This window comes from Mesoplodon densirostris, chromosome 12 (genome assembly GCF_025265405.1).
Source record: "Mesoplodon densirostris isolate mMesDen1 chromosome 12, mMesDen1 primary haplotype, whole genome shotgun sequence".
Classification (NCBI taxonomy): domain Eukaryota; kingdom Metazoa; phylum Chordata; class Mammalia; order Artiodactyla; family Ziphiidae; genus Mesoplodon; species Mesoplodon densirostris.
Window position 1 is genome coordinate 49644096 of NC_082672.1, and position 67888 is coordinate 49711983.

General features: G+C 42.7%; 3 protein-coding genes, 1 non-coding gene and 1 pseudogene across 4 annotated transcripts; 3 read left to right on the top strand and 2 right to left on the bottom strand.

Annotated features, from left to right (window-relative positions):
* Positions 1-1495: 1495 nt before the first annotated feature.
* On the top strand, positions 1496-2317 carry LOC132500084 (high mobility group protein B3-like). Its single transcript, XM_060114952.1, has one exon. The coding sequence runs from the start codon at positions 1580-1582 to the stop codon at positions 2171-2173; it is 594 nt and encodes a 197-aa protein (XP_059970935.1). The 5' UTR covers positions 1496-1579; the 3' UTR covers positions 2174-2317.
* A 14583-nt stretch (positions 2318-16900) lies between these two features.
* Positions 16901-17007, bottom strand: LOC132500445 (U6 spliceosomal RNA). The gene has a single exon (XR_009534037.1). It is a non-coding gene; the product is annotated as a U6 spliceosomal RNA (small nuclear RNA).
* An 8264-nt stretch (positions 17008-25271) lies between these two features.
* LOC132500257 (V-type proton ATPase subunit e 1-like) lies at positions 25272-25531 on the bottom strand (annotated as a pseudogene).
* A 6180-nt stretch (positions 25532-31711) lies between these two features.
* On the top strand, positions 31712-59729 carry SLC22A16 (solute carrier family 22 member 16). The gene is made up of 8 exons (XM_060115248.1): positions 31712-31779; positions 33903-34382; positions 37487-37604; positions 43414-43945; positions 48430-48557; positions 50676-50785; positions 51796-51895; positions 59532-59729. The coding sequence occupies exons 1-8, from the start codon at positions 31712-31714 to the stop codon at positions 59727-59729; spliced, it is 1734 nt and encodes a 577-aa protein (XP_059971231.1).
* Positions 45732-46744, top strand: LOC132500082 (heterogeneous nuclear ribonucleoprotein A1-like). Its single transcript, XM_060114950.1, has one exon. The coding sequence runs from the start codon at positions 45767-45769 to the stop codon at positions 46727-46729; it is 963 nt and encodes a 320-aa protein (XP_059970933.1). The 5' UTR covers positions 45732-45766; the 3' UTR covers positions 46730-46744.
* Positions 59730-67888: the final 8159 nt, after the last annotated feature.

Here is a 67888-nt window from a genome sequence, read left to right on the forward strand (position 1 = left end):
AAATGAAAAACATCCAAAATTCTATTAGCCCAAGAAAACCACTTCCAAATGTCTTTTTGACAACTATAGAAAAACAGATTACAAAAATGAGATCATATTGCTCTGAAACATGCATCACCATCTATTGCAAACATTTTTCCATGTTAATAAATACACAATTATGCCATCATTTTAATTTTAAAATGATATATTATTGATTATAAAAGTAACAATTTCTTAGTGTAAAAGCTTCAGACAATCAGGAACATATAAAAAAGAAAGTCTTATCCTGAGGAAAAAGAATGAAGCTGGAGGCATGACCCTTCTAGACTTCAGACTACACTACAAAGCTACAACAATCAAAACAGCATGGTATTGGCACAAAAACAGACATATAGATCAATGGAACAGAATAGAGAGCACAGAAATAAACCCACACATCTATGGTCAATTAATCTAGAACAAAGGATGCAAGAATATACAATGGAGAAAAGGCAGTCTCTTCAACAAGTGGGAAAGCTGGACAACTTCATGTAAATCAATGAAATTAGAACACTTCTTCACACCATATACAAAAATAAACTCAAAATGGCTTAAAGACTTAAATATAAGACATAATACCATAAAAATCCTGGAAGAGAACATAGGCAAAACATTCTGTGACATAAATTGTAGCAAGATTTTCTTAGATCAGTCTCCCAAGGCAAAAGAAATAAAAGGAAAAAAAAAAAAACAAATGGGACCTAATCAAACTTAAAAGCTTTTGCATAGCAAAGGAAACCATGAACAAAATGAAAAGACAACCTACAAACTGGGAGAAAATATTTGCAAGCGATGTGACTGACATGGGATTAATATCCAAAATATACAAACAGCTCATACAAATCAATATTGAAAAAACAAACAACCCAATCAAAAAATGGGCAGAAGAGCTAAAAAGACACTTCTCCAAAGGAGACATACAGATGGCCAATAGGCACATGAAAAGATGTTCAACATCAGTAATTATTAGAGAAATGCAAATCAAAACTACAATGAGTTATCACCTCACACCTGTCAGAATAGCCATCATCAAAAAGTCTACAAATAATAAATGCTGGACAGGGTGTGGAGAAAAGGGAGCCCTCTTATACTGGGAATGTACATTGGTACAGTCACTATAGAAAACAATATGGAGGTTCCTTAAAAAAATAAAATTAGAGCTACCATATGATCCAGCAATACACTCCTGGGTATGTATCCAGGAAGAACAAAAACGCTAATTCAAAAAGATACATGTGGGCTTCCCTGGTAGCGCAGTGGTTGAGAGTCCGCCTGCCGATGCAGGGGATGCGGGTTCGTGCCATGGTCCTGGAAGGTCCCACGTGCCGCAGAGCGGCTTGGCCTGTGGGCCATGGCCGCGCTGAGCCTGCGCGTCCGGAGCCTGTGCTCCACAACGGGAGAGGCCACAGCGGTGAGAGGCCCGCGTACCGCAAAAAAAAACAAAACCCAAAAAACAAAAACAAGGCAGCTCTCGTGGAGGCAGCTAGCGCGAGGCTGTGGAGAGCTGAGCCGCGTGTCCTGCCCTGTGCTGCCCAGACTAGCGAACAATACAGTCAAGATGGGTAAAGGTGATCCCAAGAAACCAAAGGGCAAGATGTCTGCTTATGCCTTCTTTGTGCAGACGTGCAGAGAGGAACATAAGAAGAAAAACCCCGAGGTCCCTGTCAATTTTGCAGAATTTTCCAAGAAATGCTCTGAGAGGTGGAAGACAATGTCTGGGAAAGAGAAGTCTAAATTTCACGAAATGGCAAAGGCAGATAAAGTGCGCTATGATCAGGAAATGAAGGATTACGGACCAGCTAAGGGAGGCAAGAAGAAGAAGGACCCGAATGCTCCCAAGAGGCCACCGTCTGGATTTTTCCTGTTCTGTCCTGAATTCCGCCCCAAGATAAAATCTACAAACCCTGGCATCTCTATGGGGGATGTGGCAAAGAAGCTGGGCGAGATGTGGAATAATCTGAGTGACAGCGAGAAGCAGCCATACATCAACAAGGCAGCAAAGCTGAAGGAGAAATACGAGAAGGATGTCGCAGAGTATAAGTCTAAAGGGAAGTTTGATGGCGTCAAGGGTCCTGCTAAAGTTGCCCGGAAAAAGGTGGAAGAGGAAGAAGACGAGGACGAAGAAGAGGAGGAGGAGGAGGAGGATGAATAAAGGAAACCTGTTGATGTGTCTCCTTGTGAATACCTTAGAGTAGGGAGGCACCGTGATTGACACACGTCTCACACGGGACGTGTCTGCTGCCCTTGTTAGGTTTAATTACCCAGTTGGATCATGATCATATCGTAGTCTCTCAAAGTGCTCTAGCAATTGTCAGTGGTTTACATGAAGTGGCCATGGGTGTCTGGAGCACCTGGAAACTGTATTAAAGTTGTACATATTTCCAAACATTTTTAAAATGAAAAGGCTCTCGTGTTCTCCTCACTCTGTGCACTTTGCTGTTGGTGTGACAAAGCATTTAAAGATGTTTCTGGCATTTTCTTTTTTTTTTTAATTTGTGAGGTGGTGTGTTAACTCTATGGTCATTGGCTAGGAATCCCGAGTTCTCAGCTATGTGTATCTATAGTTTGTAAAAAGAACAAAGCAACCGAGACACACTCTTGACGCTCTTTGCTTGGTGTGGAGGCTGTAGGGAGCAATGCCTTCCGGAGGGGACATAGCTCAGGGCGTGCACTGTGGGGCTGGACCTGTGGACACTGCAGTGGGCATCCATTTAGCTTCAGGTTGTCTTGTTTCTGTATATAGAGACATAGCATCCCGCTGCCATTCTTAGCTGTGGAAAAGCGGCGGGGGGGGGGGGGGTCAGCTGGCATGAGAAGTGTTTTGGATCCTTTTTAGTTGAAGTGTGGTAGTTTTAAACTGTTTGTTTTTTAAACAAACTATAGAACTCTTCATTGTCAGCAAAGCCAAGAGCCACTGTATTGATAAAAGTTCAAGAACCTTCTGTACTAAACACGATCTGCAATGTTCTGTGATTTTTTTGTATGTTTAAAAGTTGAAATGTTTTTGAAGTTAAATAAACAGTATTATGTTTGTAAAACAAAAACAAAAACAAAAACAAAAAGATACATGCTCCCTGATGTTCACAGCAGCACTATTTAGAATAGCCAAGACATGGAAGCAACCCAAGTGCTTATCAAGAGACAACAGGCCTAATAAGATGTGGTATTTATATACAATGGAATATTACTCAGCCATAAAAAGAATGGAATATTGCCATTTGCAGCAACATGGATGGACCTAGAGATTATCATACTAAGTGAAGTCAGACAGAGAAAGACAAATATTATATGATATCACTTATATGTAGAATCTAACAAGTGATAGAAATGAATCTATATACAAAACAGAAACAGACTCACAGACATAGAAAACAAACTTATGGTTGCCAAAGGGTGAGGGAGGGACAAATTAGGGGCATGGCGTTGACAGATAAAAACTACTACATGTAAAATAGATAAGCAACAAGAATTTACTGTATAGCACAGGGAATTATATTCAGTATCTTGTAATAACCCATAATGAAACATAATCTGAAAAAAAAATAACTGAATCACTATGCTACACATCTGAAACCAATACAATATTGTAAATCAACTATACATCAATAAAAAAAGAAAGTCTTATTTTCCCATACCAAAACATCATTTTTAATAGCTGCAGCGTATTTTACTATGTAGAAAACACCATAATTTAACCAGTCCCCTGTGAACATTTAGCCTTTAAGTTGCTTCATCTTTTGCCTCTATTATAAGTAACACTGTATTGAAAATTTTTGCATATAGACATTTTCACATTTCTATGGTTATTTCCTTATTTTAATGATATTTTAATATCCTTATGTTTATGAGGGTAATGTGTGTTTATAAAACTTAGAAATAATAAAAAAAATTTTTTTTTTTTTTTGCCGTACGCGGGCCTCTCACTGTTGTGGCCCCTCCCATTGCGGAGCACAGGCTCCGGACGCACAGGCTCAGCGGCCATGGCTCACGGGCCCAGCGGCTCCACGGCACGTGGGATCCTCCCGGATCACGGGCACGTGCCTCGGGGCACGAACCCGCATCCCATGCATTGGCAGGCAGACTCTCAACCACTGTGCCACCAGGGAAGCCCTAAAAACGTTTTTTTCTGAGGCAGCTGTGACCAATAGATGGTTGATTAACTGCAAAAGTTGGTAAAGCAAGGAATCGGAAAAAAAAAGAGGAATTTTATGAAAGATTCAGATGACTCTAATGCTACTTAAACTGTTCCAGAATAAAGAAAGAGAAATAAAGTATCCCAATTATTTAAATGAAGCTAACACTGCTAAAAATATACAGTTATTGTATAAGAAAACTATAGAGCCGTCTCACTTATGAATATCAATACAGCAATCCAACATAAATATTAGCAAACAGATTTCAGTAGCACATTAAAAGAATAATAACATTAACAATTAGGAATTCCAGGAATGCAAGGACCATTCAATATTTGGGAATCTATTATTATGATAGGAGAAAATTAATATTATCTTTCCAACAGGTACTAAGAAGGCATTTGATAAAATTCAATATCCATTCTTGGTAAAGATGCAGTAAACTAGCAATAGGTGGATACTTTCTTAAAATGGTTAAATATATCTATCTCAGTCTAAGAGCCAACATTGAGCTTAATGGAGAAACAATACACATTTCCATTAAAATCGGAAACAAGGCAAGGATGTCTAGTAACACTGCACTTATTTAACATTATTCTGCAGGTCTAACTAATTCAATTAGATAAGAGGGAAACTAGAGGTATATATATATTTTTTAATATAACAATCACTATCTGCAGATGAGGTAATGCTATACCTAGAAAGGCTGAGTCACATGAAAAATGATGTCAAATAATATGGGAAGTAATTTGGCTTGGTAAAAAACAAAAACAAAAAACCCAACAGAATGAAACAGTCTTTTGGGACTTTCCTGGTGATACAGTAGTTAAGAATCCGCCTGCCAATGCAGGGGACAAGGATTCGATCCCTAGTCCGGGAAGATCCCACATGCCACGGAGCAACTAAGCCCATGTGCCACAACTACTGAGACTGCTAGCCACAACTACTGAAGCCTGAGTGCCTAGGGCCCATGCTCCACGACAAAGAGAAGCTACCACAATGAGAAATGAGAAGCCCTGCACTGCAAAGAAGAGTAGTCCCCGCTCGCCACAACTAGAGAAAGCCCATGCACAGCAACAAAGACCCAAACAGCCGAAAATAAATAAGTAAATAAATTTATTTTTAAAAAACAGTCTTTTAAATAAAAAACAATAATCAATTACAGGATGTAACAGAAGACCTTACTTGCATTGTAACTGAAAAAATAAGCTGAAAAGAAATACAGAAGTTCTAATTAAAGAAAAACTTAAAACACCACTGAGGGATACAAAAGAGAATGTGGACAAATGGAAAGGCATATTCTGCTTTTGAGTAAAAAGACTCAACATCAGAGTCATGTAAACTCTCCTTACTTGGGCTTCCCTGGTGGTGCAGTGGTTAAGAATCCACCTGCCAATGCAGGGGACACGGGTTTGAGCCCTGGTCCGGGAAGATCCCACATGCTGCAGAGCAACTAAGCCCGTGCGCCACAACTACTAAGCCTGAGCTTCAGAGCCCGCGAACCACAACTACTGAGCCCGTGTGCCACAACTACTGAAGCCCGCACTCCCAGAGCCCATGCTCCACAACAAGAGAAGCCACCGCAATGAGAAGCCCATGCACCACAACAAAGAGTAGCCCCCACTCGCCACAACTAGAGAAAGCCCGCGTGTATGAACGAAGACCCAACGCAGCCAAAAATAAATAAATTTATTTTTAAAAAGACAAAAAAACAAAAGCAAAAGGTCTAAAAAACAAACAAAAACCTTTCCTTATTTTAAGGCAATCTCAGTAAAAATACTGTAAGGAACTTTTTTGAGACCAATTAAGATACCTCTCAAGTTAATATGAAAAATAAATGGGCAAGAAGAGCCAGGATAATTATAAAAAATAAGAGGGGAAAACCAACCCAGTTATTAAAACATTTAAAGTCAAAACAATTTACACAGTGCAGTGTTGGCATATGATAAGCAGCTCAGTGGAACAGAGTATAAAGTCCTGGACTCGACCCCAAAACTTATATATAACATAGTATATGACATTTACTATTGTTCTGGTATATGATAAAGGTACATTTCAAATAAGAGGAGGAAAAATAAATTTATCAGTCAATGGCACTGGGACAAATTGGGTAACTCTCTAGAAATAAACTAAGTTGGACCCATACTTCATACCTTACACCAAATAAATTTCAGGTGGGTCAAAGACAACTATAAAAGAGTATGGAGATATTTTCATCTTGGAGTAGGAGAATTTTCTGAGTATGATATGAAAGCTGGAAGGCTTGAAAAAAAGTTTGATAAATTGGAAAATGAAAAAGTTCAGTATGAAAAATATTACCATAAGGAAAGTCAAAATACAAATAAACTGGGGGGAATTTGCAATTCTTATCATGCATAAGTTTCATTTTCCTGTTATAATAAAGAGCTCCTACAAAACAATAAGAAAAATACCTACAACTAAAACAGGATGTGAACAGGAGAGGGGGAAGATGGCGGAAGAGTAAGATGCGGAGATCACCTTCCTCCCCACAGATACATCAGAAATACATTTACACGTGGAACAACTCCTACAGAAAACCCACTGAATGCTGGCAGAAGACTTCAGACCTCCCAAAAGGCAAGAAACTCCCCACGTATCTGGGTAGGGCAAAAGAAAAAAGAATAAACAAAGAAAAAAGAATAGGGACGGGACCTGCACCAATGGGAGGGAGCTGTGAAGGAGGAAAGGTTTCCACACACTAGGAAGCCCCTTCGCGGGCGGAGACTGCGGGTGGTGGAGTGGGGGAGCTTCAGAGCCGCGGAGGAGAGTGCAGCAATAGGGGTGCACGGGGCAAAGCAGGGAGATTCCCGCACAGAGGATCGGTGCCGACCGGCACTCACCAGCCCGAGAGGCTTGTCTGCCCGCCCCCAGGGCTGAGAGCTGAGGCTCGGGCTTCGCAGGGAGAGGACTGGCGGGGTGAACACAGCCTGAAGGGGTTAGTGCACCACGGCTAGCTGGGAGGGATTCTGGGAAAAAGTCTGGACCTGCCGAAGAGGCAAGAGACTTTTTCTTCCCTCTTTGTTTCCTGGTGCGCGAGGAGAGGGGATTAAGAGCGCTGCTTAAAGGAGCTCCAGAGACGGGTGCGAGCCGCGGCTATCAGCGCAGACCCCAGAGACAGGCATGAGACGCTAAGGCTGCTGCCGCCACCAAGAGGCCTGTGTGCGAGCACAGGTCACTATCCACACCTCCCCTCCCGGGAGCCTGTGCAGCCCGCCACTGCCAGGGTCCCGTGATCCAGGGACAACTTCCCTGGGAGAACGCACGGCGCGCCTCAGGCTGGTGCATCGTCACGCTGGCCTCTGCCGCTACAGGCTCGCCCTGCACTCCGTGCCCCTCCCTCCCCGCAGCCTGAGAGAGCCAGAGCCCCCGAATCAGCTGCTCCTTTAACCCCGTCCTGTCTCAACGAGAAACAGACGCCCTCTGGCGACCTATATGCAGAGGCGGGGCCAAATCCAAAGCTGAACCCTGGGAGCTGTGCAAACAAAGAAGAGAAAGGGAAATCTCTCCCAGCAGACTCAGGAGCAGTGGATTAAATCTCCACAGTCAACTTGATGTACCCTGCATCGGTGGAATACCTGAATAGAAAACGAATCATCCCAAATTGAGGAGGTGGATTTTGAGAGCAAGATATATTATTTTTTCCCCTTTTCCTCTTTTTATGAGTGTGTATGTGTATGCTTCTGTGTGAGATTTTTGTCTGTATAGCTTTGCTTTCACCATTTGTCCTAGCGTTCTGTCCGTCCGTTTTTTGTTTGTTTTTACTTAAAGTTTTTTTTTCTTAATAATTATTTTTATTTTTTTATTTAAATAACTTTATTTTATCTTATTTTATTTTATTTTATTTTATCCTCTTTCCTTCTTTCTTTCTTTCTACTTTTTCTCCCTTTTATTCTGAGCCGTGTGGATGAAAGGCTCTTGGGGCTGCAGCCAGGAGTCAGTGCTGTGCCTCTGAGGTAGGAGAGTCAACTTCAGGACACTGGTCCACAAGAGACCTCCCAGCTCCATGTAATATCAAACAGCGAAAATCTTCCAGAGATTTCCATCTCAACACCAAGACCCAGCTTCACTCAATGACCAGCAAGTGACACTGTTGGACACCTATGCCAAACAACTAGCAAGACAGGAACACAGCCCCACCCATTAGCAGAGAGGCTGCCTAAAATCATAATAAGGCCACAGACACCCCAAAACACACCACCAGACGTGGACCTGCCCACTAGAAAGACAAGATTCAGCCTCATCCACCAGAACACAGGCACTAGTCCCCTCCACCAGGAAGCCTACACAACCCACTGAACCAACTTTAGCTACTAGGGACAGACACCAAAAACAACAGGAACTACGAACCTGCAGCCTGCAAAAAGGAGACCGAAACACAGGAAGATAAGCAAAATGAGAAGACAGAAAAACAAACAGCAGATGAAGGAGCAAGATAAAAACCCACCAGACCAAACAAATGAAGAGGAAATAGGCAGTCTACCTGAAAAAGAATTCAGAATAATGATAGTAAAGATGATCCAAAATCTTGGAAATAGAATAGAGAAAATGCAAGAAACATTTAACAAGGACCCAGAAGAACTAAAGAGGAAACAAGCAATGATGAACAACAAAATAAATGAAATTAAAAATACTCTAGAAGGGACCAATAGCAGAATAACTGAGGCAGAAGAACGGATAAGTGACCTGGAAGATAAAATAGTGGAAGTAACTACTGCAGAGCAGAAGAAAGAAAAAAGAATGAAAAGAACTGAGGACAGTCTCAGAGACCTCTGGGACAACATTAAACACACCAACATTTGAATTATAGGGGTCCCAGAAGAAGAAGAGAAAAAGAAAGAGACTGAGAAAATATTTGCAGAGATTATACTTGAAAACTTCCCTAATATGGGAAAGGAAATAGTTAATCAAGTCCAGGAAGCACAGAGAGTCCCATACAGGATAAATCCAAGGAGAAACACACCAAGACACATATTAATCAAACTGTCAAAAATTAAATACAAAGAAAAAATATTAAAAGCAGCAAGGGAAAAACAACAAATAACACACAAGGGAATCCCCATCAGGTTAACAGCTGATCTTTCAGCAGAAACTCTGCAAGCCAGAAGGGAGTGGCAGGACATATTTAAAGTGATGAAGGAGAAAAACCTACAACCAAGATTACTCTACCCAGCAAGGATCTCATTCATATTTGATGGAGAAATTAAAACCTTTACAGACAAGCAAAAGCTGAGAGAGTTCAGCACCACCAAACCAGCTTTACAACAAATACTAAAGGAACTTCTCTAGGCAAGAAACACAAGAGAAGGAAAAGACCTACAGTAACAAACCTAAAACAATTAACAAAATGGGAATAGGAACATACATATCGATAATTACCTTAAATGTAAATGGATTAAATGCTCCCACCAAAAGACACAGACTGGCTGAATAGATACAAAAACAAGACCCATATATATGCTGTCTACAAGAGACCCACTTAAGACCTAGGGACACATACAGACAGAAAGTGAGGGGATGGAAAAAGATATTCCATGCAAATGGAAATCAAAAGAAAGCTGGAGTAGCAATTCTCATATCAGAAAAAATAGACTTTAAAATAAAGAATGCTACAAGAGACAAGGAAGGACACTACATAATGATCAAGGGATCGATCCAAGAAGAAGATATAACAATTGTAAATATTTATGCACCCAACACAGGAGCACCTCAATACATAAGGCAAATACTAACAGCCATAAAAGGGGAAATCGACAGTAACACATTCATAGTAGGAGACTTTAACACACCACTTTCACCTATGGACACATCATCCAAAATGAAAATAAATAAGGAAACACAAACTTTAAATGATACATTAAACAAGAGGGACTTAATTGATATTTATAGGACATTCCATCCAAAAACAACAGAATACACATTTTTCTCAAGTGCTCATGGAACATTCTCCAGGATAGATCATATCTTGGGTCACAAATCAAGCCTTGGTAAATTTAAGAAAATTGAAATCGTATCAAGTATCTTTTCTGACCACAATGCTATGAGACTAGATATCAATTACAGGAAAAGAGCTGTAAAAACTACAAACACATGGAGGCTAATCAATACACTACTTAATAACGAAGTGATCACTGAAGAAATCAAAGAGGAAATTAAAAAATACCTAGATACAAATGACAATGGAGACACGATGACCCAAAACCTATGGGATGCAGCAAAAGCAGTTCTAAGAGGGACGTTTATAGCAGTACAATCCCACCTTAAGAAACAGGAAACATCTCGAGTAAACAACCTGATCTTGCACCTAAAGCAATTAGAGAAAGAAGACAAAACCCCCCCAAAGTTAGCAGAAGGAAAGAAATCATAAAAATCAGATAAGAAATCAATGAAAAAGAAATGAAGGAAACGATAGCAAAGATCAATAAAACCAAAAGCTGGTTCTTTGAGAAGATAAACAAAATTGATAAACCTTTAGCCAGACTCATCAAGAAAAAAAGGGAGAAGACTCAAATCAATAGAATTAGAAATGAAAAAGGAGAAGTAACAACTGACACTGCAGAAATACAAAAGATCATGAGAGATTACTACAAGCAACTCTATGCCAATAAAATGGACAACCTGGAAGAAATGGACAAATTCTTAGAAATGCACAACCTGCCAAGACTGAATCAGGAAGAAATAGAAAATATGAACAGACCAATCACAAGCACTGAAATTGAAACTGTGATAAAAAATCTTCCAACAAACAAAAGCCCAGGACCAGATGGCTTCACAGGTGAATTCTATCAAGCATTTAGAGAAGAGCTAACACCCATCCTTCTCAAACTCTTCCAAAATATAGCAGAGGGAGGAACACTCCCAAACTCATTCTACGAGGCCACCATCACCTTGATACCAAAACCAGACAAGGATGTCACAAAGAAAGAAAACTACAGGCCAATATCACTGATGAACATAGATGCAAAAATCCTCAACAAAATACTAGCAAACAGAATCCAACAGCACACTAAAAGGATCATACACCAGATCAAGTGGGGTTTATTCCAAGAATGCAAGGATTCTTCAATATATGCAAATCAATCAATGTGATACACCATATTAACAAGTTGAAGGAGAAAAACCATATGATCATCTCAATAGATGCAGAGAAAGCTTTCGACAAAATTCAACACCCATTTATGATAAAAACCCTGCAGAAAGTAGGCATAGAGGGAACTTTCCTCCACATAATAAAGGCCATATATGACAAACCCACAGCCAACATTGTCCTCAATGTTGAAAAACTGAAACCATTTCCACTAAGATCAGGAACAAGACAAGGTAACTCACTCTCACCACTCTTATTCAACATAGTTTTGGAAGTTTTAGCCACAGCAATCAGAGAAGAAAAGGAAATAAAAGGAATCCAAATCGGAAAAGAAGAAGAAAAGCTGTCACTGTTTGCAGATGACATGATACTATACATAGGGAATCCTAAAGTTGCTACCAGAAAACTACTAGAGCTAATCAATGAATTTAGTAAAGTAGCAGGATACAAAATTAATGCACAGAAATCTCTGGCATTCCTATATACTAATGATGAAAAATCTGAAAGTGTAATCAAGAAAACACTCCCATTTACCATTGCAACAAAAAGAATAAAATATCTAGGAATAAACCTACCTAAGGAGACAAAAGACCTGTATGCAGAAAATTATAAGACACGGATGAAAGAAATTAAAGATGATACAAATAGATGGAGAGATGTACCATGTTCTTGGATTGGAAGAATCAACATTGTGAAAATGACTCTACTACCCAAAGCAATCTACAGATTCAATGCAATCCCTGTCAAACTACCACTGGCATTTTTCACAGAACTAGAACAAAACATTTCACAATTTGTATGGAAACACAAAAGACCCTGAATAGCCAAAGCAATCTTGAGAACGAAAACTGGAGCTGGAGGAATCAGGCTCCCTGACTTCAGACTATACTACAAAGCTACAGTAATCAAGACAGTATGGTACTGGCACAAAAACAGAAATATAGATCAATGGAACAGGATAGAAAGCCCAGAGATAAGCCCACGCACATATGATCACCTTTCTTTGATAAAGGAGGCAAGAATATACAGCAGAGAAAAGACAGCCTCTTCAGTAAGTGGTGGTGGGAAAACTGGACAGGTACATGTAAAAGCATGAGATTAGAACACTCCCTAACACCATACACAAAAATAAGCTCAAAATGGATTAAAGATCTAAATGTAAGGCCAGGAACTATCAAACTCTTAGAGGAAAACATAGGCAGAACCCTCTATGACATAAATCACAGCAAGATCCTTTTTGTCCCACCTCCTAGAGAAATGGAAATAAAAACAAAAATAAACAAATGGGACCTAATGAAACTTAAAAGCTTTTGCACAGCAAAGGAAACTATAAGCAAGACCAAAAGACAACCCTCAGAATGGGAGAAAATATTTGCAAATGGAGGAACTGACAAAGGATTAATCTCCAAAATTTATAAGCAGCTCATGCAGCTCAATAACAAAAAACCAAACAACCCAATCCAAAAATGGGCAGAAGACCTAAATAGACATTTCTCCAAAGAAGATATACAGATTGCCAACAAACACATGAAAGAATTCGCTCAACATCATTAATCATTAGAGAAATGCAAATCAAAACTACAATGAGATATCATCTCACACCGGTCAGAATGGCCATCATCAAAAAATCTAGAAACAATAAATGCTGGAGAGGGTGTGGAGAAAAGGGAATACTCTTGTACTGCTGGTGGGAATGTAAATTGATACAGCCACTATGGAAAACAGTATGGAGATTCCTTAAAAAACTACAAATAGAACTACCATACGACCCAGCAATCCCACTACTGGGCATATACCCTGAGAAAACCATAATTCAAAAAGAGTCATGTACCAAAATGTTCATTGCAGCTCTATTTACAATAGCCAGGAGATGGAAGCAACCTAAGTGTCCATCATCGGATGAATGGATAAAGAAGATGTGGCACATATATACAATGGAATATTACTCAGCCATAAAAAGAAACGAAATTGAGCTATTTGTAGTGAGGTGGATGGACCTAGAGTCTGTTATACAGAGTGAAGTAAGTCAGAAAGAGAAAAACAAATACCATATGCTAACACATATATATGTAATCTAAGGGGAAAAAAATGTCATGAAGAACCTAGGGGTAAGATGGGAATAAAGACACAGACCTACTAGAGAATGGACTTGAGGATATGGGGAGGGGGAAGGGTAAGCTGTGACAAAGTGAGAGAGTGTCATGGACATACATACACTACCAAACGTAAAATAGATAGCTAGTGGGAAGCAGCAGCATAGCACAGGGAGATCAGCTCAGTGGTTTGTGACCACCTAGAGGGGTGGGATAGGGAGGGTGGGAGGGAGGGAGACGCAAGAGGGAAGAGATACGGGGACATATGTATATGTATAACTGATTCACTTTGTTATAAAGCAGAAACTAACACACCATTGTAAAGCAATTATACTCCAATAAAGATGTTTAAAAAAATAAATAAATAAATAAATAAATAAATAAAGGATGTGAACTGTTGAAGGAAAACACAGAAGGCTCTTAAATATATGGAAAGATACTCAATCTCACACATAATAAGAAAATGCAAAAAAAGAAGAAAAACTATAAAGAACATTTTATATGTCAATTTGGCAAATCTCATAAGTTTGTTAACATACTATGCAAGTGCAAGTGAGGGAAAAATAAACATTATTACACATACTGAATGGAGTGTAAATTGGCACAATGACCCTGAAGGGCAATTTGGCAATATCTATCAAGATTATAGATATGAATATACTTCCACCCAGCAATCATTTCTAGAAAATTAGCCAACAAATAGCTCTCATATGTGCAAATGGTATATGTGCAAAGTTATTCACTGTAGTATACTTTGTAATTACAAAAGACTGGAAACAATCTAAATGTTCAGCAACAAAAGTTTGGTTAAATGAACTACTGTATATTCATACAATGGAAAAAAATGTCATGCAACTATTGAAAAAAGAGATGCAGTGACTTGGATTATTCTTCACGATAGAGTACGGCAAGGTGCAGAACCATTTGTGTGAAAAAAGTAAGGAAACTAATAGAAATATATTTATTTTGCTTGTTTATGCATAAAATATTTGAGTGGATCCCCAGTATCTAGGTCAGTCTGCAACTAGACTAGATGCCATAGACTAGACAGCTTAAAGAACAGAAATGAATTTTCTTACTGTTCTGGAGGCTGGAAGTCTGGGATCAGGGTGTTAGCGTGCTCAGGTCCTGGCGCGGACTCTCTTCCTGGCTGAAGATGGCTCTCTTCTCCCTGTGTGCGCACATGGTGGAGAGGGAGTAAGCTCTCTGGTATCTCTTCTTATAAGGGCACTAATCTAATCCCATTATGGGGGCTCTACTCTTATGACCTCATCAAAACCTAACTACCTCCCAAGGGCTCCATCTCAAGATACCATCCCATTGGGGTGGGGGGACTTAAGGCTTCAACATGAATTTGGGAGGGGGGGATACAATTCAGTCCATAGCACTAAGTAACTGATAATAGCAGCTGTCTCTTGGCCCAAGGAGGGAAACAGGAGCTAGGGGATAGGACAGTAAAAGTGATTTTTCACTGTTTGCTCTTTATACCTCTGTAATTCCCCAACACCATCTGGATGTCCAACAATTTGATTCAATTCTGATACTGTCTACCTGGAGTTAGTGTCAGATCCCACAAGTTAAAGGGCTCAGTCCCACAAGGCTGCCCCCACTTCAGACGCCAATCACAACTCCTGGGCCACCAGTAATTCTGAGCAACCAGCTATAAATTGGGGGTTCCCACGACCCCTTCCTCAGGTACGATAATTTGCTAAAATGGCTCACAGAACTCAGGAAAACATTTACTGGTTAAGTATAAAAGAGGCAAATGAACAGCCAAATGAAGAGGCACATAGGCGAGGTCCAGAAGGGTCCTGAGTGCAAATGCATCTGTCCCTGTGGAGTTGGGGTGCTTCATCCTTCCAGCATGTGGACGTGTTCACCAACCTGGAAGCTCTCCAAACCCTGTTTAGGGATGTTTATGGAGACTTCATTGCAAGGGTATGATTGATCAAATCACTGGCCATTGGTGATTGAACTCCATCTCTATCCCCTCTCCTCACCCCTCCCCAGTGGTTGGGGGGTGGGACTGAAAGTTCCAACCCTCTAATCAAGGCTTGGTCTTTTTGGAGACCACTCCTGATCCTGAAGCTATCTAGAGGTCCACCAAGAATCACCTCATTAGCACAAACTCAGACATGGTTGAAAGGGGCTTGTTATGAATAACAAAAGACACTCTGTCACTCAGAAAATTCCAAGGGTTTTAGGAGTTCTGTATCAAGAAGGGCATGGAGGGGGACACAAAGACCAAATATATATTTCCTATAATATCACAATACCTTTTCTTTAAAAATTTTTTTGAGGGCCTCCCTGGTGGCGCAGTGGTTGAGAGTCCGCCTGCCGATGCAGGGGACACGGGTTCATGCCCCGATCCCGGAGGATCCCACATGCCGCGGAGCGGCTGGGCCCGCGAGCCATGGCCGCGGAGCCTGTGTGTCCGGAGCCTGTGCTCCGCAACGGGAGAGGCCACAGCAGTGAGAGGCCCGCGTACAGCAAAAAAAAAAAAAAAAAAAAAAAAATTTTTTTGATGTGGACCATTTTTAAAGTCTGTTGAATTTGTTACAATATTGCTTCTTCTTCTTTTTTTTTTTTTTTTACCAGAATATTCTCACACTTTATTTATTTCAAGGCACTTTCCACCAGAAAGTGTAAAGAGAAGAAATAAACTACCCTGATAAAACATTACATTTAAACAAACATAACAGTGAGATCCAAATGAGACAAAGCAGAAAAACTGACATACTTAATGTTCATTATCTTGAAATGGTTTAAAGTAGTTTGCTTGCTGAAAAAACAGAGACTGCAAAAAGGAGAAAACAGAGAAGTCTGCCAAGATGCCCCCTTGAAGATTTTCAGCCCATGGGGAAGGAACTAAATCCCTTAAACAATAAAGAACCGAAGAGTAACATCTGAATTCTCCACATCTCGCCAGCACCCAGCTCACATGGGTTTTAGAACTGGCTGATCAAGTCACTCACTGATTGAATTGGTGAATAAAACAGCAACACTTCTCATAAGCATTTAACAACATTTCATGCACGTGACAAACCCCAATAGTTTATGGATGATTCTTGCCCATTACTATACATCTTAAACCCTCTATTTTGAAAAATATGTCAAATTGATTATATATTAATTATTGCACATAAACGATCTTATATACACTAATAATAAAGGATTAGGAATATGCTGAATTACCTGGTGCTTTTAAAAAAATGTACGGTTTTATCTCTACTTCCCTAATATTTTCCTTCCAGCTTCTGCTGTATTTAACTCTTAATTTCCTGAAGATTAAAACCCCCTTCCTCCTTAACTTATTTTTATCCTCAAACCTCAAAGGAAATGATTGTACAGAAAGGTCACACCTGAGGCTGATGATTGAGACAGCATTGAAATTCATCACTTCTAGGGGGTAAGGAAAGGACCCCCGCCCCAATCCTCACAAGGTCCAAAGGGCAGCACAAAGGGCCAGTCTAGGCCCTGAATGGTCCACAAGGACCACAGCAGTTTTGCCTTTGCACCTGTTACTGAATTACATCTGGGGAAAGAAAAAAAATATGGAACGTTTCATGAATTTGCGTGTCATCCTTGTGCAGGGGCCATGCTGATCTTCTCTGTATTGTTCCAATTTTGGTATATGTGCTGCTGAAGCGAGCACTGCTTCTGTTTTTTATGTTTTGGGTTTTTTTGGCCGTGAGGCATGTGGACTCTTAGCTCCCTGACCAGGGATCGAACCTGCACCCCCTGCATTGGAAGGCAAAGTCTTAACCACTGGACCGCCAGGGAAGTCCCCCACAATACCTTTTGAATTTTGACCTATGTACAAACACACACACTAAATAGTATTAAAATACTGGAGTGGGGGAGTGCTCAAAAAGCCTGAGTTAACCAAGTTCACATAACTTGCTAGGGTGAGACCTGGGCCTCAGATTTCCTTACTTCTATTTAAAGATTCTTTACAATGTGTCATGATTATTTTTTCATCTCTTTGAAGATGTTTACTGCTTTTGTGACTTCAGGGGTCTGAGATTTCTAGCTTTCATATTTTAAAAAGGCGAGTCCTCCCGACTTTGGGGCATGGGACACTTGTGGGAGATCAACATTAATGTAGTTTTTCTCCAATCAGTGTAAGACGTAGTATCCAGAGAGACAGTTATTTATATCATGCAAATTGGTAAAGACTTGGAAACCATCCCATCCAAAATACCTCTCTACTAGTCTGTTCAAAGACCTGAAAGAAATCCTACTACTGTAAACCTCTTAAGAGAAATGCAAATATTTCTAAGAGAGGTACTCTCACACTCTGAACAACCATTATTAACCCCTGAAAAAACGAATTTATTAGGTTCCTACATCCAGGTCAGATTCCAAGAGCAAGCTCCTAGAGGAATGGGACTAAGGATAGTAAATTTCGGTAAAAAACAAAGTTTTAAGGCTCGGTTTTATCATCTGTAAAATGAGTGGGCTGGACCAGTGTCTCTTCAGATTTTCTTCCTAAATACCTGCTGTGCTAAATACCTTATTTTGTTTGTTCCATGGAAAAACTGAGATGTGTGAAAAGGGGAGAGGAGATTGTTTTTCTTACTTGTCAGATGAGGAAACTGAGGCTCGAAAGAGTTGGGTCTCTTGTCTAAGATGATCAGCCAAGGAGCCTGTTTGACACGATCACTTAATTCCAGGTTCAGTGACCTTTCCACTGCACCACATTCGTTTCTTCATCTTTTGAGCCCCTACTACAGTGTACAGTGCTGGGATACAAAATTGAAAAGATGAGGCTCCTGCCCTCTTGGGGTCTGGCAGCCATTGGAGAAGATAAGTACCTAGCCACATTGTCAGCTCCATGCTGGAGAGAGAGATAGATGGGAGGATGGAGAGTTGGGAGTGGGGATCAGCAAAAGCTTTACAGGAGAGGCACATCGTTGCAGTTGAACTAGGAAGGATGAGCAGGTGTTTGGTATAAAGAAAGGGAGGGCCAGTGCTCTCAGGAGAAAAGACTTCACCTTAAAGTGGGATGCAAGGTGCAGTGAGTTGTCTGCAGCAGATTGTCAGGGAGAAACTTTGGGGCAGAGGGGCCTTTCAACCTCTTTTGGATAACGTCATTTGTCATTCCCTTGTTCAGATCTGTGCCAGATTGCTGGGGTCATAGGCTCCTTCTAACTGGCTCCTCTGCCATCCCTAAGTGGTCCTTTATTTAAGGGGTTATATTATGAAAGAAGATGAAAAGTGACAGACAAATAACCGACCATGCCATAACTTCTTCAGTTGTTTTATACTTTGTTTTACTTCCCAGATTATGGAGTAGGGGATTGGAATCCTTCTTGAAGTTTTCACAAGACTCAGTAACACACCCAGGTTACAAGTGAAAGACAAAGACAAAATTTTCATCATTGATTAAAAGAAGAAATCCATCAAGGCTACTGCCTGGGCCAGCTGGAGTCATGGGTGAGGGCTCCTGGAACAGGGACAGGTTGCTACCAGATGGCTTTGAGACACCGCGTTGTGCAAGCCTCCCCTTAACATCCCAGAAACGCACTTCAGAAGTAGAACTAGGAAGTCTCTCTCTTCCCTTCCTCACGTTTGCTCCTCAACTTTTGACCACTTGGGTCAATATCACTCTGACATACATCTGTCTCTGACATGTCAGTGGTTCTCATTTAGCTCACTTACAGACCTGTAAACACAGACAGACAGACAGACACACACACACATACAGACCTCTTGTACCTCTCTCCTGAAGTGGGTGAAATCCATCTTCTGCTACACTCTTTACATTTCTAACACAGATACAATACTCAGGGCTCCTAGCCAAAACTCTAATTCATTTCATGTTCTTAAAAGAGACATAAGTTATTCCAAATCTTTTGCCCGTTTTACAAATTCCCTCTTGTTTGCTTGTTTTCTTTTACGGTAAGGGGGGAACACTGCATTCACCTGAGTCTTTCTGAACACATTGCATTTGTTTATAAATCAATCCTTTTAAAGCTGCTCCAGGTAGATCCCTTGGTGGGTGTGCAAGTGAAATGCACCAGAGGAAGACTGTGCTGTCTAGGATAAGAGAAAATTGCATAGTTCCCGAAAGAGAGGGGGAGGGAGGGTGAAGATGAAAAGAGGAAGGAGGAAAGAGAGGAGCCCGAGTGGCCAGGCCACCATCTTCCCAGTCAGCCAGGTTTGTAACCTCAGGGACTCCTCACCTCCTCACATTTATGTGCCCTCCCCAGGCAGCCAGTTGCCAAAGCCTGCCATTCTTCCTTCTCTGCCTTTTAAGTGGGAATCCCCTTCATTCTGTCCCTACTATCACATCTTTAACCGGGATCCTGAACACTGAGCTCGGAATATATCAGCCTCCCAGCGGACCAATTTATCAGCTTCCCGGCTGACCTTCCTACCACCAACTTCTCTACCCTCTGTCACACCCCCCATTATCAGACCAATCTTCCTAAAACATATTTTGTTCACCACATTGGACAAAGCCTTGGCGGCTCCCCACAGACCTTTAACTAAAGCTCGCTAGTTTTAGCCTAAAATTCAAGGCCCCGTGCTGGTCCTAACTTATCCTTTTTGGCCTATCTTCATAGCATTAGCTATTAGTAAACACTTACCAAGGGCCAGGCACGCTGTTAAAAGCTTCTAAATGTTGTTTGTCTAGTTGGAATCTCTTTCCAGGAAAGGTGTTTGTCCGCCCGTTTGTGAGATCCTGCCGGGAGGCCATTGACGAGAGCTGAGCATGTGACACAGACCAGCCAATCAGAGCATTCTTCCACCCCAAGCCGCAGGCCAGCCAATCAGAGCATTCTACTCTCCCCCATCTCCAAGCCCAGCTGTAGGGAATTTGACTTGCAGGTACCGGAGAGAGTGGGTTTCTCTCTTCTTCTGGGGTTGAAATCTACACAGAAAAGTAGAGAAGAGCAGAGAGAAGAGATGGAGAATGAGAGAGAGGGGGAAACCTGATGACATTGTCCCTCTCGATCCCACCACGCAGGCAGCTAGTTCTTTGTCCGGCCTTTTACCATAATGAGTCAAAAAGCCCGTTCCTTACTTAAGCTTGTTTGAGTTAGGTTTGCTGTTATTTGCAACTGAAACGATGACTAGAGCACTTTACAGGACTTAGCTCATTAGACCCTTACCATGGCCCGGTGAAGTAGGACTGTCACTTTCAATCATTTTGATGAGGTAGTGACACCAGAGAGCTGTGACTTTCCCGGGGTCTCGCAGCTTTTAATGCGGAGATATTTACGATCAGGAGACCGACTATAGAGCTCTTACGGTGTGTTCTAAGGCCCTTCAGGAAGACATGCCCAGTATTTCCTGTGTGCCAGGCAGGAGGCTGAGTGCAACACACGCCTGCTCCCATCCCATCTGCTGATGTGCTGCTGCATACTATGGCCTCACACAGGTCCTGAGTTTTTATATCTGGATCTTTACTCAGGCTATTTTCTCCACCTGAGCATGCTCCCTACCCCACCTCTGCCTGGCAATATATAGTTATCCTTCAAATCTGAAATCAAATGTCAAATCCTTCTGGAGGCCTTTCCTCAAAGGCCCCACCCAGAAGAAATTACTTCCTCCTTTGAGTTTTAAAGACTTTGACTTGAACACAGGGCCAAATGGGTGTCTTCCAGGGCTTACTGCACAGTAATTTGTGGGCATTTCTTATGGAGGTTGAGGGGACTGGTGGTTTGAAGTCACCAGATTTCTGCTCCAGTCATTTCAACGGTAACTCTGCAAAACCCACACGTTTTGTAACAAGCAGTGCCAGTGTTGTGGTCATGAGTGGTAGCTTTAGAGTGTACAGGGCTGGGTTGGAACCTGGCTCTGTAACTCTCAAGCTTGGGCAACCTTAAACAGATTGCTTGTTCTCTGGGTGTTTCATTTTTCTTATCTGAGTACAGAGATGAGAACAGCATTGATTTAGAGAGCTGTGAGAAGTAAATGAGATAACCAACGTTAAGGTCTTAGCACAGTATCTGGCATATAGCATATATCTCTATCTATCTATCTCTATATCTAAAGTTTTTAGGTAAGGGATCATATCTTCTACTCATGCTGCCTCCTCATACAGAGCAGACACAAGTAAAACACGTATTTATTAAGTGAAGGACCAGTCTTACAAATATCCACTCCCTTAAACCTTCTCCCAGGCTTCCACAGCAAATGACCAATTATAGCTGCTTGAGGAAATGAAAGAGAGTTGGAAGCAGCAGGATAGAGGTGGGGGGGAAGGAAGAGGGAAGATGGGGGTCAGGAAATAAAAGCCCTTTTCAAGGAAGAGTATTGGGACTTCCCTGGTTGTCCAGTGGTTAAGACTCACCTTCCAATGCAGAGGGTGTGGGTTTGATCCCTGGTCAGGGAGCTAAGATCCCACGTGCCTTGTGGCCGAAAAAGCAAAACATAAGACAGAAGCAATGTTGTAACAAATTCAATAAAGACTTTAAAAATGGTCCACATCAAAAAAAAAATCTTAAAAAAAGTATCATAAGAGCAGCGAAGGTAATCAAAAACCAGAATTATTTTTGTTCCTTAGACCACCCCTTCCTTCATCCCTTATTTGTCTTCTCTCAGTGCACATCAGGTGAGATAGCCAATGACATAGGCTCCATTATCTTTTGGAATTGTGCAGCATTACCAGTTCAATCCTCCTCCTATAAGTGGGCATGAGGCAGTCGTGATGCAGTGGTGGCAGAAGCTGCACCTGCAGTTGCAGCAGCTTGCTGACTTCTGGGCTGCAACTATGGTGGTGTGACCTTGAAACAAATATTCAAGCTGTGGCCCCTGACTCCTCCTCCAGCCCTTCCAACAATATTGAAAGCATATAATCCCTTTTATTGTATCCCTCTCTTCTTAAAATACCTAGAGAGGTTTCTGTTTCCAGCACTAACTTCTGCTTAATACATACAATATATTTAAAACAGCATATTAAAATTAGTTTTAAAGAGTTAGTCAATTTAAAGTTTATTTTAAAATATATTTTAAAAATTATGATATATAGATATGGAAATTATCATGAAGATGATCACCAATGGCTGGACCTAAAATTGAGGAGACACTGATCTCTTTTAACACTCATAACCAAGTTGGCACTATTATTACCTACAAGAGAAGACTTTGAGAGGTTAAATGACTTGCCCAGGATCACACAGGTACTAAGTGATTGTTCTGACTCCACCTTTTTTAAACTGGAGAAAGGACTTGGAACTTCATTCAATTGTCATCAAGGATCAGACATCAAGCAGCACCTGAGCTGTGTCCTGAAGAAATAATTGATTTAGCCAGTAAGTTGGGGAGGTGGAGGGGATTTCTAGGCTGAACGAACAGCATGAGCAAAGGGATGGTGGTGTGAATGAACATCCCTCATCACAGGATCCAATGGAACCTTACAATTCTGGAGAAGAGGGACATGACTGGAAGTGATGCTTGAGAGGTAAGCAGGGATCCACTCCTGGAAGGCCTTGGAGGCCATGCTGAGGAGATGAAACAATTCTGAAAGCCAGGGGGCCATGGAAGGATTTTACTGATGGCATGGTCTATTTACATGGGAATTTTACAGAGGTCATTCTGGTAATCTGAGGTGTGATGGGTGGAGTTGTCCAGTAGAGAGCTGGGATAAGGGGCTAGAGCTATGGGAGAGCAATGGGCTGGGGGAGTCTGTAGGTAGGTGATGAGAACAGAAACCATCTATCTTTGCATGGTTGATGGTCCACATTGAACAAGACAGTCCACATTGGGATGAGGGCTGGGATCTGGAGGCTGTGGGACCACAGAACATCAGAGTATTTTCTCACATGCCAGGGACCCTAAGTCACCCAATCTACCAACTACTCTTAGATTTAGAAGGATGCACGAACACTGTTTTCTCTTAGGCTCCTTCCTTTATCCCCTCCCTATCTGCCCATGTCCCTTCCACCCACTGGCAGAAATACATCTGCACTGTATTTGTGCTAAAATGACCTCATTGTATTTCTAAGATGGAAAGTGTGCTGTTAGTGGGCTCCTCTTTAGGAGAACCCAAGACTTGTCTGAGTGGTGGGTAGTGTTTGAACCAGGCCCTTTTGGTTTTCTTCCATTCATTTGTGGAGAAACTGGTGCTCTTAGGAAACTGCTTAAATTTTGTTTCATATTCCCTATGTTTGGATTATGTCCACTCAGTCATTCAACACATACTTACTGTATTCAGTCATTCAACACACCTGCTATATGTCAAAGTTCCTGCCCTCATGGAGATTATATTCTATAGTAGTGATAATATATATATATATGATATAGTAGTCATATATATATATATATATATATATATATATATATATATATATATATTAGGTTGAAGAAAAATAAAACAAGGTGGCATGGTTAGGGGCTAGAGAGTGATGAAGACTGATACTTGAGGAGGAGCAGAGAAATCTTCTCAGAAGAGGCAACATTTGAACAGTGACCTGACTGAAGTAAGGAAGCGGCCATATGGTTCTTGGGGAAAGAGGTCTCAGGTAGAGGAAATTGAACTCAGAAACAGAGACTAGATTTGTGGTTACCAGGGGCAGGAGGTGGGGGTAGGGGTAGGGAAAATGGGTGAAGCTGGTCAAAGGGTAAAATTACCAGTTATAAGATGAATAAATTATGGGGATCTAATGTACAGCATGATGAATACAGTTAAAAATACTGTATTGTATACTTGAAAGTTGCTAAGAGAGTAGATCTTAAAAGTTGTCACCAAAAAACTATGTGAGGTGATGGATGTGTTTCCTAACCTTACTACAGTAATAATTCTGCCATTTATACATATATCAAGTCATCACATTGTACACCTTAAAATTACACAACGTTATATGTCAATTATATCTCAGTAAAGCAGGGAAAATAAAAGTTACAGGAAAGTTTCCAGACTGTGGCAGGCGGGGTGTGATTTTTTTTTTCTTTTTCTTTTTTTTTTTTTTGCTGTTGTTTTTTGTTTTTGGTTTTGGCCGTGCTTTGCGGCTTGTGGGATTTTAGTTCCCCAACCAGGAATCAAACCCAGGCCTTTGGCAGTGAGAGCGTGGAGTCCTAACCACTGGACCACCAGGGAATTCCCTGTTTGGTTTTATTGTTGTGGCTGTTTTATTTGGGACATAATCTTAAATTGAAAAATAAACAGAAAGTCAAAGTGGAAAAAAGAAGAAGTTTTGAGGTAGAGGGAATAGCAAGTGTAAAGTGCAGGGACCGGGGTGTGTTTGCTGTGTTAGAGGAATGAGCTAGGAGGCCAGCGTGGCTGGAGTGAAGAGTGTTTGAGAAAGAGAGGTAGGAGATGAGTCAGAGAAGCAGCCAGGGTCATGGAAGGACTTTGATTTTATTCTAAGTGTGTAGGAAGCTGCTGAGCAAGGGAGTGTCATGATCTGAATTTTATATATATATATATATATTTTTTCCCATAGAAAGCAGAAAAATTATTTATTCCAAAAGATGGCAGAAATAAGAAATTCATCCTGAAAATATACTTTGGTATAATTCTGGTGAGACAGATTTTCCCTCTGAACATGTTCTCCTACTGACTGCCCCACTGCAGTCTTACTGTGTATAACAGTTTCCAAACACTTCCCTCATTCTCATGTTGTGAGCAGGCAGGAGCCACCTTCAAATCCACAGGATCCAAGGAGGTAGTAACATTATTTCTCAGAAGAATGGCACTTTCTACTTAGGAAGCGTACATAAGCATTTTGTGGAAGCAGCACAGTGTAGATTAAATAGGCACATCCTTCATCAAAATGTAAAGAAGGAGACAGGAAAAAATACTTCATTCTAGAATAAGATATTCAAATGTGGTGTGAATGTTTAAGGGAGCTGACGGCCAAGGTGGGCAAGTCAGGGAAGGTGGTCTGGGTATGGAGGTGCTTTTGCATCTAGAGGAGTTCTCTTCGTGACCTCAATGACTGAGCCCTGGTGAGCAGGTCTTCTTCCTCAAGGCCAATGATGTTTGAGGTACCTACCAGATGGTTTCATTTTTCAACTGTGGTCCAAAGAGAGGGTTAAGTTAGGCCAGAACTGCAATCAGCCAAAAGAGATAGCAGCAAACTGAACAGGTCACCAACATGGTGATGATAATGATGATAACTCCCCAGTTGGGACCCTTAGGGATGAACCCAGGGCACCAAGAAGCCAAGGAAGCCCTAGAACACACTCATCACGATGAGAGGCACTGTGAAGCCAGTATACACCATGGTTGCTGCGGGAGGTGTCAGCCCCCACCTCACTTTGGTCCCATCCGGAAGTGTCAACTTGAATTATATTTTTCAGGAACGCTTGCCTGCTGTGTGGGGCAAGGGAGGAAGCAAGGGGACCAGTTAGGAGGATGTTGCATAATCTAACAAGGGATGATGGTTTGGATAAAGAGGTTAGCAGTGGGGGTGGAGAGAAGAGTTCAGAATCAAGCTCTATTATAAAGGCAGAGCAACTAGAATTTTCTGATGGAAAAGGATGTGGAGTGTGAAAACGGGAGAGGAGTAAAAGAAGATACCAAGGGTTTTGGCCTAAGCAACTGGGTGAAAGTGGTGCCATTTACTGAAGTGGGAAGTTCTGGAGAGAAGCAGGATTGAGGGTGGCCATGGTAAGTTTGAGGTGGCTTTTAGGTAGGTGATGGAGACATGGAGAAGGTAGTGGTATTAACAAGTCTGGAGTGCTGGGGTGAGGTCAGCTTGGACATATAAATTTGGGAGTCATTAATGTAAGTTTTGAAAGCCATAGGACTAGATCACGGTTGGTATGCTTTTTTCTGTTTGCCAGCAGAAGGGCAAACAGAAGGGCCAGATAGTAAATATTTTAGGCTTTGTGGGTCATACAGTCGGTCATAGCTACTTAAGTCTGCCACTGTAGTATGAAAGCAGCTGTAGGTAATCTATGAATGAATGAGCATGACTATGTCCCAATAAAACTTTATTTGTAGAAGCAAGTGGCAGGCCAGATTTGGCCCATGGACTGTAGTTTACCAACTCTTGGACTACATGATGCTACTAGGGAGAGTGTAAAAAAAGAAGAGAGAGCTCAGAGCCCTGGGGCACTCCAACATATAGAGAAAATGGGAAGAAGAGGAGGATAGAAGAGACTGAGATACAGAAAGTGGCAAAGTAATAGGAAAATCAAGAGACTGGGCTGGCACAGTCAAAGGAAGATGTTTCAAGAAGGACAATATGATATTGTGGTGCCAGTAAACACTGTGAAAGATTTTGAAATGAGCGCCCCCCACCCCCGCACCTGCCAAATAGAATGTCTGTCTAGTATACCCTTTAGGGTTATCTTCATCTTTCATTGTCTTTGAGCTATTTTATAACTTTTTAAGTTGTGGAAAACTGATCATAGCCAATGATTCTTGTCCACAGAAATGAATTGCATCCCGTGGAATGCAACTGATTGAACTGGTGGAATGCAATTACCCTGTGGATAGAAAAGTTCTGCATCTATTTGTAAATCTGTTCTAGAATTCCTTATTGCTTTAATACTTGGGCTTCATTGAATTCTTCTTTGAACTGATTGTAACATCTTATTAGTTCCCTCATTAATCAATGATTAAAAGAGGGGCTTCTCTGGTAGCTCAGTGGTTAAGAATCCGCCTGCCAATGCAAGGGACACTGGTTCAAGCCCTGGTCTGGGAAGATCCCACATGCCGCGGAGCAACTAAGCCCGTGCACCACAACTGCTGAGCCTGAGCTCTAGAGCCCACGAGCCACAACTACTGAAGCCCACGCGCCTAGCGCCCATGCTCCGCAACAAGAGAAGCCACCGCAATGAGAAGCCCACACACCGCAACAAAAGAGTAGCCCACGGGCTTCCCTGGTGGCACACTGGTTGAGAGCCCGCCTGCCGATGCAGGGGACGCGGGTCCGTGCCCTGGTCCGGGAAGATCCCACATGCCGCGGAGCGGCTAGGCCCGTGAGCCATGGCCGCTGAGCCTGTGCGTCCAGAGCCTGTGCTCTGCAACGGGAGAGGCCACAACAGTGAGAGGCCCACGTACCGCAAAAAAAAAAAAAAAAAAGAGTTGCCCCCACTCGCCGCAACTAGAGAAAGCCCGCACAAGGCAACAAAGACCCAACGCAGCCAAAAATAAATAAATAAATTTTAAAAATCAAATCAAATCATTGACGTGTTCATTGTATATTTGTATGCGAGTCATGATTTTACCTTTTAAAATTATTTTTTAACGGTGGACATTGAGTAAAATAAGGGTTGAAAGCTGACCATGGAATTTGGCAATATGCAGATCATGGTGATAAGAGCTATTTTGGAGAAGTAGTAGTAAAAGATTGGAGCAGATGCATAAAACTAAATGATAAAGACACATGGGCACAGGAACAAGTAAATAGACCAATGGAACAGATTTAGAGAGTCCAGAACAAACCCACATGTAAATAGAAACTTTATAGATGACAGAGGTGAAAATGCAGAGAAAAGGATGGAATATATTCAATAAATGGTGCTGGAACGATTTTTTACGTGTATGGAAAAAAACAAAATTGGATCTTTACCTCAAATCAAGTAATCTGTTCCAGTGGCTTTAAGACCTAAATAAGAAAAGCCAAAGGCTAAAACTTTTAGAAGAAAACAGAATATTTTTGTGACCTCATGGAAAAACAAAAAATTTAAAACAAAATACAAAATCACAAACTATAAAGGAAAATATTTATGGATTTGATTTAATTAAAATAAAAAAATACCACTTCTGATCATCAAAAAACACCATAAAGAGATTGAAAATACAATTATTCCTAATGCTTAACTGACAAAGGTATCTGGAATATACAAAAAGCCCTTACAAATCAAAATAAATAAAAATAACCTAATAGAAAAATGTACAAAAATATGAATAGGTAATTCTCAGGAAAGGAAAACCAAATGATCAATGAAGATATGAAAAGATGTACAACCTCAGTACTAATTAGGGAAATGCAGATTTAAACTCCAACCATTTCACATCTCTGGCACTGACTAATGTTTAAGGGTCTGATGAAACAAGTATCGTGACAAAGGTGTGGTGAACTTTTATAGCCTCCCAGTTGGAAGGCAAATTTGTATGACCACTTTGGAGAGCAATTCAGCAATATTTAATAGTTGATGTATGTGCCTTACAACACAACAACTCCATTCCTAGGTATATACCTTAGAAAAACTCTAATATATGTACATAGGGACTCTTTATAGCAGTATTGCTGTAGTAAAAATCTGAATACAATCTGCATGTCCATCAATTAGAAAATGGTTAAGTAAATTGTGGTTTGTTGGAACAATGGAGTACTAAATAACAATGAAAAAGAAATGAACTAGAGCTACACATATTAATATGCATGAATTTCACAAACAAATATTCAGAGGAAAAATCAAGTTGCAGAATACATGCACATACCTAGATTTTAGTGATATATCTTGCACATTTTTTTGTTAGATTTATTCCTAAATATTTATGTTTTCAGTGCTATTAAAATGTTTTTTTAATTTCAATTTCCAGTTGTTCACTGCTAGCATATAGACATACAATTAATTTGTTGTATATTAATCTTGTTATCATGCAACTTTGCCAAAGTCACTTATTCTAATAGGTTTTTTTTTTTTTGTAAACTCCATCAGATTGTCTACATAGATTATCATATCATCTGTGAATACAGACAGTTTTACTTCTTCCTTTCCAATCTGGAGAACTTTTTCTTTTTCTCTTTTCTTGCCTGAACCCCCAGTACAATATAGTGGCAGTGAGAGCGGACATCCTTATTTTATTCCTGATCTTAGGGAGAAAGTGTTCAGTCTTTCAGATATTAAGTATGCCATTAGCTATGAGTTTTTTGTTGATGACTTTTATCAGATTGAGGAAATTCCCTTCTGTGATACTGTGATATAATAAGAAATACATATTCCGTCTTAATTCTCAGTTCCTGACACAGAGCTCCTAAAGCCCTTGTAAGTTCCTGAGTGATAGGGGTGATAGGAGGATCTGTTGTTATCATATTTGGTCTTAATTCCCAGTTCCTGACACAAGAGCTTCTAAGACCCTTAGAATCTCTAGGGTGATAAAGGTGTCTTTCTGGTATGGTAATAAGATGACAGGTGGCTGGAGGCCCCTGGATAACTTAAAAATGGGAGCTGGTTTCTAGAAAGACCAAGGCAGGCATTAGAGAGTTGTAATTTACAGCCCTGCTTTCTGACCTCCCAGGAAGGGAGAGGGGCTGGAGTGTGAGTTAATCACCAGTGGCCAATGATTTAATCAACCATGCCTGTGTAATGTAACCTCCATTGAGATTGAGAGAGCTTCTGGGTTGGTGAACATATGGGGTGCTGGAAAGGTGGCGTGCCTTCCGTGTTCCTTCCTCCGTACCTTGCGCTATGTATCTCTTCATCTGGCTGTTCATCTGTAGCCTTTATAATACCTGTTATAATAAACAGGTAAATGTAAGTCAAGTGTTTTCCTGAATTCTATGAGCTGTTCTAGCAAATTATTGAAACTGAGGAGGGGGTAGTGGGAACCCTGATTTTTGTCAGTTTATCAGAATTACGGGAAGCCTCGGACTTGTGATCGGCATCTGAAATAGGGGACAGTATTGTGGGACTGAGCCCTCAACTTGTGGGATCTGATGCTAACTCCAATAGTTGGTGTCAGATTTGAATTACATTTAGGTAACCCAGCTGGTATTTGGAGAGTTGGAGAATTGGTTGTTGGTATGAGCAAAAACCCACACATTTCATGTCATAAGTGTTCTATGGGCAGAAACAGATCATAATACATTCTATTCCTAGTTTGTTGAGTGTCTTTATTATGAAAGGATGTTAGGTTTTTTGTCAAATGCTTTTTTTGCATCTATTGAGATAATCATATGGTTTTTCTTTTTTAGTTTGTTAGTATGGTGAATTTTATTGATTGATTTTCAGATGTTAAACCACTCTTGCTTTCTTGGAATAAACCTTACTTGGTCATGATGTATTGTCCTTTTTATAGAAAGATGCATTCAATTAGCTAAACTTTTGTTAAGAATTTTTTATGTCTATCTTCATGGGGTATACTGGTCTGTGGCTTTCTTATGTCTTTGCCTGGTTCTGGTATCAGGATAATACTGGCCCATAGAATGAGCTGGGAGGTATTCCCTACTCTTCAGTTTTCTTGAAGTGTTATGTGCAGAATCAGTATTATATCTTCCTTAAATGTTTGGGCCTCGGGTTTTCTTTGCGGGAAGGTTTTTACCTACACATTCAATTTCTTTAATAGATATAGGGCTATTCTGGTTATCTGTATTTTTCTTGAGTGGGTGTTGGTAGTTTGTGTCTTTCAGGGAATTTGTCCATTTTATCTATGTTGTGCCATTCCTATTTGGTGTAATTAGAATAGCAGATAAAAGTTCAACTTTCCCCATATCTCCCCCCCTCCCCCCACCACGTGTACCTCCCCAGCATTTCTAACCTTAAGACTTTCTAGTTAGTAAGAATCTACCTAATTAAAAAAAATCCATTCCAAATTGTTTATTACTTAATGGATTAATCATTCCAGGAGCATTTGCATTTCAATAGAATTATTCATAGCAAAAATAAATAAATCATTAACGGTGTTATTTCAGGCTTTGTGACAAGTAGGTAAGGGAGGTACTTCGGGAGATGCGCTTTCCTCTTTTTCAAATCCTCTTCAAGTACAAGTTTGCTATTTTCACTATTCTGCTTAAGTTTCCACCCAGGGAGTTCCCTTTGCCCTTTGGTTAGCATAAGATATTTCACAGAGCTCTGCAAGATCCTGCCACTTCTCAGGGTCATCAGAATCCATTCTCTATGCCCTGCTCTTGTACATCCCTGTCCTGGCCCTCAAAAGGGTGGACTTCTCTGAGAAAGCGATATTTGTGCCCAAGAGTGGAGTCCAGAAATGTGCATATAAAGCCAAGTGCTGGGGTAGACTCAAGCACAAGTTTGAGAGCCACGGAGGTAAGGTGCGCGGCTCCAGACCGAACCCCGGCCTCCGCATTCCCGCCTTGGGCTGTCGGGCGACAACCTTTACCCAGGCACCGGCGCTTCCCTCGAGCGGCGACCCAAACGGACGTGGTGAGTGGCCAGGGTCTGATGGGGCGGCGGGGAGGCCGCGGGAAGTGGCGGGGCTGGGCGCACCGTGCTACTGAGGGCTCCGGGAGCACAGCGCACTGCGAAAGAGGCCGCGGCGGCGGGGACTCGCTCGATGGGAAGAGAGAGGAACAAAGCCTGGCCCCGCGCGCGGCTCGAACACTTTGACGCGCGGGGGACGCAGAAGCCGGGGCGGGCCGAGGCGCGGCGGGCGGGGGCCGGCTTGGGCTGGGCTGGGCTGGGCTGGGCTGGGCGCTGTGCCCGCAGCCCCCGGCTCTAGGCGAGCCTCGCGCGTCCGGCTTAGGAGCGCGGGGCACGGCGGCAGCATGGGGTGCGGCAGCGTGGGGTCCGGCAACTTGGAGCTGATTTTTGACAGCGTCGGGCACTTTGGCAGGTAGGGAGTTGGAGTGGGGGTGAGGAGGGAGGTCGGTGCCGGGGGTGCGGAGCGGGAGCCGAGTGGGAGGAGGCGCCGGTGGGGTCTGTTTCTTCCCGTTGCGACGGGGTTCTCGCGCTGAGCTCGCGATCCGAAAACATTTCCATCCGTCCTTTCCCAGAGAAGTCGGGAGGCCTGCGTCCTGACTCCTGGCCCTGGCTGGGCTCATCCTCTCGAACTCTGGTGGCGGCACCTCCCCAGAGCAAGCAGTGGGCGCTGGGGCTCGCTTCGGGAGTGGTGGTTGCAGGGCTCGTCCGGCGCGCCTACCGCTTGGCAGGTGGAACCTGGGGCGCGCCGTCTGCGGGTGCCGGCGTCCGGAGCCCCGGCTGGAAAGCCAGCTCACAGGAGTAGAGGAATGCCTGTTCTTGGCGGCTCATTTCTCTAATCGGCCAAACGGGCTCCTCTTTCATTTCCCCAGACGACTGCTGCCCCGCCCCGCCCCGCAGTAGAGTCTCCCTCGGTGCCTGGCAGGTATTGAATTGCTCCAGAAACAACCGTTAGCGGTTGTTGTTTTGTTTTGTTTTGTTTTCCGTCTATAGCAACCTAATATGTGCCAGCTACACAGTGCTTTATTTGATGCCCACGGAATCTTGCAAAGGGGGTGAATCCTTATCTTAATGATTGGGACACTGAGGACCCCACAGGTCCCTCAGTCTGTGGGTCAAGGACCCAAAGCTACGGCAAGGTGGGACCTAGGTTTAACCTTTGTACGATTGTCACCCTCTTTTCATTTGTCAAATTAATTTAAAAATTTTAAAGTGTATTCATTCATTCATTCATGGAGAAAACACTTCTCTGTCTGACCTGGAACGTTTTGGGAGGAGAGGTAGCTGGGTGAGGGGCCATACAGCGTGCCGATCAGAGGTTGGGAGCTCAGTCTGAATCCTGGCCTGCCACTCACCGCGAACGTGACCATGGGAATACTGTGCCTCAGTTTCCTATCTGCCAAGTGAGAATTATAATCATTCCTGCCTTTAGCTCCCTCCCAGGCTTGTGGTGAAGAGATGATGATGTGCTGTTCTCCAGGGTGGAAAGTTGCACAAATGTTGGTTATGATTCTCAGTGTCCACAAAAAAGAAGTGGTGGAACAGGAGGTCCCAGCCCTCCCCTGCTTCCTCCTGATACCTGCATTATTGAATGCTGAGCTGTGCCTGGCTCTGTCATAAGTTCTTTGTACATGTTACCTTCTTCTTTTTTTTTTTTTTTTTTTTTTTGCGGTACGCGGGCCTCTCACTGTTGTGGCCTCTCCCGTTGCAGAGCACAGGCTCCGGATGCGCAGGCTCAGCGGCCATGGCTCATGGGCCCAGCCGCTCCGCGGCACGTGGGATCCTCCCGGACCGGGGCACGAACCCGTGTCCCCTGCATTGGCAGGCGGACTCTCAACCACTGCACCACCAGGGAAGCCCCATGTTACCTTCTTTAACCTTCACTACAGTCCCATGATATTGGTGGCATCACTCATTTCACACATGAGAAAACCAGGCCTTGCGCCTAAATCACAAATCTGTTAGTAGCAGAGCAGAATTGGACATCCATTGGCCTTCACAGTCCATGCTGTCAACCATGGTGCTCTCCTGAGCACAACCCTGGGACTCCGCCAGGTCCTTCATGTATTCCCAGCATCACGTTAGCAGTGAGTGGCAGGCCAGGATTCAGACTGAGCGCCAAACCTCTGATACATACAGCCCCTTGGGAGCTCTTTCATACTGGTTCCTCCGTCCCCTTGACATGCCACCACGTTTTTTTGTATTTTGAGTGCTTCCTTACTTTCTGATACTCCAGGCTTATTTTGTATTCTCCCTGTCCTGGTCTTAGAATCAGACATTTTTCCTGGTTCCTTTTATTGGAGAATGATATTTAGAGCCCAAGATCTGGGCACTGATGTGCTTGTTGCTATTGGGATATCATCGCTTTTAGGCCCTGTTGACAGATATATACACCTATGTATACACACATATCTATAATTATTTCTGTGTTTATCCCTTTATCCAAGCTAAGGCATAATGGAGACCTTTCATATTTGCATGTCTTTTTTTAGCCCATAAGCCAGATATAATAACTTGATTTTTTTTTTCTCTTTGCAGATACCAGATATTCCTCTATTTTATATGTGCCTTCCAGAACATCTCTTGTGGTATCCATTACTTGGCTTCTGTGTTCTTGTCAGTGTCCCCACAGCATACTTGCAGGCCCCCAGGCAATGTGAGTCGGGTTCTTTTCCAAGATATCTCTAGTTGGAGGTTGGAGGACATCTGGACCCAGTTTTCCATAGGCCGTGAAGATCACATAATAGTGCAGCTACAGGACGGTGAGATTTGGGAGCTCACAAGCTGTCACAGGTTCCGGAGGGATGACAAGTCGAGTTTGAACTATGATTATAACGGCCATAAGAGTAGTTTCCCTTGCTTGGATGGCTACATCTATGACAAGAGCAAGTGGCACAGCACCGTGGTGACTGAGTGGGATCTGGTGTGTAACCGAGAATGGTTTGGAAGGCTGATCCAGCCTACATTTATGCTTGGAGTCCTGCTGGGAGCGGTGATCTTCGGCTACCTTTCTGACAGGTAAAATGAAATGTTTAGTATTGTTGCATCAGTGTAGGGTTTATTTTCCTTTCTGATTTTCTTAGGGGACAGGGAATTATGTTCAAAACTGTAGTCATTTTCATACCTCCTATCTAAATTCCTTGCTGATCTGTTATTTAGAGACACAAAATAACATAGTGTTTAGGGGATGGGTTCTGAAGACAGTCTGCCTGTGTTCTGCCATTTATTAGCTGTGGGACCTGGGTGAATTGCCTAACATGTGTTTCAGAATCCCATGTGTAAGCTGGCAATGAAAATAATAGCGCTCACCTCAGAGGGTTATTGCAAAATTAATACAGAAAATTACCTTGGACACATAACCACTCAGTAGGTACATATAACCACTCAGTAGTGAATTTTTTTTCTTTAAATAGACTTGCTTTTTAGGAGGATAGTCTGGTCCTAAGCAGTAATATCTATGAAACTGTGTGATATACCAGCCATATTTTTAAGAAATACACATTAAAATGAATATGTAGCTCTTAAAATAAAGCAAAGTTCATCTCTATATGGACATGGACCACACTTTTCATATCTGTCCTAAAGTACAGAGATGAACTTATTTATTTGGTCCCCATAGTTGTGAGTTTTACAGGTATGTGCTGGGTACTGGGAACCTAAAAACACCTGCTTAGGTCAGAAATCCCTGCCCTCAGGATGTGCTAGTCAAATGGGGCCAACAAACACATCCAAATAAAAATTATAGAGCTTTGTTTGTCCAGGGCCATACTAGAAGTAAAAGCAATGGAGGCAAAGACTGTGGAAGCCTAAAGGGAGGAGTACCCAGGTCTTTCCCCCCAACACACACATCCCCTCCAGGAGGTGGCATATGAATAATGAAATTGGAGCAGAAGTGGAGTCTAGTTATTATTTGGTGATTGAAGTTATGTTTCAGTGTTTAAGAATCTTCTGCTTCATAACTGTCTTCCTGGGAAGTGTGGAAGTTAGGGTGTCAGTGGGGAAAGGAACAAAATAGGAGATGAAGAGGTAGATATTCCCTTTTGGTAAGTCTGTCAGTGGAGGAACTACAAGATGCAAAGTGGCTACCAGAGTGATGGGATCCAGAGAAGGTTCTTGTCTTTGACTGGAAGAGACTTAAACTGAAAGGGATAAGTCAGAGGAGAAAGACAGAGGAAAAAGAAGTAATTGGTAGAATAAGGCCTCAGAGGAGGTAGGAAGGGACATGATCCTATACAAAGACTGCAAAATGGTATTTGGAGAGAAAAGGGTGTGTGTCTCTGGAGAGGAAGAAAGAAGAGAAGCCTGAAGGCAGATGCAGGTCATGTTGGCAGGTGGGCAGACCAGGAACTTGTGGGGCTTTCTCTTTGATGGTCTCTGTTCTCTGCAGGAGAGGGCTGCTCATCTGCTGAGAGTGAAGACTTTGTGGGTGGTACAGCGGGTTGATCAGGGAGGGATGAAAAATAGTTTTAAATGGCATTCAGGGATCAAATGAGATTGGGAACATTTATGTGCAGGGCCAACAATCCCTACTAATGCATGTGGGAGCAGAGAAGGCTGAGGCCATGAAAGTGACAGTTTCCAGTTTGCTCGCATACCCTCTGCTGCACTGGGCAAGCCTGTTGGTTGGAATCTCAGGACTATATTTTTTTTGCCTTACAATTATCTGTCAGGGACATCTCACAGGGAGAAAATATCTGCAAATCACATATCTAATGATAGTCTAGTATCTAGAATATATAAAGAACACTTATAACTCAACAATAAGAAGACAAATAACCCAATTTAAAAATGGACAGATGATCTGGATAGGTATTTGGCCAGAGAATATATACAAATGGCCAAAAAACACATATAAAAATGCTCAACATCATTAATCATTAGGGAAACGTAAATCAATGCCACAGTGGGGTAACCCCTGCTCACTAGAATGGCTATAATCAAAAAGACAGGCAACCGCAAGTGTTGCCAAGGATGTGGAGAAATTGGTGGGATTGTAAAACTGGGGCAGCCATCCTAGAAAACAGTTTGGCAGTTCCTCAAAAAATTAAACATAAAGTAGCTTATGACCCAGCAATTCCACCCCTAGGTATATATCCAAGAGAATTGAAACATAACTTTACACAAAATCTTGTTCACAAATATTAATGGCAGCGTTATTCATAATAGCCCAAAAAGCAGAAATAATCCAGGTGTCCATCAACTGATGAATGGATAAACAAAAGGTGGTATTAGCCATGCAATGGAATGTTATCTAGTCATAAAAAGGAATGAAGTACTATAACATGGATGAAGATTGAAAACATAATGCTTAGTGAAATAAGCCAGGTTATATATTGTGCAACTCCATTTATATATAGAGTCCAGAATAGGCAACTCTGTAAAAACAGAAAGCAGATTAGTGGCTGTCAGGGGCTAGAGGGAGCAGGGCATGGGGAATGATGACTCCTGGGTGTGGTTTCTTTTTGGAGTGATGAAAATGCCTTGGAACTAGATAGTAATAAGAGTTGTACAACTCTGTGAATACACTAAAAGCCACTGAATTGTGTACTTTAAAAGGTTGAATTTTATGGCATGTGAATTACATCTCATTTTTTTAAAGTCTGTAGGCATATAATTGTTATTTGTTTGCTTTTTAGGCAAAGAAACGCACTTCCCAATTGTGAAAATATAGGGCAAGTAAGCAGCTTATTCTAGTAGCAGAATGTAGCAAGACTTCTGTTTTTAGAGGGGCTTAGTAAGAGTTGTCTCCCCTTGGTGGGCTGAGCCAGCCCAACAGAGAAGATGATCCAGCAGGTCACAGAGCAGGTCCTGACAGGGAAAGGACAAATCTTCCCTCTCCTTGCTCCCAATCTCAGGTTAGGTGGTCCTTTGGGGACCACCCAGAGTGATCGAGTGTGTATATTAGCAGCTCAGGTGGAGGCCAGTCCACTGAAAAACTGGCCTCTTGAAGAAATCGTGTGTTTACTCATGATTTGCTCAAAATAAATGAATAACAACAATCAAATATTGATACATAAGCTATTAAAATATACGTAGCACTTATCTTTCATGAATTAGAGTGGATGTTTTAAGCTGTTGCAGCCACACCTTGCTCCTTCCTCTGTGTAATTCTTATTTTTCAGGGCAGGAAGACGACTTGTCTTGTGGGCCACAAGCACCGGTGTATTTTTGTTTGGCATAGCAGCGGCATTCACGTTTGATTATTACAGCTTCATAGTCACACGCTTCCTTCTTGCTATCGTGAGTTGGGTTGTTGTTGGGGTTTTTTTGTTTGTTTTGTTTTGTTTTGCCTCTTTAATTCCACTGCAGGACTTTTATATTAAACCTTAACTCTCTTAGTCTTGTTCATTTAGAATCTAGTGAGAGAGATCAAAGACTAATCTTTGTTCACTCCACTGCAGAAGTCTTTCTGTAGAATATTAGTGTCCTATGCTTAGAATGGAACTTATTAAAGTGAAAAATTGTTGCTTAGTAGGCAGAAACTTTACATTTGACTCGACACCTGACAGGTGGTCCACATTTCACGATTACTAACAGCAAGGATTTGTGGAACATCACTTCCACTTGGCATTGTACTGGGGATTCTAGCCGATACTATAAAGCAAAAGAGAGAGAGGAGACAGGGAGAACAAGAGGGAGAGAGGAAGGCATAAGGGGAAAGAAAGAAAAAAAAAGTCATTATTTGTAGCCATTACAAATAATCGCTACAATTTATTTTACTTCTGAGCAATTGTATGGGTCTAGTCAGGCTTTGTATGCATGAGCCAAACAGAAGGTTAAGGTGTATTGTTAAGAAAGTCGTTTGTATAATGTGCAGGAAGAATGAACACAAGAAGGCATCGGGGGCTTCCCTGGTGGCGCAGTAGTTGGGAGTCCACCTGCCAATGCAGGGGACGTGGGTTCGAGCCCTGTTCTGAGAAGATCCCACATGCCGCGGAGCAACTGGGCCTGCGAGCCACAACTACTGAGCCTGCGCGTCTAGAGCCTGTGCTCCACAACAAGAGAAGCCACGATAGTGAGAGGCCCGCACACTGCGATGAAGAGTGGCCCCCGCTTGCCACAACTAGAGATAGTCCTCGCACAGAAACAAAGACCCAACACAGCCAAACATAAATAAATAAATAAATAAATTTTTAAAAAGTTAAAGAAGGCATCGGGCATTTCTGTTACGGGAAACCGGGGAGTAGAGTGGAAAGGGCATGAGTTTGAATCCCAGCCTTGTCATGTATTGGCTTCTCAACTGTATGACCTTGGGCAAACACCTTATCCTTGTCAAACCTTAATTTCTGACCTATAAACTGTAGAAAATAATACCTGCTTCACCGGGCTCTTACCAGGATTCGGTGAGATTCATGTAAGCATCCACAGTTCAGTACCTGGCACGGACTAGGCACTCCCTACAAGGGTGCTATTACTGGAAGTGGACCAGAGAGTGAGGAAGCTGTTTCCACACGTGGTGAGGCTTCCAGACAGCTTCCAAATTACCAAACAACAGCAGCAGTGCTTCTGTTTGGAGGTCACTGGTCAAGGATAACCAGGTGAAGTTTTATCTTCAGGGAGAGCTTGTGATCTTGCTGAACACAGAATAGGGCATGCATCCCCTCTCACCAGAATGGATGATCCAAGGGTCTGGAGGGAAGCCAAGGACTTCAATCTCAGAAGAAGAGGTCACGGCACCCTCTCAGAGGGCAAGGTGGTGTATCCTCTTTTGGAGTCTGCATCGATGGCTGGGAAGGGTTCCTAGAAAGCCACACAGATGGCCAAGGATAGGAGGATGCATTAAAAAAACTTTAGGAGAATTGAAGGTGTTGCATCTTAAAAAAATGTATATATATCTAGGAATGTAGAGAGTTTTTAATACAAAAGAGAACAACCAGCAGTTCTGCTCCACTGAGGATGGTATAAGAGAAAATGGCTCTGTAGCTACAGAGTGAGATTTGATAAGAGACCTTCTGGTGAGAATGATGGTACAACAGAGGCACAGACAGGACTTGAGAGGGCATGGAGCCCTCTTTTGGAAGACTGAAGAGGATAATTCTAAAAATATCTGTTTTGGACTTGCAAAATACCATGAGTTGATTTCCAGAGCCAAGAACATGAGACAGCCACCCATAGAATACATCTGTAAAATGTGGCCTTAATTTTCTGTGGCTCCTTCCTTTGGTTTTTATGGGAAATGTATTTGTGATACAATTTTGAGTAGGGAAGATGCAGGCAGATTCATTCACTCAGCACATTTATGGATCTGCCTACAGAGTGTAATGCTAAGTCAACCTGACCAAGCTGTTTCAATAACCCTACATTGTAGGGGAAGTCAAGACACTGACGGGCCATTTAAAACATCCATGCAATGTTGACAATGGAGGACTAACAGTGGAGGGGGTCCCGCAGCGGGGAATGGGTTGGGGAGTCTGGAGAGTCAGGGGCTTTTTAGTCTGAGGGGTGGCTGAGAGAAGAACCTTCCAGGCAGAGGCAGCAGCAAGTGAGAAGGCCCTGAGATGTGAAGAAACTGAAGGTCCCCATGCCTGGAGAATAGAAAGGAGGTGAAATATGTGATACGGCTGAAGGAGAGAGAGAGGACGAGGCAGGGCCTTGTGGGATGACAAAGAGTTTGCCTGGTTTCCTAAAGGCAATGGGAATCCCCTGAAGGAGTTCAGTGAATTCAGGGGTGAAGTGATCATTTTGGCTGCTATATTGGGGGTGGGGTCAGGGTAGATGTGAGGAATAGAGTGTTATCAGTGGAGGTGACAGGTATGAATGGTGTCAAGGAGGCTTCTGGAATTATTTAGGTAGTTGTGCAATGGATTGTTTGAACCCAGTGACAGAAGTAACCAGTAGGAAGTGGGAGTGAACACAAAAAGAACTGGCACTGAAAAAAACATTTTGGGGACTGATGTTATAACTTACTTTAATGGGGAAATTTGTAGTATTTGAAGGTTTAAATTTACCAAACAACTGGATTCTTCAGTATGGGAGTCCTCATTATCAGGGTTCATTATCTGAGTCTTGCAATGACAAGGTTTCGTGGGGAAATAAAAGCTGTTGCCACAAAATATGAAACTGACCATTAATACAATAGTCCCCATCAAGCACCTCTCTGCTTACTGCTAGTAGGCTAGCCTCTTTGTGACTCTGATGCAAAGCGAAATTGCAGATCTTACAAAAGATTCTAGATTACAGAAAGTCTTTGAAAGCAGTGGGGGAAAACTGCCTGAATCCTACACAGATCCCTTGACCAATTGGGATCTGGCAGAGATAAACCAGTTACCTTTTTTTTCAATTAATTTTTATTGGAGTATAGTTGATTTACAATGTTGTGTTAGTCTCTGCTGTACAGCAAAGTGAATCAATTATACATATACATATATCTACTCTTTTTTAGATTCTTTTCCCATATAGAAACCAGTTAACTTCTGAAGAAATTAACATCCACAAGGATAATGACAAGATGAGCCTTCAAAAGAGTATGATTCAAATATCAAAGGATTAAGAGAGGCCTTTGGAGAAATCAATGGCACTCTAGAATAACTTTGCAAAAATTAATTTTATGATTTATTTTATAAAAGTCAAATGTGAAATAATTTTGAAGGAAAAATTCTAATCCTTTCACCACCACCCCCCTTCACACACACAAACAAAAATCCATCATTTGTTTCATTCTTTGTTTATCCCATGAGGGGTCACATATTGTTATTATAATCTAAATTTTGTTAAATTAAAATAGGCCTATTTTGGGGGGCTTCCCTGGTGGTGCAGTGGTTAAGAATCTGCCTGCCAATGCAGGGGACATGGGTTTGATCCCTGGTCCGGGAAGATCCCACATGCCGCGGAGCAACTAAGCCCATGTGCCACAACTACTGAGCCTGTGTTCTAGAGCCTGCGAGCCACAACTACTGAAGCCCGCGTGCCTAGAGCCAGTGCAACAAGAGAAGCCACCACAGTGAGAAGCCTGTGCACCGCAACAGAGAGTAGCCCCCCCCCACCGCTCGCTGCTGCAACTAGAGAAAGCCCACGTGCAGCAACGAAGACTCAATGCAGCCATAAATAAATAAATTTATTTATTTAAAAAAAAGATAGGCCTATTTTCAAAATAAAGTTTTTTCTCCCATTTTTTTATTGTGGTAAAATACACATAACAATATTTACCATCTTAATTATTTTTAAGTGCATATAGTTCAGTACATATTAAGTACCTTTATATTGTTGTGCAAGCATCACCACTATCCATCTCCAGAACTCTTTTCATCTTGCAAATCTGAAACTCTATATTCGTTAAACAATAACTCCCCATTCCCTCTTCCCCCCAACCCCTAGCAACCACCATCCTGTTTTCTGTCTTATGAATTTGACTGCTCTAGGTACCTCATAAAAATGGAATCACATAGTATTTGTCTTTTTGGAGTTAGCTTATTTCACTTGGTATAATGTCCTCAAAGTTCATTCATGTTGGAGCATATGTCAGAATATTCCTTTTTTAAAGCTAAGTAATACTCCATTGTATGTATATACCACATTTTGCTTATCCATTCATCTGTTGATGGATGCTTGGCTTGCTTCCACATTTTAGCTACTGTGAATAATGCTGTTATGAACATGGGTATAAAAATATTTCTTTGAGATCTCACTTTCAGTTCTTTTGGGTATATTCCCAAAATAGGATTGTTGGATCATATGGTAATAATATTCTTAATTTTTTGAGGAATTCCCATACTGTTTTCCACAGCAGCTGTACCATTTTACATTCCTACCAATAGTGCATATGGGTTCTGATTTCTCCACATACCCACCAACACCTGTTATTTTTTGTTTTTGTTTTTGTTTTTGTTTTTTGTGGTACGTGGGCCTCTCACTGCCGCGGCCTCTCCCGTTGCGGAGCACAGGCTCCAGACACGCAGGCTCAGCAGCCATGGCTCACCGGCCCAGCCACTCCGCGGCATGTGGGATCTTCCCGGACTGGGGCACGAACCCGTGTCCCCTGCATCGGCAGGCGGACTCTCAACCACTACGCCACCAGGGAAGCCCTGTTTGTTTTTCTTTTTGTTTTTTTGATACTATCCATCCTAATGGCCATGAGGTGGCATCTCATTGTGATTTTGATTTGCATTTCCCTAATGATTAGTAATGCTGAGCATCTTTTTGTGTGCTATTTGCCATTCCTGTATTTTCTTTGGAAAAATCCTTTTTTGAATTTGATTGTTTGGTTAGCAGACGTTTGGTCCCGTCCAAAGCATCCATAAAACATTTGGTCCAGGCCAAAAGGTACTTGATATTTGGTCCTGTCCAAAACCATTTGGCGTAGACCAAATATGCTCATGGATGTTTTGGATAAGAGCAAATTTCAAGGACCTTTTGGTGTGGACTGAATGTTTTGTGGATGTTTCTGTCAGAACCAAATATCCTGTAAGGGTTTGTTTTATTGTTGAGTTTTAGGAGTTCTCTACATATTCTGGATGTTAGTCTCCTATCAGATATATGATTTGCATATATCTCATTCTGTAAGTTGGCTTTTCAGTCTGGTGATAGTGCCCTTTGATGCACAGAAATTTTGAATTTCCCTGAAGTGCAGTTTGTCTGGTTTTTTTGTTGTTGTTATTGCTATTGCCTGTCAAAATGAAGTTTTAATCAAATCTTTTTTCTTCTCACTAGTTACCATAAATTGTTTGCCCCCATTTAAAATTTAGGATTTGATAATAAGGCTCTTCTCTATATAGATAAATTGATACACACATTTGCAAGGAACTGAGACATAAATTCACGCTGTAAAGGAATATTTAAATGAAGCAAAAGGCAGCGTCTAACATTTATATCATGCATAACCACTCAAGTTTTGCCATTTGGGGTGGACAGGGTGTGGGAAGATGAAAGGACCCATTTAAAGAAGAAGGATGGATCGGATTAAATGCCATTGTATAAATATGATATGGGTTTCAGAAAAAAATGCTTTGTCATTTTCTTTCTTGCCTATGTGTGATTTGCAGAGAGATTGGACTCCTTAGTAGTTACGTGTGTGACCTTAAATCTGGACCACCCTCCCTGCTTTGTTTTGCAGTCTGGAAGTGGCTATCTCGTGGTGGTGTTTGTCTATGTGACAGAATTTGTCGGCATGAAGTCTCGGACGTGGGCATCCATCCACTTGCATTCCTTTTTTGCTTTTGGAACCATGGTGGTGGCTTTGACGGGCTACTTGGTCAGGACCTGGTGGATCTATCAGATAGTCCTCTCCACAGTGACTGTCCCCTTTGTCCTGTGCTGTTGGATGCTCCCAGAGACACCTTTTTGGCTTCTCTCAGAGGGAAAATATGAAGAAGCACAAAAAGTAATTGATACGATGGCCAAGTGGAATAGGACGAGATCCTGTAAACTGTCAGAACTTTTATCACTGGATCACAATGGTTCTGCTGGTAATAAGCCCTCTCAAGTTGAGAAGCACACCCTATCAGATCTGTTTTATGACTGGAGTATTGGAACAAGGACACTTATTGTTTGGCTGATTTGGTTCACGGGGTGTTTGGGGTTCTACACTTTCTCCTTGAATTCTGTTAATTTGGGAGGCAATGAATATTTAAACCTCTTCCTCATGGGTAAGTGATTAAATTACATTTAAGTTGTAGCCATGAAGTGAAATTTCTACCAAGTTTTGAGAGTGTTTCTATTGTCTTTTTTTCTACCAGGAACAATACTGCCAACTACGTGATTATGGTCTCTTTTAGTGTTACACATGTATATATTCTCTTTAAAACAATGCAAACAGTTAGAAGACTTGAGTCCCTCCTTCCTCTTCTGCCTCTTCTCCTTGTTTGCTCCCTTTCTTTAAGCCCATTGCCATCTCAGAACTATCTTTCAGAGGTAACTTCTATAACCTTTGGCTTGTACTCTCAGATCTCTTTTTATGCATCTCCATACATCTGTGCAGATAAACGTTTTATATTTTAACATAAATGAGATTATTCACTACATACTGTTCTTTGCAAGTTGCATTCCTTTTAATATTTAACATGTCTTGGAGATCTTCTGGTATCTTTCTACCTTCAAATGTCCTTAATTTAGGAATTTTAGTCAGTAAAATAACCTAAATACATGCAACTGTAATTTATGTTGTCATGCTTCTTTTAATTCAGTAGCAGGTTAAAATAGCTTCAGATACTGCTGTGATAGCTTGAGGCGTGACTCCTAGGGTAAACCAAATTCATACCAGACACGAGAGAATTATCTGGAATGCATTTGTCCAGCTGGTTACTTCTGTGTAGGCTGCTTGTATTTGATATTATCCCCAGAAAAGTTTGCTTTAAAATTTTTATACATAGCTAACATCCCTTCTCATTAAAGTGCTCTAATGAGACACCTGTTTTTGTTTATTATAGCTCAGCAGAAATTATGAGAGAAGTAATTTTAAGAAAAAAACTTTACTCTTTTTTTGGGCAGACCAACAAGTTTGTAAAAAGACCCTATCTTGACTTCAAACACATTCTATGTGTCAATTGAAGAAAGGATGCAGTATTTGTAGAACAGAGCAGCAAATGGTAGGAGAATGAAGTAGGGTGGGGGGTGGCATGGGGAAGCTTAGGAGTGCTGGAGTTTTAGATCTTTATGCTATAGTCTTAATTTTGATGGAGATGTAAATTCTCAAGAAACTGGGAAGTCTCATAAATATAAAAATGTTTCCAAGACAAATACCATGGTTTTATAGTCTCCACTGCCTTTGATTTTTCATGTCATTACCCTTGCCAGCATCCCTCTGCCTGACAGGCGCTTCTAGCCAACACTTCCGTGCTGTGAAATTTTTGAACAAGTTTTCATCTCCTGAGATGGTTTGGTGCTGGTGGGAATTTCAGCTTAGGTTTTTTGCTACTTGCAGGTGATAAATGCTACAGTAGCCTGAAGACGTATCTTTGAGGTTATGTGGAGATAGGAGCAGAATGGGGTTATACATAATAAAGTAAAGAAGATAAGGGCACATGGTCTTAATCCCAGACAGATTGGGACTCATTGCTTGCACCATTTCTTTTTTCTTTTTTTTTTTTTTTTTTCTTTTTTATGGTACGTGGGCCTCTCACTGTTGTGGCCTCTCCCGTTGCGGAGCACAGGCTCTGGACGCTCAGGTTCAGTGGCCATGGCTCACGGGTCTAGCTGCTCCGTGGCATGTGGGATCCTCCCGGACCGGGGCACGAACCCGTGTCCCCTGCATTGGCAGGCGGACTCTCAACCACTGCGCCACCAGGGAAGCCCTGGTTGCACCATTTCTATCCCAGACATAGTCAAGTCAAAATTTAGATGCAGCATCTATACAACAACTCAAGAAACATCAAGGTGGAATATACTTTAAAAGGTCTCTTCACTTTCTGCTCGTGGACGCCGCCGAGTAAGCATCGTTAACATCTCCCCCGCCCCCCTCCACTGCCGTCATGTCTAAGTCAGAGTCACCCAAAGAGCCCGAACAGCTGCAGAAGCTCTTCATCGGAGGTTTGAGCTTTGAAACAACCGATGAGAGTCTGAGGAGCCAGTTTGAGCAGTGGGGAATGCTCACAGATTGTGTGGTAATGAGGGATTCAAACACCAAACGCTCCAGAGGCTTCGTGTTTGTCACATATGCCACTGTGGAGGAGTTGGATGCGGCCATGAATGCAAGGCCACACAAGGTGGATGGAAGAGTTGTGGAACCAAAGAGGGCCGTCTCAAGAGAAGATTCTCAAAGACCTGGTGCCCACTTAACTGTGAAAAAGATTTTTGTTGGTGGCATTAAAGAAGACACTGAAGAACATCATCTAAGAGATTATTTTGAACAGTATGGGAAAATGGAAGTGATTGAAATCATGACTGATCGAGGCAGTGGCAAAAAGAGAGGCTTTGCTTTCGTAACCTTTGAGGACCATGACTCCGTAGACAAGACTGTCTTTCAGAAATACCACACTGTGAATGGCCACAACTGTGAAGTAAGGAAAGCCCTGTCTCAGCAAGAGATGGCTAGTGCCTCATCCTGCCAAAGAGGTCGAAGTGGTTCTGGAAACTTTGGTGGTGGTCGTGGAGGTGGTTTTGGTGGAAATGACAACTTTGGTCATGGAGGAAACTTCAGTGGTCGAGGTGGCTTTGGTGGCAGCCGTGGTGGGGGGGGATATGGTGGCCGTGGGGACGGCTATAATGGGTTTGGTAACGATGGAAGCCATTTTGGAGGTGGTGGAAGCTACGATGATTTGGGCAGTTACAACAATCACTCTTCCAATTTTGGACCCATGAAAGGAGGAAACTTTGGAGGCAGAAGTTCTGGCCCCTATGGTGGTGGAGGCCAATACTTTGCCAAACCCCGAAACCAAGGTGTCTATGGTGGTTCCAGCAGCAGCAGTAGCTATGGCGGTGGCAGAAGGTTTTGATGACTGCCAGGAAACAAAGCTTAGCAGGAGAGGAGAGCCAGAGAAGTGACAGGGAAGCTACAGGTTACAACAGATTTGTGAACTCAGCCAAGCACAGTGGTGGCAGGGCCTAGCTGCTACAAAGAAGACATGTTTTAGACCATATTCATGTGTATGGGCAAAACTCGAGGACTGTATTTGTGACTAATTGTATAACAGGTTATTTTAGTTTCTGTTCTGTGGAAAGTGTAAAGCATTCCAACAAAGGGTTTTAATGTAGATTTTTTTTTCTTGCACCCATGCTGTTGATTGCTAAATGTAATAGTCTGATCATGACGCTGAATAAATGTGTCTTTTTTTTTTTTAAAAAAAAAAAAAAGGTCTCTTCAGCTGTTTCCCAGTTGCTGTGCAGCTTTGCTAGACTCCAGGAAGTTGGGTGGTGGCCTTGCATACAGTGCTGTAGAGAGGGGAGCCCTGAGTCAGACATGGAGGGAACCAGACATGAGGGAGGGAGTTTGCAGGAAAGGGGCCTTGGCTCCCAAAGACCAGTCCCTGAGCCGTCACTTACTCACTGGGCTCAAGTCATTTAATCTGAGTTGGAAAGGGGGGGTAATAATCCAGGCCTATTCCCATGAGGTTCTTTGGAGAATCATTGATTTATTTGACCTTGAAAAGTGTTTGATAAACAAACAAACAAACAAAAGAGTAGAGTAATAGATGTACCTACTGTTCGGGCCTGGAGACGTGGACCCTACAGCAGGGTCTGTGAAAGGGAGGCCTTTTCTCTGAAGTTGTTTATTTTCCATGTTAATGAAAAGGAGGGAGGCTGTCTCTCCAATGGGGCGCAGAATGTTATTTTTTTGTCTTTGCCCAGCCATTTTTTTTGTTTTTTTTTCCTGAGCAGCTGCAACTGAATTTAATTTCTGATGTACTGCTAAGAATGTTAACTCAGAAAATATGTGTTCACCTGCAGAGATATGTTCCCAAAACTGTAGGAGACATGTAGACCCAGACCTGCCAGTCCAGGTGCTTGCAGCATTCTGTAGTTGAATGGAAAAATGCACATCAGTCCTAAAAGGCAGCGGTGGGTAGTGTCCTGAGGTTAGGCAAGCTCCGGAGGGTCGAAAGAACAGACCTTTGAATTACGTGGACAAGCTAGGCTAGTAAGCAGTGACAGTTTCTCAAAGGCTATTATTGAGTTTGTTCGGTTTTGCTGAGAGAACTTCTTGCTTGCTCCCTGATGCATTCTGTCTGATAGATGTAAAGCTGGCACTGAATTTTCTACTTTAATTGCTATGTTCGAAGTTACAGTACAAACATTTCCCCATAGTTCTGCCAAGCAGAAGCCAAAGGTCAAAAAAGATCAATGTTGCCTATTAAGTTACATATTTATTCATTCAACCAGCCCATGCTTCCGTCACTGTGTTGTGTCCTGGGGAGCTTCCTGCCTAGTCCGGGATAAGATTCTGAAGACAGGTGATAAGTGCTAGGCAGATTATGTGAGCATTAGTGCACGTCACAGCAAACATCCTGCCCACTTCAGTGAGTTTAAAAGTCGTGGGGCTTGCTGCCTCTCAGGCAGTTGTTAGATAGTTCTTAGAAGCCCCTGGAAGCAGAGAGAGAGCTGACCATTCCTTTTGGGTGGTGGGTTAGAAGGCAGGGTCCCCTTGTTCAGTTGGACACTGTGGCTTATTGAGGTGCATCATTTTGCTCCATGACAGGTGCAGTGGAAATTCCTGCCTACATCTTTGTGTGCTTCGGGATGGACCATGTGGGGAGAAGAAGCATTCTGGTTTTCTCCCTTCTCTCAAGTGCAGTGACCAATGGTGTGATTATGGTGATCCCCAAGGTGAGTTACTTTATGTTTTATTTAGGGAATGGTTAGTTATACTATGACAGTGTGATGGGAGCCTTTTCAGCTTATGAATATGAAGATGAATTAAGACATATGGATAGAGTATATGCTGTACATAGTATTTTAAATGTTTTCTTTAAAAGTGATTCTTTCTCTGTTACACAGATAGTTGAAAATCTAAGGAAAAAAAGAAATGTGGGGCGGGGGTAGGGGGAAAAGCCTATAATCCCACTTCTGAGAGATGGCCACTGTTGTATTTTGCCAACATGATCATCCTGAGTGAGAAGAGTAGATTGCACCTTCCAGTAATTATCATCATCTTAAACTTTTATTCATTCATGAAAGATCTATCCAGCATCTAGTATGTGCCAGGTTCTTTTCTAGGTGCTGAGGATGTGCAGTAGGTCAAGTTTCTCTGAGTATAGTGAAGAAAAACAAAATAGGACGAGGGATGGAGAATGACTGTGTATGGAGGGGGAACGCACATGTGAACTATTTTATTTTATCTAAGGTGATTGAGGATGGTGTGCCTCTCAGAGAAGGTGATGTTTGATCAGAAACCTGAAGGAGGGAGGGAGCCATGGAGACAGCTGAAAGATATGATGAGTCTTATGCTCAGGATTGTTCCAGTTTAAGTAGTCTTGTTTTTTTTTTCACTGTGGTAGATTAGTAGTTTCCAATTTCTAGTGTGCATAAGTCCCCTGAGGAGCCTGTTTTTAAAATTCAATTTCTTAGTGAGAAACAGTGCCATAAACTACTGAAACGACTTTCACATTCCTGTATTTTGGCAAACTCCACCCCCTAGAACACCTCTTCCACCCAGAGGTGCTCTCCTCTTTCCCCCCAGAATGGAAAACCTGTATTTTCATTCTCAATATGGAAAATATGGTCACTATAACAATACTTTATAATACTTTGTTTTAAATCGATTTAATAATTATTAAGCAATAGTATCTCAACATTTAGATCAAGGCATTTTAAGTTTTGCATATTGTTTGAAGTTTAACTTAAGCTAACCAGTGACTTCCTTTTGTAGTAACGCTTCACTTAATTGTCAGGTTTGGTGAATCAAATGTTTTATGTATTGACGTTTCCAGGTGATTGATATATACAACTGATACACATCAATTAAAGCTGCCTAAGACAAGGAGGTCTCTGCCAATTTGAGGGAGCTTCATCCATACCCTTTTTGTTTGTGTTTTTAAGTAGCTTGCAGTTATATTTGTTGAGTTGATGGCAGCTGTCTTTGAGCGGTGAAGATTTAGGGAAACCCTAGAACCTTCAGGTTCTACGGTGGTTAAGCCCCAGTGGTAATGTGGAAGACAGGAAAGTGGCTGATGGGGATTTCTAGAAATAGAGTACTAACCCTTAGCCACAAATTTTTCCCCTCTAATAAAACTTCTCTCCAAATGGTAATGTCAACACAATACAAAAAATTTTAAGTCCCATTAATTCATTCAACAAATATCATCTACAATAGTAATTAAGGTGACAAGGTGACACTGGTTGCCTTAGTGGAGGCACCACTAAATCTCAGTAACTTCACATCATAGACATTTATTTCTTGCTCATAGAAAGTTCGATGTGGGTGTACCTCGTTGGTGGCTGTGGGAGTGGTGAAGGGGGTGTTTGGCTCCATGGAATCATTCAGGGACTCGGGTTGACAGAGGTGCTGCCACTCCTCACACATGAGCTCCAAGGTCACCTGGGTCTCAACACCCAGCTGGCAGACAGAGGAGGAGAGAAAAGATGGACTGTGGGAGGTCTCTGAGAACCACTGCAGGAAGTAGAACATGTCAGGGACAACAGAAGAAACCATCTGGGAGGGTCTCATTCCAAAGTGTCTCTTCCCAAATAGCTTTTCTTATTTGGTAATTTGAAATCTCCAAGGCTGCAGGGAGGCACAATAAAACTTTCCTCTAAATTTCATAAAGATGGAAAGCTTTTGCAGACCATGCGTCGAGTTTACAAAATAAAACTCTTCATTGTTCTGAAAAATACTGGAGACTTAGAAAGTTTTAAGTAATAATTTTAAGGATTTTCTATTTTTCTTTTAAAAGTATTACCTGATGACAAAATGATGGTCTATTTTGCTAATATATATTTTTTCAGGATTACCATGTTTGGTGTGTAGTGGCAACTATGGCTGGAAAATTTTCCATAGGGGCAGCGTTTGGCCTTATATACCTTTATACAGCAGAGCTGTATCCAACCACTGTAAGGTAAGAGTTACTTATTTTTCTGTTGTTTTCTTGTTATCTTTCACTTATGTGTCATTTGATTACATCTGGCCTTTGAGTATAAATGCTATCTTTCCATAGAAGTTACTGGAGCTCCGAGCTATGGGAGGGTTACATGATGATGCTAATTCTGAATCTGAGGCTTTGTCTATACGTCATTAGCAAGGATATTAAAGAACTTGTTTTGAAATAACACTCTTATTATCCTAAAACCATTTTAAGTCTCAAATACAGTTGACTTAACATCGACTCAAGGCTAATTTTCTCAGGTTGTATCTCTTGATGTCCTGATGTCAGTTGTGTTAGTTTGTTAGGGCCGCCATAACAAAGCACCACAGACTGAGGGGCTCAAACAACAGAAGTGAATTTTCTCACAGTTGTGGAGGCTGGAAGTCTGAGATCAAGCTGTTTGGCAGGTTTGGTTTCTCCTGGGGCCTTTCTCCTAGGCTTAATAAGAGATACTTATTCATGTTGAAGGCACATTCTTTGCTTCCTACTAGACATTCTATAAGGTTTAAATAACTTTTAAAGGAAAGCACATTAAGATATTGCTTGACTTTAAAACACTGAAATAGGATGTTCCATAGATATAAATCTTTTTCTTTCCCAAATCCCCGCTCCATACCCCAAATAAACTGCTCTAGAAGACTGATGTTATCTGCAATATTAGACTCAATGAGTATATGTAAGGGCCTCATCTGCATAGCTGATGATGATTGGTTTACCTTCTTTTTTGGTCTTGAATTGTCTTGAATTATCTTCATGCTTGTTTACACTGCTCTTTCACAGAATGAGAATATAAATCATGAACAATTCTTAAAAAATTAAAGTAAAATTATTTCCAAGTATATTAAGCTAAGTTAAGTTTTACTATTTATTCTCTGCTGGAAGGGTGGACAGGGGCTCTGGGCAGCTGTTCCCTCACTCTCTGCATCCTGTGCCTTTCTTGTCTTCTGTTCTTGCTGCTGTATTAATCCTCTCCGCGTTTCCAGGTCGCTGGCTGTGGGGAGTGGCAGCACGGTGGGCCGTGTGGGGAGCATCGCGGCCCCATTCTGCATTTACCTCTCCAGCGTTTGGATCTTCATGCCACAGGTGTTCATCAGTTTATAGAACTTTACTGAGATAGCAGCGAGGCAGAAGAGCCGACTGCCTTCTGTATTTTTATTTATTGGAAGCCAATTTATAATTCGGTTACGGGGGTTTATAGAAACCTAATTAACAGCTCACCAGCTGGTAAGTAGGGTGGTGGGTTGCTGCTTTTCTTGTTCGTTGACTGCCTTCTCGCCTCTTCCCCATCCCGCCCTGCCTCCCGCTGTGAGCTGTTAATCCATTGCAGCTCTGCCAGCCAGAGCAGGGCCTCTCCTCAGCACATCGTGAAGCCGGGACTGCGCAGGGAGAGCTCTGGTCTCTGGTCTCTCAGCCTGCGCCCCTCTGTCTGGATCCGCAGGCTGCCTCTCACCCCCAGCCCTTGCCTCTGTGTTCCCACCGTGTGACGGCTGGTCAAGGCCAGTTCTGGAGGCTGCTGCTCCCGGAAGGACCCAGTGGTGTCTGCTGGAGAGGTGTAGGGATCTGTGGTTTCCAGCTTCACCGAAACTTGAGGGGCTCTTCACAGGCAAGGCTGCCTGCGTGCTTCCTCCTGGCTCCGGCAGTGTGAGCCGTCCTCCTGGTTATGAAGTGTGCGAGGGGTTCTGTGCAGTTTGCACGTGTCCTCATGGCCGAGCTGAGAGTTTGGGAAACCACGCGGAGCACTGTTACACACCCGGGTCAGGAGGAGGATGGGGGGAGGGGAGGGGGCAGGGAGATGGGGACAGTGGGGAATGTGGGGGGTGGCCTGAGGGGCTGCACCACCTAGGGGAGAGCCCTGAGTGTGCCGGCCCTCCCTCCCCCTCCAGGCTCCCTCTCCGGGACTTGGTCCTCGTTCTCTCTAGGCTGTTCCCTCTGGGGCTCCTCCTGTGCTCCTGTCCTCTTCTGATTGCTTCATTCTCCAAGAGCCATTCTGGCTGTCTTTTTCAGTCCCTGCGCGGGTGACCTCTCCTGATTCTGACTTCTCTTCCAAGCTGCAGACCCACTAGCCCCATGGATAGTCTCCCCGGGCGACTAAACAGCTTCACCGTTTCCCAAACCCAGCCGGCCGGTGACTTGCGTTTCCTCCACCTGTCTCCGCTCTGCGGTAGGAGTCCGTGGCCTGCAGCGTGACACTTGAGCACCAACTTTTTATTCTCCCACCCCCTCCAACCTACGACACCGAGTCCTCTCCTTCTCTCTCACAACCAGCCTACTCACCTGCCTCCAGTCCAGCCCCTCATCACCGCCTGCCTCCCTGGTTCCCTCCCTGCACACGCCCCCGGCCCCATCAGAGTAGTTTGCTGAACCGGAGCTCTGGTCCAACTGCCCTTCACCTCCAGAGCAAAACCCAAACTCCGCCTGATACTCACGGCCTTTCCAGATTGACCCCCTGCCCATGTTCCCTATTTTGTTTTGTTTCCTCACACACTTCCCCCTCCTCTCCACACCCTGTTCTCATTCATCTCCACCGGCCTCCTCTGCCCGAACATCCCCTCTGCAGAGAATGCTCCTCCCCGCCCCCCAAACTTCGTGTACTTTTTTTTTTTAAGAGAATAGGACCAGTTTTATACATTCTGTAGCCATGAAAGTAATGTTAAAACCAGAAAAGCAGATAAGGCTAATTGACTAAACCAGGACCACCTGTGGAGGAGAGAAGGAGCGGCTTCTGGGGTGCAAGCAGTGTTTTCTTGTGGGTGATCAAGACCATGATGTGTTTGCTTTATAATTATTTCTTAAACTGTGCATTTGTTTTATGCATTTAAAAAATTATATCATATTTTATGGTAGATAGGTAGATAGACAGATATAGACCTTTTTTTTTTTTTTTTTTTTTTCCTTTTTAAGAGGTAAATCCAAGAACTTTTAGGACCCAGCCTGCCTCAGAAGCTTGCACTCCATCTGGGTCAGAGCCCTGAGGGCTCCCAGGACCGTAAGATGCGTTAAGGCAGTGATTTCTTCCCAGTATGTCTATGAAGTCCCTTTCACAGGGTCTTCCTGGGCTTCGTGGAGAGCAACGGCCTCACCAGGTTCTTCTGGATGAGGGTGTCCTGGAGGTTTAGTGGCTGTGACTTGCATGGCTGGGGAAATGAGACCAGAGCTGGACCCACTTGCCTCATTCCTAGTTCGTCCTCCTGCACTGTCTCTGTCGGACGACTAGTGGAAGGCCCAAAGCTCTAGGGGTTTAGATGAGGCAGCTAAACCTCTTTTAAGACCAGAGCAAACTCCACTTCTTTAAGAAGCCCACCCAGATCCAGTGATGCAACCTCTCGCTTTCCCAGGTCTGCATAGTATTTCGTGTGTACCCTTTCCGCAGCCCGCTGTCGCAGTCTGGCTGTATTATTCACATGTATGTCTTTGTCCGCCAGTTAAATTGTTGAAGTCTTGCAGGATAGGGCATTTTATGTACCCACAACTGGGTCCACCGGAGCATTTCTCTCACCTTGCGTGCCATTCATGCTATAATTTACTTAATTTACTTTTATTTTTATTTTTATTTTTTTTGCGGTACGCGGGCCTCTCACTGTTGTGGCCTCTCCCGTTGCAGAGCACAGGCTCCGGACGCGCAGGCTCAGCGGCCATGGCTCACGGGCCCAGCCGCTCCGCGGCATGTGGGATCCTCCCGGACCGGGGCACAAACCCGTGCCCCCTGCATTGGCAGGCGGACTCTCAACCACTGCGCCAACAGGGAAGCCCTTACTTAATATTTTAAATCAAATAGAATGGCTTTTAAAATTTAGCTTTGCCCTAAACAACAATAACAGTGAAATCATGGGTGTTATACTAGTTACATGTTTTTCTAAAATACACTAACAATCTCATAAGTAGTAAAACAAATTGTTTGAGACATCCTTAAAAAAAAAAAAAATCACCAGGCATATACACAGGTGGTATGCGTCTGCTCTTTGGGGATCATTGGCTCAGCATGGTTCTCTCTCATGTCCCAGGAACAGGCACTCAGTCAAGTTTGCTTCATTGGGGGCGTTGGGTCTGGCCTACACAGGAAGGAGTTTTGGAGAATCCACCACTCTTTTTAGGTCACAGACTTTTCCAGAAGCATCTCCTTTGTGCTAGCACTTTATGTTCATTGTTAAATAAATAAAAGATAAAAATGGAAAAGATGGGCCTCCCTGGTGGCGCAGTGGTTGAGAGTCCGCCTGCCGATGCAGGGGATACGGGTTCGTGCCCCGGTCTGGGAGGATCCCATATGCCGCGGAGCGGCTGGGCCCGTGAGCCATGGCCGCTGGGCCTGCACATCCGGAGCCTGTGCTCCGCAACGGGAGAGGCCACAACAGTGAGAGGCCCGCATACCGCAAAAAGGAAAAAAAAAAAAAAAAAAAATGGAAAAGATGTTTTTAAAAATAAGCTAAGACACACAGAAGAAGATAGACAAATCTATAAAAGCAAACTGCTATAAAATCACTAAAACAAAATAAAGATTTTTTTTAAAGGACATCCATAACGGTCCATTATGGACTACAGAGTTAAAAGGGGTTTTTAAATTTTATTTAACAGGTACTTAAATAGTGCTTGTTATGTAACAAGCTCTATTTTTTTTTTTTTTTTTTTTTTTTTTTTGTGGTACGCGGGCCTCTCACTGTTGTGGCCTCTCCCGTTGCGGAGCACAGGCTCTGGACGCGCAGGCTCAGCAGCCATGGCTCACGGGCCCAGCCGCTCTGCGGCATGTGGTATCTTCCTGGACCGGGGCACGAACCCATGTCCCCTGCACCGGCAGGCGGACTCTCAACCACTGAGCAACCAGGGAAGCCCACAAGCTCTATTTTAAGTGCTTTACGAGAAGTAGTCTTCACAGATTGCAGGTACTGATTTTGTTATCCCTATTTAAGTGACAGAACTTGGGTTCAAACCCAAATACTATGCCTTTTGCATAGGTCAAACAAATAAACAGTCCTAAAAGGGATGCAGAGAAATAAGTTCTTCCTCCACCCTGACCCTGGTACCCCCTTCCCCAGGACAACCTCTGTCAGCAGGGTCTTGTGTATATTTGCAAAAGTATTCTGTGAAGGTACTTCCTTTGGATGTAGTAGATGTTACTTGTTATTTTTAATGAGTAAAAAAATAAATTATTAAATTTCTCATTAAGCTTATTCATGGGTGTCAAACTGCCTAGGGAGCCAGTATTTTCACTTTGAGGAATAGAAATGGTAATCTAGAAGATAAGCTTATATTTTCTCTTTCAAAAAGAAGCACATGAAAATCATTCCTTCTGTTGCTTTTATTATCAACCATCATTTTTTTAGTAATCTAAGGAAAAAAAGTGGACACCTAATTCATATCCTGTTTGTATTCATGAACTCATTTGGCAAAGGTTGAGTGCTGATTTTGAATTAGCTTCCCTGCTAGGTGATAAGCAGCAGAGATGAAAGAAATAGCATTTGTCCTGAGAGATGTCCTGTCTGGTGCAGAAGGCAGAAGCCCCAGAGAAGAGGGCTGTGGTAGGGAAAAGCTGGGGTTATGGGGTTGTAGGCGAGGGCTACCAGCCGAGGCTAGGGCCAGAGGGGAGGTTTCTCAGAGGAGGGGGCTTTAATCTGTGTCTGGAGGAGCCAGTGAGAGTCAGCAAGGTGGAGGAGGAGAGAAGGGAGTTCCACGCGGAGGAAACAGGAAGGCAAAAACTTAGAGGGAAAAGGAACTTGACCAGTTTGAGTTTGGGTGCAAGCATTACTGCTAACACCCAGGGTGGGTTGAGGGAGCCAGGAGATATGGGTGAAAGGATGGGCAGGATCTCAAAGGAGAGCAGAACAGAAGAACATTCAGACCTAAAGTTGGGTTGGAGAGGACAGCATGGAAAAGTTGTATCCACAGGACCCATGATGAGTTTGCATATGGTGGAGAGGGGCAGCTGGAGGGATGGGAAGGTTGTTCTCGGGGCTGGAGGGAACCCGGAGGAGGAGCAAGATTGAGGTGGGGAAGGACAGTGCACTTGAATTGTGGGTGATGAATGTGAGGTACCTGCTTGACGGCGGAGGCTGGGGGAGGCGTCCAGGAGGCAGGTCTGGAGCTCAGGGGACACCCCCATGGGAGGTACAGATTTGGGAGTCAGCTTATGAAGAGGTGAGGGAGACTGAAGAGCAGAACCCTAGGAATGGTGGCGTTTAAAGCCTGATGGGAAGAGGGGTCCAGGGCAGAGACTGAGATGCAGTAGCCGGAGAGACAGGGAGGTGACCAGAGCCCCAAAGGAGGAGGGCAGGTGAGGAAGCCAGGACAGGACAGCGGCTAAGAAAGAGCAGAACAGGAAAACGTGCATCGGGTTTGGCAGCTAGGAATCTGTGGCCTGGGAAGAGCAGCTTCTGTGGGTGGTGGGAGTGGGCCATGCTGTGGGGAGCAGGATGGAAGGAGAAGCAGTGAGCGCTGTGGAGAGGATGGGCTGGGGGCTGCAGTGGGTGTGAGCTGAGGCAGAGGACCTCTTTTGCTTGTTTCAAAAGACTCGAGAGTAGTAATGATAGCTACCAGTTATTGACTCCTTAACATAAACCAGTCCCTGTTTTGAGTGCCCTAAATGTGTTACTTAATTTAATCCTTTCAACAGTCCTTTGGGGGCAGGTAATAGTATTATTTCCATTTTACAGATAAGGAAACTGAGGAGCAGGAAAGTTAAGTCACTTGCCCAGGGTCATACAGGTCGCAAGTACAAGTTCCTGGGCAGAGTGGGTACAGAAGTTTTAAGAGGCTCAAGAACTTCTATTTTTACCGAGGGAAGCTAGCCAGTGGAAAGGAAAGGATCAAACATCAGTGAGAATTGGGATTGACATATACAGACTACTATATATAAAGTAGATAATCAACAAGGACCTGCTGTATAGCACAGGGAACTCTTCTCAATACTCTGTAATGACCCATATGTGAAAATAATCTAAAAAAGAGGGGGGGCCTCCCTGGTGGCGCAGTGGTTAAGAGTCCGCCTGCCGATGCAGGGGATACGGGTTCGTGCCCCGGTCTGGGAGGATCCCATATGCCGCGGAGCGGCTGGGCCCGTGAGCCATGGCCGCTGGGCCTGCGCATCCGGAGCCTGTGCTCCGCAACGGGAGAGGCCACAACAGTGAGAGGCCCACATACCGCAAAAAGAAAAAAAAAAAAAAAAAAAAAGAGGGGATATATGTATAGGTATAACTGATCCACTTTGCTGTGCAGCAGAAACCAACACAACATTGTAAATCAACTATACTCCAATACAGATCTTTTAAAAAGTTAGATCCAATTGATGCGTTCCAAAAAAACAAATCAGCGGGTAAGAAGGGAGGTCTACTGATGGAGGAAGACTCCACCCCACTGGCACCCTTCCACCTCCCACCCGCAGGAGGAGGTGAGAGACGACAAAGGCTCCTCCTGGCTGGGGTAGGGGGTGGGGGGAGGGGGGAGGTTTTTGGGATGATTATAGTGGGATTGGGGGAGCTGGCCAAGGGCTGTGGGAGACCAGATCTTCTGCTGAGAGTGAGAGAAGAGATGGAGGGTTCTGAGTTTGTTTAGTGCCTGACTATTCTTACTACCAAGTTAAAAAGGAAAAGCCAGTCTTGTCTTGGATCTTCCATTTGATTCTATTTCTTGTTTAGACTTATTCAGTGTTTTTCAGACCCTGGCAGAGGGCTCTTCTGGGGTTTCTACGTCCTTTGCAATGTCACTTTAGATTCTGTTACTGCTTCTAGGCTTACTCATGTATTTCTAGATTTAGGTTGTCAGTGTTCTGCAAACAAAGTAAGAAGCTGTCTTCCCGGGTCACATCTGTTAGTGATGTGGCCTCACAGCACGTCATAGTTGCACTGTGTCTCAGAGGCTGTAAAGCACCAAGTGTGCAGACTTATCAGAAAAAACATGCCTTAATTTATTTTTATGGGGTCTTCCCAGGCAGTATTTTTTGCTAAAGGGGTTTAAATTATGTAAGGACAAAGTTTTTACAGACCATATAGAGATTTAGTTCTAAAATCCACCCAAAATCTACATAGTGATCAACAGAGAATAGATGTGCAGACTTTAGTTTTTAATGTGATTTGCATTTTTAAAAGCAAACACCTTGGTGCTAGTCTAAAAGTTTGCCTTTTATGTGTCAAAACCTGGAAAGTTAAGAAATACTGAATTTTTACAGGAAATCACTTGGACCCACCCCTCCCCTATAGTAGCAGCTAGTTTCCATTGCCTCTGTTTTGTTTCCCCCTAAATTCTGTAGGTTTGGGTTCATTGAAACATTCATTTGTGCATGCATGCATTCATTCATTCCCCACCATTTATTGGATGCTGATAGCATGTCAATTTTGGGGGCCAGGGCAAGGTTGACTAAGACAGTGTCTGGCCGTCAAGTCCAAATCCAAGTCTCTGGGTTTCCCCATGAGACTCTGGAGTCTGGGAAGACAGGGCAGGGACTTTTTTTCCCCCTGTGTAGCTCCTAGGACAGTGCCTACATGAGTAATAATGCAGGTAGTAACTGGGATTTATTTAGTAGGTGGTTAATGAGTGATCAGATTAAGCCTAGTCAACAAATTAAAGAACCCCTGGACCAGCATAAGTAACCAAAAGGTCTCACTGAGGAATAAATGACAACTGTTAGGTCAAATTCAATTCTATTGCCCTCTGAAAAAGGTTCCGAAATGATTATTCTCTGAAGGATACCCTTCTTTCTCGATGTGTCACTTATTCTTTTTTTAATTCCTTCTAGTTGCTTGTTGGGACTTTGGCCTTCGTGAGTGGAGTGCTAACGTTCATGCTTCCAGAAACCCTCGGGAAGCCTCTGACGACTACTTGGGAGGAGACTGAAAAAGAGAGCAGTTCAGGCAAATTACTTTCCACAACCGATAATACTGCGTTAGAAAATATCGCAGTGGTTAACTCTGAGGATTCTGGTCTTAATAAATAAATGTGCCAGACGTGCTGTGTAGCACCTGAAATATTGTTTAATGCTTTTGTATTGGAGGAATATTATTCTCATCTCCTGCATGTCATGTGTATGTGTCTTTTTTTTTAATTTTGTAAGAAAGTTTGAAACAATGGTTTTGTAAAAGTAGAAGAAATAAAAAGCAAGATGAGAATTCGCATTTTTTTTTACACTGCTTTCTTATTGCCACAAAATATTTTTCCGTATTTGTTCTTCTGTGTCACTGATTCTTGCAGGCCTGAGGGACTGCTATACACTCCCTTCAGTATCAGGATCCCCTCCCCGCAACACCGGGACTGTCGACTGGGAAGAGGAGGGGGCATGTGAGAGTGTGTTTCTTTTGACAAAGCCACTTGAAGATTCTATTTCTGATATTCATTCCTCTCTTAGGAGAATCATAGCTCTAAATTCAAGTTTTCAAGTCATTCAGAAATGCCCCATCAAACAACACTTGTCTAACCATAAAAATTATAGCTACACAAAAAGATATCTTGCTTTCCAGCACCCTGAAGGAAGAGGGCTTGAATATGCAGACACATGTGCTTGTGTTTGGCCCAGTTAAGGGACACACATCTGCTAGGGGCCAGGAGTGAGTTTTCTAGCCTAACAGTCTGATTTTTCCTAAATTTACCAAATTCTCTCCATAAGTCTCATTCCCTGTACATAGAAGCTGTGGCATTTTAGTGTATTGCAAACTTTTTTTTTTAAGGGAACTTGATTTTTATTTATTTATGTATGTATGTATGTCTGTGTTGGGTCTTCATTGCTGCGCGGGCTTTCTTTAGTTGCAGCAAGCAGGGAACTACTCTTTGTTGTACGCAAACTTCTTATTGCAGTGGCTTCTCTTGTTGCAGAGCACAGGTTCTAGGCACACAGGCTTCAGTAGTTGTGGCTTGCAGGCTCTAGAGTGCAGGATCAGTAGTTGTGGTGCACTAGCTTAGTTGCTCTGAGGTATGTGGGATCTTCCCAGACCAGGGCTTGAACCTGTGTCCCCTGCATTGGCAGGTGGATTCTTAATCACCGCGCCACCAGGGAAGTCCCCAAACATTTTAAGTTTGTAGATCATCTAAGCAATTGACATCTGGATGTGTTCCCAATATTAAAAATTTTTTTTTCATTTATTTCTGATCTGATTTTTATGATTTCTTTCCTTCTGCTAACTTTGGGGGGTTTTTGTCTTCTTTCTCTAATTGCTTTAGGTGCAAGATCAGGTTGTTTACTTGAGATGTTTCCTGTTTCTTAAGGTGGGATTGTACTGCTATAAACTTCCCTCTTAGAACTGCTTTTGCTGCATCCCATAGGTTTTGGGTTGTCGTGTCTCCATTGTCATTTGTTTCTAGGTATTTTTTAATATCCTTTTTGATTTCTTCAGTGATCACTTCGTTATTAAGTAGTGTATTGATTAGCCTCCATGTGTTTGTATTTTTTACAGCTCTTTTCCTGTAATTGATATCTAGTCTCATAGCATTGTGGTCAGAAAAGATACTTGATACGATTTCAATTTTCTTAAATTTACCAAGGCCTGATTTGTGACCCAAGATATGATCTATCCTGGAGAATGTTCCATGAGCACTTGAGAAACATGTGTATTCTGTTGTTTTTGGATGGAATGTCCTATAAATATCAATTAAGTCCATCTTGTTTAATGTATCATTTAAAGCTTGTGTTTCCTTATTTATTTGCATTTTGGATGATCTGTCCATTGGTGAAAGTGGGGTGTTAAAGTCCCCTACTATGAGTGTGTTACTGTCGATTTCCCCTTTTATGGCTGTTAGTGTTTGCCTTATGTATTGAGGTGCTCCTATGTGGGGTCCATAAATATTTACAATTATTATATCTTCTTCTTGGATCGATCCCTTGATCATTATGTAGTGTCCTTCTTTGTCTCTTGTGATAGTCTTTGTTTTAAAGTCTATTTTGTCTGATATGAGTATTGCTACTCCAACTTTCTTTTGATTTACATTTGCATGGAATATCTTTTTCCATCCCCTCACTTTCAGTCTCTATGTATCCCTAGGTCTGAAGTGGGTCTCTTGTAGACAGCATATATATGGGTCTTGTTTTTGTATTCATTCAGCCAGTCTATGTCTTTTGGCTGGAGCATTTAATCCATTTAAGGCAAATATCGATATGTATGTTCCTATTACCATTTTGTTAATTGTTTTGGGTTTGTTATTGTAGATCTTTTCCTTTTCTTGTTTTTCCTGCCTAGAGAAGTTCCTTTAGCATTTGTTGCAAAGCTGGTTTGGTGGTGCTGAATTCTCTTAGCTTTTGCTTGTCTGTAAAGGTTTTAATTTCTCCATAGAATCTGAATGAGATCCTTGCTGGGTAGAGTAATCTTGGTTGTAGGTTTTTCCCTTTCATCACTCTAAATATGTCCTGCCACTCCCTTCTGGCTTGCAGAGTTTCTGCTGAAAGATTAGCTGTTAACCTTATGGGGATTCCCTTATATGTTATTTGTTGTTTTTTCCTTGCTGCTTTTAATATTTTTTCTTTGTATTTAATTTTTGATAGTTTGATTAATATGTGTCTTGGCGTGTGTTTCTCCTTGGATTTATCCTGTATGGAACTCTCTGTGCTTCCTGGACTTGATTATCTATATCCTTTCCCATACTAGGGAAGTTTTCAACTATAATCTCTTCAAATATTTTCTCAGTCCCTTTCTTTTTCTTTTCTTCTTCTGGGACCCCTATAATTTGAATGTTGGTGCATTTAATGTTGTGCCAAAGGTCTTTGAGACTGTCCTTAATTCTTTTCATTCTTTTGTCTTTATTGTGGTCTGCAGTAGTTATTTCCAGTATTTTATCTTCCAGGTCACTTATCCATTCTTCTGCCTCATTTATTCTGCTATTGATTCCTTCTAGAGAATTTTTAATATCATTTATTGTGTTGTTCATCATTGTTTGTTTGCTCTTTAGTTCTTCTAGGTCCTTGTTAAACGTTTCTTGTATTTTTTCCATTCTATTTCCAAGATTTTGGATCATCTTTACTATCATTACTCTAAATTCTTTTTCAGGTAGACTGCCTATTTCCTCTTCATTTGTTTGGTCTGGTGGGTTTTTACCTTGCTCCTTCATCTGCTGTGTGTATTTCTGTCTTCTAATTTTGCTTAACTTTTGGGGTCTCCTTTTCTCAGGCTGCAGGTTTGTAGTTCCCGTTGTTTTTGGTGTGTGCTCCCAGTGGCTAAGGTTGGTTCAGTGGGTTGTGTAGGCTTCCTGGTGGAGGGGACTAGTGCCTGTGTTCTGGTGGATGAGGCTGGATCTTGTCTCTCTGGTGGGCAGGTCCACATCCGGTGGTGTGTTTTGTGGTGTATGTGACCTTATTATGATTTTAGGCAGCCTCTCTGCTAATGGGTGGTGTTGTGTTCCTGTCTTGCTAGTTGTTTGGCACAGGGTGTCCAGCACTGTAGGTTGCTGGTCGTTGAGTGGAGCTGGGTCTTGGTGTTGAGATGGAGATCTCTGGGAGATTTTCACTGTTTGATATTACTTGGAGCTGGGAGGTCTCTGGTGGACCAGTGTCTTGAACTTGGCTCTCCCACCTCAGAGGCACAGGCCTGACACCCAGCTGGAGAACCAAGAACCTGTCATCCACATGGCTCAGGATAAAAGGGAGAAAGAAAGAAAGAAGGAAAAAAGAAAGGAAGGAAGGAAGGAAGAAAGAAAGCAAACCAAAAAAAACCAAATCCAGCAATGATAACAAGTGCTAAAAACTACACTAAAAAAAAAAAAAAAAAAAGGACAGACAGAACCCTAGGACAAATGGTAAAAGCAAAGCTATACAGACAAAATCACACACAGAAGCATACACATATACACTCACAAAAAGAGGAAAAGGAAAAAAATATATATATATATATCATTGCTTCCAAAGCCTACTGCCTCAATTTGGGATGATTTGTTGTCTATTCAGGTATTCCACAGATGCAGGGTACATCAAGTTGACTGTGGAGATTTAATCCGCTGCTCCTGAGGCTGCTGGGAGAGATTTCCCTTTCTCTTCTTTGTTCGCACAGCTCCCAGGGTTCAGCTTTGGGTTTGGCCCCTCCTCTGTGAGTAGGTCGCCTGAGGGCGTCTGTTCCCGCCAAGACAGGATGGGGTTAAAGGGGCAGCTGATTCGGGGGCTCTGGCCGGGGGGAGGGAGGCGTACGGAATGCGGGGCGAGCCTGCAGCGGCAGAGGCTGGCGTGACATTGCAACAGCTTGAGGCGCACCCTGTGTTCTCCCAGGGAAGTTGTCCCTGGATCACAGGACCCTGGCAGTGCCGGGCTGCACAGCCTCCCGGGAGGGGAGGTGTGGAGAGTGACCTGTGCTCGCACACAGGCTTCTTGGTGGCTGCAGCAGCAGCTTTAGAGTTTCATGCCCGTCTCTGGTGTCCACGCTGATAGCCGCGGCTCGTGCCTGTCTCTGGAACTCATTTAGGCGGTGCTCTGAATCCCCCCTCCTCGCACACCCCGAAACAATGGTCTCTTGCCTCTTCGGCAGGTCCAGACTTTTTCCCGGACTCCCTCCCGGCTAGCTGTGGTGCATTAGCCCCCTTCAGGCTGTGTTCACGCCGCCAACCCCAGTCCTCTCCCTGCGCTCCGACGGAAGCCCTAGCCTCAGCTCCCAGCCCCGCCCGCCCCGGCAGGTGAGCAGACAAGCCTCTCGGGCTGGTGAGTGCCGGTCGGCACCGATCCTCTGTGCGGGAATCTCTCCGCTTTGCCCCCCGCACCCCTGTTGCTGCGCTCTCCTCCGCGGCTCCGAAGCTTCCCCCCTCCGCCACCTGCAGTCTCCGCCCGCGAAGGGGCTTCCTAGTGTGTGGAAACCTTTCCTCCTTCACAGCTCCCTCCCATTGGTGCAGGTCCCGTCCCTATTCTTTTGTCTCTGTTTATTCTTTTTTCTTTTGCCCTACCCAGTACGTGGGGAGTTTCTTGCTTGTTGGGAGGTCTGAGGTCTTCTGCCAGCGTTCAGTAGGTGTGCTGTAGGAGTTGTTCCACATGTAGATGTATTTCTGATGTATTTGTGGGGAGGAAGGTGATCTCCGCGTCTTACTCTTCCGCCATCTTGAAGGTCTCCTCCTTTTAGCCATTATTGTGGTTTATCTCCCCATTTACTTGGATCGTCTTTAATGTCTTTCAATGAAGTATAATTTTCTCTATAAATCATGCACATTTCTTGTATTTATTCCTAGGTACATATTTTTATTACAACTAGAGATGTTAAGTTTCTAATATATTTTCTACTGTTTATTGTGGGCATAAAGGGGGGTGCTTGATTTTTCTATGTTGCTCCTGTATCCAGCAACCTTGATAAAAAGTGTTTTTAACTCAAAAGGAAAAAAAACCCACTTTACTGGGAGAAAAATTGGGCTTTACAGCATAACAATTCACAAATATGTCATACACGAAGCCAAACATACTTTGTTCCTCTAGCATTTCTTAGTATGCACAGCTTTCTGATTTTATACTTGAAAAACAGTGATGCTGTATATCTATAATAGTTTGAAGCTAGTCATACGTAGCACATCAAACCTGTCTCTGGTTGTAAACATTTCAAGGAGTACTTTACCACCGCATTGGAAAGCTCAGAAAACAACCCACATACAAGTAGGTAAACTTCAGGCAGGTGACCTTGTTACCAGTTCTGTTTAACTGTGGACCATACATCAACTTGACCTCAACAGGCAGTGAAGTGTAAGGGGCAGTGGAAGCACGTGGATTAAACAAACAAACAAACAAACAAAAACCTGGCTATCAGCCTTCTCACTTGGGCAGATCAACCTCCCTTTACCTCAGTCTTCTCATTTGATAATTCAGGATCATAATAAAATGTTGCTCACAGGACTGAAAAGATGAGATACTATATCTACATCATTTAATGCCACCCTGCACAGTCCAGATACTGTACCATGCTGTTTCTCCATGCACTTTATACGACTCCACCATGCAGTCAAGGAGAGTGTGGCAGGCGTCCTGTCCAACCTTGGTCTTGGCCAGTTGACATTTGGAGCCCATGATGCTGTCCCTGTCCAATTTGATTGTGTCCTACAATGTATAATATGTTTCTCCCTTGAGGACTCTGCAATTTAGATTGTTCTGGTAATAGTTTTGGCCCATAATAGCTGCAGGAAGACTTACTGTGAAGCTAATGAAGCACAAACTTCAGACTCACTTCCCTCACTTGCACGGGCTCTTGAGAAAGACCTTAGCAACTGGTTTATTTGGTTATAAATCTTGGTAAACTTTGTAAAAAAATTGCAAAAATAAGATCTATTCACTGCAATCAGTTAAGACCACTATCTCTTTCCACCCTGTTTTCCTTCTGTAAGATTTCCCCTCTGTCAGATGATATCAAAGTGGTTACAGACATTTTGTTCATGATTTTGTGTGTGTGTGTGTATATATATATATATATATATATACACACACACACAAAAGAGGGCTTAAACCTGTATAACTTCAGATCCCAAAAAAGCTGAATCTGTCCTCCTCCCCCCACCCCCCGAATCTCTCTTAATAGCTATGTTGTTAGGTGTAAGTTCATATTAAAAATATACTCTCCGAACGTATTCAATTGAACAGTCAGTTCTGAGGGGCTGACCTGTCCCCTTTTGATCACTCTTATCAAATACTTACCACATACTCAATACAAAGGGTCCATTCTGTAAAATGGCGTTATGCAAAGGGGGTACATAAATTCTTGTGTTGGTGAAGAGGAATATTTTCTTATTTAAGATTGTGAATTCTGACTATGGAAACCAGTCTGTGGTATTTCCCCCCAACAGAGTGTCTGGGAGTTGTGGGTGTTCATGTCTTATCTGAATTTGCCATGAGTCAGTAATGGCTGCTCATTTTATCTCTGAAGCCCACACTGTACCAGTATATACTGACAGCTTCTTGTTCCCTAAGTAACTTCATCTTCTTCATTCATTCCCTGCCTCTCCCTGTGCCCACCTACCCCATCAGGGACCAAACGTTAGAGATTTTCTTGGATGTACAGGTAAGTCTTTTTTAAAAAATATTTATTTATTTGGCCGTGTAGGGTCTTAGTTGTGGCATGTGGGATCTTTTGTTGAGGTGTGTGGGCTCCAGAGCATACAGGCTCCGTAGTTGTGGTGCACGGGCTTAGTTGCCCCATGGCATGTGGGATCTTAGTTCCTTGACCAGGGATCGAAACTGCGTCCCCTGCATTGGAAGGTGGATTCTTAACCACTGGACCACCAGGGAAGTGTCTGTACAGGTAAGTCTTAAAAGTCTTATTTTATAAGGAAGAAAGTGTTCAATTATAGACTCTGCTCTACTTTTGTGTCCCAAGTCAGAGCTAAGCCAGTGTATCATAGACTCGAATCTCCCTGAACTCACCCCTCCCATGCTTCCCTGCCCCAACCTGCAGCCATACACTGCTGAATCCCTGGTCCCATGAGCCTTGCTTCCTCAATAGCCTCTGAAGAGACTATTCAAGTTCCATTGGCTTGAGGCCCTTGATGTACTGGCAAACTAACACACCAGCAAGGCTAACATGTCTCGAGCCATTGACGCCCATGGAGAACAGAGCAGGAGGGCCTGGTGGGCAGGGAGGACCCCAACACACTGCACAGGTGAGGCTCTGGGGACCTCCAGAGCCCAAAGTAAAAAGTTCCTGAAAAATTGTTGGACAGGAGTGTGAAGCTGAGCTCGCCTGCAGTCTCAGGGAGATCACATCAGCTCCTGGACTTCAGCACCTTGGCAACCACAAGTCTGTTCTTTATGTCTGTGAGTCTATTTCTGTTTCTTAGATAAGTTCATTTGTGGCACATTTTAGATTCTACATATAAGTGTTATCATATGGTATTTGTCTTTCTCTTTCTGACTTACTTCATTTAGCATGATAATCTCTAGGACGTTGCTGCAAATGGTGTTATTTCATTATTTTTTATGGCTAATATTCCACTGAGTATATATACCACATCTTCTTTATCCATTCATCCGTCGATGGGCATTTAGGTTGCTTCCATGACCTGGCTATTGTAAATAGTGCTGCTATGAACATAGCGGTGCATGCATCTTTTCAAATTATAGTTTTGTCTGGGTATATGCCCAGGAGTGGGATTGCTGAATCATATGGTAATTCTATTTTTAGTTTTCTGAGGAACCTCCATACCGTTCTCCATAGTGGCTGTACCAGT

Bases quoted from the DNA above. Each gene is read 5' to 3' on its own strand.
- LOC132500084 (XM_060114952.1), top strand. From the start codon at position 1,580: ATGGGTAAAGGTGATCCCAAGAAACCAAAGGGCAAGATGTCTGCTTAT.
- SLC22A16 (XM_060115248.1), top strand. From the start codon at position 31,712: ATGGGGTGCGGCAGCGTGGGGTCCGGCAACTTGGAGCTGATTTTTGAC. The intron at 43,946-48,429 runs GTAAGTGATTAA...GCTCCATGACAG, and splicing joins TTTAAACCTCTTCCTCATGG to GTGCAGTGGAAATTCCTGCC. The intron at 51,896-59,531 runs GTGTTCATCAGT...AATTCCTTCTAG, and splicing joins TTTGGATCTTCATGCCACAG to TTGCTTGTTGGGACTTTGGC.
- LOC132500082 (XM_060114950.1), top strand. From the start codon at position 45,767: ATGTCTAAGTCAGAGTCACCCAAAGAGCCCGAACAGCTGCAGAAGCTC.